Source organism: Theobroma cacao, chromosome 2 (genome assembly GCF_053813885.1).
Source record: "Theobroma cacao isolate CCN51 chromosome 2, ASM5381388v1, whole genome shotgun sequence".
NCBI classification, from domain to species: domain Eukaryota; kingdom Viridiplantae; phylum Streptophyta; class Magnoliopsida; order Malvales; family Malvaceae; genus Theobroma; species Theobroma cacao.
The window spans coordinates 41,378,149-41,450,237 of NC_142640.1; the positions used below are offsets into that span (position 1 = coordinate 41,378,149).

The following is a 72,089-nucleotide window of genomic DNA, read 5'->3' on the forward strand; positions in this document are numbered from 1 at the left end:
AGTGGGCAAAAGCATGAAATTTGGACTTTCTATGAGGGATTTATGGAGGATTCAAGGTTTTTCTCCCATGGAGAATGAAGAAAATGTGAAATGAAGATAAGGGCTAGGATGAAGAAGGAGAAGTTGTTAGAGCATAGATATTTATGCTTCAAGTAAATCCAAATTTCTACTAAAATTACGAAAATGCCCTTAACATGGTGGCTTTGTCTTCCTCCCATCCTTTGTGAAACCTTTTTGCTCTTTTGACACCGAAACAAAGTCCATAATAGTCTAAAGGTACTCGAGTTCACGAAACAAAAAAATTTATACTCGAGATGAAAAATGACCATTTTACCCCTACCGTGGAAATTATCATTATTTTTATTTTACTCATTTATTTACCATCATAAACATCATTTATTCATTCCTTAGGCCTATTTAGACCTTAATAGCATAAAAACAACTCACTCGTAGGAGCCTACCAAGAGAAATTACGAAATTACCCTTAGTTCGCATAATCGCGTCTACTTTTAGTTATGTGCCTATAGAGATCGAGATTTCATAGGTTCACTTCTAAATTACCCTTTTAACTCAGTAATCAACCTCAATTGGCATCCGTAAACTTTATTAGCCAGCAGATTAAAATACGGGGTACTACAAAAATACCTTTTAAAAGTTCAAACACAACCTTCACACTAATCTTTTCAAGGATAAGATTGAACGTTTCTACCTTTTCACTTGGTTAAGGTATAACCACTGAACAATAAATGAAGCTAGAATGCCTCTTAAAGGTTGATGAGTTATGGAGGTTTAAGCTTAAACAAGATGGGCACAAGATGTAGTAGAAAAATCAACTTAATAAATGATAGGAGGAAAACTTAAATGCTCAAAGAGAGGTAAGTGAGTGTGTTTAAAGATTTTGAGGGTGTTCTTTTGCTTGGAGAGAGGTAAGTGAGTGTGCTTAACGAAATGCTTAAGTCTTGTCAAATGAGTTGAATATTTGATATAATTGTTTTATGTGTCAAGGATGTAATGCATCATAGTTTTGGTTTTTCAAAATAAGAAATGTGCATGGTTTCAAAGGAAGTAGCATAGCTATGTAACATACTCCTTTTGGTATAAGCTTGTTCCCTTACTAAGTTTTATGCTCACCGTTCAAAATTCATGTTCTTAAGTTTTCGAAACAAAAGTTAGTTGGATCATAGTAGGGTAGTTCTAACTTTATCCATTTTCCTGGTAGGTGTTACCATGGCATTCACTAGGCTCCACCAATTCAAATCACTTCGCTATCTTGTCATGTTTTATTTTGTACTCGATAGAAGTCTAGTAGTGTTGATATAACCATTAAATGGGAACATGTCAAATACTTTTGATGAAGAATATATAAAGATAATGTCAACACTTAATATTTTAATATTAAGGCATACTTAAGATATATTACGTGTTTGGATAAGAATGATAAATGAATATGATAGGATATTACTATATGAGATATGTGTAAACCTATATGATATAAGTATGACTATGAAGCTTGTTTGGGCATAATGGGCTTTACCTATTGGGTCCTTGCACCGGTTATGGCCAATGATTGGGTCATTTGATCTCCATTATTTCCTCAAAGGTATATATATAAATCTCCAACTCAAGACAAAATAGAGGCATCATTCAAGTTCATATTTCAATTCAAATGCAAGCTCATTCTCGAATAAATTTCTGTGTGTGTGTGTGAAATCTTTTACAAAGAACATTATATTTATCCGAATGAGTTTATGCCAATACAAAATTTCAAATTAGTACTAGAAGTCCATAGGTTTACTTTAAATCTTTCTCTCCACTAATGTAGACAAATACTAAGTCAAAGATTAATAAGTATTTATTAAGCTTATAATGTATGTCTAGGGTCAAGGTATGATAAAAGACAATAATTTGGCTTAATTCAAATCCCTTACTCTATTCATCTTTTTCTTTTTTTGAAAATTTTCAAAGTTCTTATTTTTTTTGTAAAATTTTCTTGAAAAATCAACAATTAGTTTACATTCACAAAACCTAAAAGTTGATGGGTTGAAGTTACAAGTGAAATGAAATCTGTTAATTAGAGCACTACCTAGAGTTGTTACATGCCATGTTTGCATGTAACAACTCTAATGCAGTTAGCGTATAACAAATCTATTGAATATGTTTTTGTACATGTCTGCATTTAAGAACATTTTTTTCAAAATAACGTGTAATAAAATGTTTTTGAACATAGTGTGTAACAACAACTTTTTTTAAAATGGTGTGTAACTTGCTCCTTTGTATTTCACTAGAACATAAACTTTTGGAATTAAACAGCGTATAATAATTTTTTTTCAACATGGCTTGTAACAACATTTTTTTTAACTTGGCGTATAATAATAACATTTTTCAAACATGATATGTAACTTGGTCTCTATCTTTGTATATTACTAAAACATAAACTCTTAGAGTTAAATATCTTCACAATAAAGATAAAGTTTAAAATCAAAAAGGAATTTGACATGGAAAGGAAGATGTAATGAAAAGTTATTCATCGTCAACGTTATTGTTGGGATGAAATGGATTTAGGCAAAAAGATATTATCCAAAATCCTCAAATTTGGATAATTAGCTTTTGGGGTTATTTTATTTGTTACATTTTTTATAATAATATAAAAAATGATGTGTAACAACTTTTCTTTTTCAACATATAATATAACAATATTGTTTTCAACACGTGCACTTGAATATAAGGAGGTTTCATTAAGGGTAATTTTATCCAAAAATCTTTTCTCTTGGTTAAAAATAGTTGAAATTAAAAAAGGGTTATTTTTGAAAACACCTTACCTTTGAATGTTAAAAAAAATCGTCCCTAACAAGAATGGTAATTTAAACTATAAAAATCAACCAAACAAAGTCTAGAACCACAATATCTACTCAACACTTCACTTGAATCTCTTTTACTTTCTCTTTACTTACTAAACAACTAAGCTGTTGACTTAAAGCTCTAGTCTATTTATAAGTCTCTTCTAATGTTCTCATAAAAATATCTCTCTTAACCAATCTACTATATTCCTATATAAATTGTAATTAAAGACTCATTAAGCTTAGACTTTAAATTCACTATATATGACATGTAAGTGTATTCCTACCATACAAACGAATCAAATCAATCATCTCATGCAATTGACATTAAACATATGTTATTTCATCCAAGGCTTACACTAAATTTCCTCTTCTAGTTCTGTTTAGGTTACCTGATCTATATAATTGGTGATCAGGCAATTAGATCCATTAATTATAGGATTAAAATAGACAACTCAAACACTATCATAAGCAAAAAAAGAGTATTAAAAATTTAAACAGCATTGTGGGTTCAATTACAATTCTAAATAAAAAATTTAATTCCTTATAACTACTAAAAACGTAATCCAAAAAATTTTAACCATCAACACAAAACAAAGAAAGTATAAGAAGAACTAAAGAAGAAAGAAAACCCAGATTTGTCAGGTTTTCGATCTTGAATTTTCAAAAGTTTTTCTTTGCTTTCTGGTTTGCTTAACAACTCTTTTTCTTCAGAGAAAATCTATCTTAATTGTTGCCTTCAAGTGATTTGAAAGGGTCTTTAAATAAGCCTCAGAATCCTACTCAAAATAGAAGTCCCAAATTGTTGCTTGGAGAAGCTATCGTGTCGACGCCGCAGTGCCATTCCTTCGGCACTGCAATGTCAAGCTTTTTGCTTAGTTTTTTCTACTCTCTACCTTCAGCATTGTGGCCTCCATCCTTGGGCTTCGTGGTTTGATTGCCAAAGTTTTTCTTTTCACGGTGCTACATTCCCTATTCAGCCATGGCTGGGATGCCTAATGTTCTATTTTTGAGTTTAAATTTTGCTTTTCTTCTTTGATCCGAACTCATTCAAATGAGCACTTACAAAGCTCAAAACCATATAACTATTCTCATTTAAAGAGACCTAAATCAACCTAAAATCAACTAAAACAAAACTACTAAGTAACTTAAAGCGAAACTTAAAATAAACTCCTAAAACGAGACTAATTCATATCAAAACTCAAAGACTTAATTGATTTTAAAGTTCAAAAGTGACAAGATAACTCTATATTATAGAGTTATCACATCCTTAAACTTAAGATTTTACTAGTCTTTGAGCAAAAACATAAAAGAAAACTTAAACAAAAATGAAAGCAATCGTAAATGATGAAAGCACTTAAATTATGAAAACAAATAACTAGAGATGACAACTTGCTAAAGATAACTCACACCAAACCAATGATCTCTCATAATTTCCTCAAAAGTTATCTCAAAATCTCAACTCAAGGTTCACAGAAATATCATTCAAGTCCATGCTTCAATTCAAGTGCAAACTCATTCTTGAATGAATTTTTGTGTGTGTGCAACTTTTTACAAAGAATATCATGTAATCTAGATAAGTTTATACTTATGCGAAATTCGAATTAGTATTAGAATCCTATAAGTTTGTTTTTCATCTCCCTATCCACTAATGTAGACTGATGCTAATTCAAGGATCTTTAGGACTTTAAATGGCTTATAATGAATGGAAAGGGTCAAGGTAGGATGAAGGATATTATAAGGCTCAAATCACCCTAAGCACATCAATCATTCTAAGACCTTCTTAGAGCTCAAATTATACTCTACGTAATTCCCTCTACTTGATTTCAACTTTTACTTTTGTCCAACACTTTATTCTTTTTTTTCCTTAATTTTTTTTCATCATAATTTTACACCCCAAACTTATTTTTTTTTAATCTAGATAGTGGGGTGAATACTAATCATATTTGAACTTTTCAACAACTCCACCTTATACTTTATTCAACATCCAACTCAATACACTTCCTAAAATGATTAACATACTTAGGTGTGAAGGATGCAAAATTGAAAATTTATTATATGCTAGACTATATAAAATAGGTGTTTGACAAAGAAAAGGTAATATTTGGCTCAATGAAGTATACTAGGGATAAAAATATATAAAGATAGGCTCGAAAGGCTCAAATGGTCCAAAGATGGCCTAATTCATTTTCTTAACTAAGTATTGCATAGGATTTCACCTCAAGAAAGAATCAAACACATTCTAAAATTCCTGACATAACTAAAATTCACATCAATGTAAACCGTCTCTAAATATACACAACAATTCTAAGCAAAAGAAAATGTGCTCAATATATGGAAATCTCATCCTGACAATGATGCTTAACATAAAAATTTAACCTAAACTCAAACCACTACTAAAAATTTTGTTAATTTCGACAAAAAATTCTATAGGAAAAAGTTTAATTTCCATCGAAATTGACTGCTTCCAATTGATTTTCAACAAAAAAAATCCATTTAAAATTCTGTTGCTAAAGGGGTCGTTGGAAAAGCTTGTTGTAAAAAATCCATCAAAAAATTTTAACAAAAAATTCTGTTCAAAAAAGCAATAATATTTTTTATTATTTTAATATCAATCTATCCAAAAAGACAAAAATTACCGATTGAAATTTTTGTTCGAAATATGATTCCAATGAAAATCCATTGGAAATTACCAACAAAATTTTCTGTTAGTAATATGTTACCAACGAAATTTCTTTCGAAATTACCAATGGAGTTTTTGTTGATAATTTAGTCATTTCCAATGAAATTCTATTGAAAATTACCAGCGAAATTTTTGTTGATAATTTAGTCATTTTAGATGAAATTTCATTGGAAATTACCAATGGAATTTTTGTTGGTAATTTAATCATTGCCTATGAATTTGAGTTTGAAATCATCAACGGAATTCTATTAGTCATCATAATTAATCTGCGCAAATCATAATTAATATTCAATATTCATAACAAAAGTACACATTAAAATATGAAAATCAAAATCAAATTGATGCTATTATAAATCATCATAACCATGAAATATCTAAACATAAAGTTAAATATGGATGAAATATCTAAACATTAAAAGTTCTCATGTTTGTTCCTATGTTTCCATTTCTTTCACTATACTGTTAGTCACTACCAGAAAAGTATCTCTGAGTGTCAAACGGCTGGTTTTTGGAGTTTGTATCATAGCTGTTCAAGGCTGTTCCTCCATTCATTGGTGCAAATGCTGCAAAATATATGTACATTAGGATTATAAAAATATCATGATGGTTTCACATAGTTTATACTATTAAAAAAAGAAAAAAGTAGGTAGAAAACAATCCATCTCAGATAATATTTGCATGTCATGCATAAATAAAATTCTCAAGAGTTTTACATGAAATGCTATTAAAATTTATTATACTCTTGAACCATTATTGAATGTTAAGCTTTTACGTGAGTCAATTTATTGATGAGTTCAGTGCATATGTGAATTTCATGGATATTTTAGGCTCTAGTTTATGCAGTAATGACATCAATTTTCTATGACAACCTTGTAACACATGGTTAAACATTCTAACATTGTAGAAAATACAATGAAAGGATTCTAACATTCTTAAGCATTTGGCTCATTGGTTGGTGCATAATCTCTCTGCTAAATAACAGGGTTCGAATCCCTACTCCTTTAATTATATAAAAAAAATTACAGCATATTAAAGATATAATTTCACACAGTAAGTCGAAGTATTTATAAATCACATTGTGCAATTTATCACTTAGAAAAAAGTGCTTATTGATGAAAGGCCTCCCTATCAACATGATCAGTAATGTGCAATCATAGGAAAAAATTAGCTTAAGCATAACACTCTATATCAAACAATTGGCAAATAGTTTAATGCAGTTTCTTCATGTAAGAGTCATAATATTCCAAACCTTGACCTTGACAGGCCCAAAAACTTCTGCAAAAGAGCTTACTCCAAAAGCTCAGAAAGTAGGAGAGGGGTAAAAATTTGCAAAGTGTGGCAATTTAATGAAAGTAATGATTTCAAATATCAAGTTGACATTTAAAATTGAATTAAGAAAACCACAAAACCATATACTGCAAAAACCTATAACTATATCAGTTTAAAACAAATTGACCATTTGACCATTTAATGTTGGCATCATTATAGGAAGAGTTCACACTCAGCTCAGTTGAGTACAATGCTTCAACCAGTCTCTTTCAAACACTTGCCAAAGAGACTTAGAACTAACAAGTAGTTTTAGGGAAAAAAAGAAATTTATTTTTGATCAATTAAAATTTCAAAATCTAAAAACCTAAAGCTTATCAGCTGTATATCAACATATTGGGAACACAAATTCACATTTAACACATGAAAGATTCCAAAACACCTCTTTAGTATGATAATATCTTTAACATTCCAAGGAAGTCAAGGACCTAAATTAAACTTGTTTTCAAGTGGCATAAAAACACTCATATTTACAAGCCTACCAGAGATAAGTTATGAGAAACCTCAAGCTTAATTCATTTAGCGAGTTAAGAACTTAGGCTAAGCTTTAGTCACCTCATTAACAAGCAAAGATACAAAATAGCTCAAACAACTATTGAATATATTTTTAGATGCTTTTTTCAACCGACATGGACACCTTTTAAACAAATTGAGAACTAGGGATCTATTTAGAGGTGGCAATTGGGCAAGTTGTTTCTGGTCAGGGTCAGGTTTTGATCGCTAGCTTTTAAAGTCAATTCAAGTTAGCTTGTAGATGGTAAGATATGTCTTTTGAGTTACGACCAATTTTCACTGCATTTTACTCTATAAGCATACAGTCATCCTATTTGGGTCCAAACCTATCACAGCCCAAATCTTGAGCCATGACCGGCGCATGGGCCCAATGGGCATAACCCACCAAGCCCAAGCAAGCTTTTTTATGTGATCCTGTTCATCGATCTATCAATCATACATCATCATTTCTAAAATCACAATTCGTAATTCTCAACTATAAGCACTTCAATAATATACCACGGCAACCAAATACGCATTTGTATCATCTCAAAATAGTGTCATCAATTGCCAGCTCATAATGGCATCTTCAATCAAAATAGACATATAATGTTTACAAAATAAATCTTAGTAATTCACATCAAGTATACATGCACAAATGCAATAGACCCTTGACTACTAGCGGAATGACTCTAGGTAAGGGTACTGCTACTAAATGCCATGGTAAACCTACCAAAAGGTGAATATAAGTGGACACTTCAATCTGGGTCCCAACCACCTCCGAATCTAAAAATGAAAACATGAAGTTGAAAAGAATGAGTATAAACCCAGTGAGTGAACATAGGAAGGGAACAAGCAATGATACAGAAGGTTTTAGGAAACACGATGCACTTATGTTAAAAACAATGCAATTTATTCTTCAAACACCAAATTCAATGCTATGATGTCTTTTAACTCATTTGGAAACATTTATGGATATCAACTTTCAACATTCAATTCAATCACATTACATTTTCCAAACATCTCTACTCTACAAAATAAGTACACATGCGTGTAAGAATTCATGTATTCATTATGTGTATATAAATATATAGAATATTCAAACATACACCAAGGTCATCCCCACACTAGTCAACAAGTCTCCGCGTATACAACCGCCAACCTCAACTTAGCTCATGTGCACTGCCACACCGCACATAGCTAATATCCTCATGTGCACTTCCACATCGCACATGGCAAGTATCATGTGCACTCCCACACTGCACATGGCATATATCATCATGTGCACTCCCACACTGCTCACCACCATCACCGTCATGTGCACTACCACACCGCACACGCACGATTATAATTATCATTCAATATTACCTTTCAAAGCATAACACACATAACAACATACAATAATTTTTTTTTGCATAATAATGCATTCCACAAAGTTCATTGTTTTATTGGTCATACACATGGTTGCACAGTCCAACAGTCAAAGAAAATAATATTAACTACTATGCCACTAGTTTAGGACATCACAAAATTTCTAATGCATCACGCGCCATAATTCAATTGACAATTCAACATAATATTTCAAACATGTGATTCGTCACATTTCACGTTTAACAACATAGAAATATCACTCGAAAAGGCTTGTTCCCGTGCAAGATTTTCTTTAAAAGAGTTAACCAAGAATATTTAAATACTTTACTCAAACACATGCTCATTTGTTTCAAACGTTTTAAATGCAAGTTCACTCACTTGTCTTTATTGATTCTTTTGATCGACTCCAACTTCAACTAATGCTCCAAGTGGAGATGTGGGGTCTCATTGGAACCTATCTCACACAATAGCATCACAACCAACCCAATTTGCATGAATATAAATCCAAAGGTTGTTTCCTAAATCAAACTTTCCTAGTTTTCCCTAACTAGTTTTTAAATTACCATTTGACTAGTCAACCTAATACTAACACCAACGAATTTCATAACACTTCTTTTATTACTTCCATTTTCCAGCACCTATATCATCCTTAAAATTCACAATTCCAAACTTAGGTAATTCCCTTAGTGACATCTCACATGAACACAATGCCTTTTATTAAATTAGTCATCCATACCACTAGTTAAACCATGAATTACCATAATTATTAATCATTTCTCCCTCCAACAATCTCCACCCATCAAAATAGCCCCTAATTCCCATTTCAAGTATTAATTTACTTGTAAATTTACAAGGCTAACATTCAAGTCATTAGCTAGTCATTTATTTGTACTATTATAATCACACTAGTAATAAATAATCTCATTTTCACCACAATATAACTATCAACAATTAAACAGCCCACAAATCTAATTATTAGCCATCATTAACAACTTAAAAATCAACCCTAACTCATTACTCACCTTGGTAGACTTGTAGTTGAATTTCCTTAGTGAGCATTAAAAAGGGAAAAAATTCCTTTAAGAGTTTCCAAGCTATTTTGAAGAGTTCAGCCACAGCCTAAATCTTGGGCCATGACCGATGCATGGGCCTAATAGGCATAACCCACTAGACCCAAACAAGCCTTATTAGAGATTCCTGATAATGCACTATACTCGTTCACCAATCCATATTAGTGCTTAAACCATATTTTTTTGTATCATAACTTGAACCCTAATTATAATAATCAATTCAATCTTAAAACATATAATCATAAGTATATACAATGAGGTCTAAAGTCTCCAGTTTAATACTTATATCAAGGCCACTATCCATTTACAATTAAATAAACAAAGTGCTACGACTCGACCTCTAACAGCAGAGTGACTTGGAATGAAATGCTATGAGATGCCTTGACCTATCTGCAATGGACCATAAGTGCTGATGATTACACACTAGGCCGATCACTATCTGCAAAAGGGAAATAAGGGGGTGAGTCTCATAGACTCAGTGATAATCAGCTTTGTGAGCAGGAAGTAGATGGGAAACAAGCAATAAGCAGATCATTTGAATGATAAAACCAGAATATAAAATGCAAATCTTATAAACCAAACCACAATGAGGATATATGTGCCTTGTAAAAATGATATTGTAGAATCATAATATAGTGCTTTCTTTGCCAAAACAGTGTCGAAAATAAGTGTAATAGAAAGAGTTTCAATCACCAGAAACATCATTGCCATCAAATTATGAAACACAGTAAAAAGGTAATCACACGCCCAAAATGTGTGGCATGTAGAGAAATCAAAGTGTACAGCCACCTAAATCAACTCATGTTTGTCAAGTAAGCATTGAAAGCTTTTATTTAAACAATGGGAGCTACAGAGAAAATCTTAACTCTCCACCTATAAGAGAGTACACGTTGAAAACTCACAAGGCTCTCGAGTAAGAAAGTATAATATCAACACGTGGAGCCACTTCCACGTAAAAATAATCCGAGAGTCATACTCCACCGAATTCCCATAGCCATGGTAGTCTCCACGATGTTGGTCGACATCGGAGAATCAAGCGGTAGCAACTGTGCACATTCGGGAGTCTCACTACACCAGACCACTTGTGGCCTAGCCACGTATACATATCACAAGTCGTGGCCCCTGCCATGCCTAATCGTCTGTCGATGACCCAAAGGTTCTCTAGTTAGAGCTCACTTATGCATGAGGGTTACAATTAACCGAAGTGACAGCCAACCTACCCTCGACGCACTTCGTTTGTCAAAACCATTTTCAAAAATCACATTGAGGTTTCCAAGTCTTTTGCTTAAAACATTTGAAAACAAGGTTCAATAACCTTTCAAATTACTTTTCACGTAAAAAGGCATGGTGTATTCTCTTATACAAAGATCGAACTAAAATCGGTGCTCAAAACATCCATTTTAAATCATTTAACAACTGCATTTAACTATGCATATCACACAAAAGATACAAGGCACAGATTTTGAATGCAAAACAATATAAAAGGCTTGTTCTCTATTCTTAAAACACTTTACGTATATAGCTCATTTATAGATATATCCAAACAATTTTCAAAACAACTTGCATCCACAATTTCCTACGAGTTCTACCAGCTCTTGCTTTCCACAATAACAGTGTATAAATCATTGTAAATCTGTTTAGAAATATCCTAACGAGGCTAACAACTCATGCTTTCCACAATTGCATTTAATGAAATCCGGCAACGTTTATAATACGTATAACATTATATAGCTATGGAAATTTTGAAATAGGCACCCCCCACTCACCTTAGAATAGCGAGACGCTTGGTCATTATTGATTCGGGTGCGTATCTTGTAATTTATACTTGCTGGTCACTCGTTACTTCACCCAACACGCTACCACTGAAAACTTTTCTACTTATATACTTCCTAGCAACAATCCAAATTCAATAATCTTAGTGTTTATCATTCCCATTTTCCTTCTTATTCAAACATTCCCATCATGTTAATAACTCATACTATGCTAGAATCACCACTTTTCCTCACTTAACCTTGCATATTCATATACATCTTAACACATTTTTACTAAAGTTGCCTTTATCCTTTACTTGCATAATTCTTTAAATTATAATTACAGGCAACTTATTTATGACTCTAATACATATATTAATCCTTTCTAAGGATATTTATCAAGTTCAACCATCATTTCCACAACAATAACCTAGCATATGGCAGCAACTATAAATTCACTTCCATCAAGCATTTTCTAAGTGTACATGTACTACCATTCTCATTTACATGTTACCACCAAGCATAACATCAATATTCATTCATACGCACCAACATCCATAACCTTTTGAGCCTTTTCTAACAACACATATCCACACAATCCATTTTTTTCCAAGCTTCCAATTAATATAATTGCTTTCCAACCATACCCGTGACAACACCATAACACTACATATTGTACACAATCATTCTCACAATATTAAACTAATCATAGACTTTAAATTGTAGCATTAAGTTTACCACTTGGTTTTAGCTTAGATTTCACCCAACAAAATTCACAATTTCCTCACACCCATGGCCACCATAGCTACCACAAAAATACTTACACAATTACCAACTCATTTCCAAAAATTACTCAAGCTAAAATCAAAATCCTTACCTTATGACTCTTGAATCTTGAGACCCACTTGATTTTTCTTCAATTAATCTTGAATCACTCACTACCCAAGCCCTCCACTTTTCTCTCTTTTCTTTCCTTGGCCGATTCTCTCTATTTTTCTTTTCAATTGCATGGTGGCAAGGTAAAAATGGCATGGGAGCATGAAAATGGCGTGAAAGCATGGAGGTGAAGAAGAAATTATCTTGTGGGTTGAGATAAGAACCGACCATGGGATAAGAATGAAGAGTCAAAGCTTCCTTGTGAGACCTTGTCAAGCTCGATTAAAAGACGGTATTGTACCGAGTGGTACAACTAAGTTAAATCGAGCCTTGAACTAGTTCAAATAGAAATTCTAAGAGGAATTTGAAAATTCTAAAACCCACAGAATGACTTAGAATAGTGATTCGGAGTTCAAGGTCCAGTTTAGAGTTCATCAGGAAAATTGATAGATTAGGGACAAAACGGTCACCTTACCATTTGATGATAAAATGGAGATTTTTAGCCAAGATTTGATCACATTTGACCAAGAATAATTATATGAAATATAATTATGATTATTGGAGTATAAAATGATGTTTAGCAGTGAAAAATTATGATTCTCGATATTTTTAGAGCACAAGGGTAAAATGGTAATTTTGCCACTAGAGGACTAAACGGGAATTTTTATAAAATGATTTTTGCCCCATTTGGTTAATATTGATCAATATTAGTGTTATTTGAGGTTGAAAAGTAGAAATAATGTGATTCTTGTACATTTCGGAGTATAGGGGCAAAATCATAATTTTTTCACTCCGAGGGCAAATCGGTAAATTTTTTGCCCTAGTACTTGTCAAGACCATGGGATTTTAATTGTGGTAGGATTTGATAAATACCAGAATATTTGTGGTGGAAAATTAAGAAGAAAAAGTCAAAAAGTTAAAAAAATTGGGCCAATAAGCATGTGACATGTGGCATGCTTGATTATTTTATTATTTTCTATAGAAATCAGCCCATTAAATCCCCAATTCTCTCACCATATTTGGCCTAGGCAACTAGCAACAAGAACAAAGGAAGAACAAAGGGAAAAACAAGAAAACCTAGGTGGAAATTCAAAGAAAAAGTGAAGAAATCAAGGAAACAAGCTAGGTAAGTTAGAATTTCTTTAATTCTCCTTGATACCTAGCTTACCCATGCTTTTGTTCTTGATTTCCAGGGTTGAATATTGAGTTATCATGATGAATTCAATTCTGAAAAATAGGTATGGAAGAGGAATTATTGTTGGAATAATTTGATTTTAGACTATGTTAGTGTTTAGGGATAGTTAAGCACGGTTATGAACAAAAACACAAAAAGAAATATTCAATTTCTCTAGGGTTCCTTGTTGGTCGAACCATGAGGGCTGAATATCAATGGGAGATTATTTTTATTTCAAGGAAAATGGCTTGGAAAAAGATGAATTAAGGTGAAACGGTTATGTAGAAAAAATTTCGGTGTTAGTGCACCAAATGACCAAATTTTTCTATAAGGAACTGTGAGGGTTCTAATGCTGAATTTGGCTTTATTTAAATGGTATGTGGTAAATTAAGGTATTAGAGGAGAAATGGATTAATTTGGAGGTGATTTGGACACAATCGCCAATTAATCCGGTGATCGGTTGAATTTAATCGATACCGCGATTAAGCGATAATCGGACGTATTTTTGCATTTACATATCAAGCATTAGTAATTTAAATTAGTTTATATCAATTTAAGGACAATATAGTAAATTTCTCGACTTTGTTATTTGTCAAGGTAGTGAGACGTCCGGAAAAGGTAAAGGAATTGCGCCTGAGGACTATTAGTCCAAGTGCACCCGAAATTCAAATTTTCGATACTGGTGAGTGGACTTGCATTTCAAACTTGTTTTGGGTAATATGAAAGATTCTATTCAACTTGTCTTAGAACATGTACCTTGGGAACAAGCTTTTGTTAAATGGTTTGATGTTGTGATATGTGATTGCTATGGATTCATGCATTATTGCAATATGATGATATATGTATATGTGTGCTGTGCATGATGAATGATATTGTGTATAATGACTGTAATCGTGTGTGTGCACGATGTGGGAAGAATTAAGTTGGTATAAGAGCAAAGGGTTTTACCCGATCCCTGGGAACTCTAACGCATGAACAGGGACGAAGCGTGGCTCTCCGCCCAAGGGCTTATAGAGGAAAGGGCTACCCAAAGAGGTGGAGCCGCCCTATGAGTGCTCTGATAGGTACCGTATGTCACCTCCGTAGTGAAGGGGTTGAGTGGTATGTCCCTCCTTAGTGACAAACTTGGTATCAGAGCCCCATTTTATGGTGGCTTGAGAGGTGGATGATGATAGTGCCCGTGTGCACGATGTGGGGGGATGTACATGATGGCACTGATTGTGCACGATGTAGGGGGATGCACACTATAGTGCCGGCTATGTGCACGATGTGGGGGGATGTACATGAGCCGGGTGTGATTATGATGATATTGATGTTTGTCTATCTAATTATGCATATCTAGACTTATGAAATGAAAGCTCATGAATGTGATATATGGTTGACATATATGTGAAATTTGATACATTTCACTTTGAAAATTTTCATGAGTTTTATGTTGATTTTGTTGGTTTAGTAGGATGGCCTTTTTGTTGAGTGAAGGGAAACTTTTCTCTTGTTGCTCTGTTTCGCTGAAGCAAAATTCATTCTCGCTGTAGCGAGAAACTCTCGGGTTTGAGGGCCTTTACCAAAACTAGTTCTCGCTACAGCGAGAAACTTTCTGTCCATTTTGCAAACTTGTGGGTTTTTGCCATATTTCCCATTTCTTTGGTACCATAGTTGAGCATGGATTTTTGTAAAGTGATTTACTCATGTGGGGTTTACATGAGGGGTTTAAAGGAGTTAAAACAATTGCATGGTTTTGAGAAAATGAATGCATCATGATTTCGATAAACATTTCTTATGGTATGCTTGTTCCCTTCTTGTTCACTCACTGAGTATTGTACTCACGTTTTATAAAAATTCATGTTTTCAGATCAGGTGACTGTTGGACCCTAGATCAAGGAGTCCTCGTAGTGCATCTCCTGGGTATGTGTCTGGCATTCGATAGTAATCCCTCTTATTGTAAATGTCTCCGCTGGAAGTCATGGGTTATTTTGTATTGTGAATACAATCTAACAATGTGAATATGTGTATGCAATGTAAATTGCTAAATACATGACTGGTATAGTGCATGTATATTATTATCAATAATGCCATTGTGTTTTGGCTATGTTCACACCCGGGAAAAGGTGTGTGTGTGTATGCATGATATGATAAATTTGTTAAGCAAAGGTAAACGGATAGGCTTGCTTGGGCTTAGTGAGCAATGCTCATTGAGCTCATGCGTCAGTCATGGCTCGGGAAATTGGGTCGTGACATTCCTTTGGAAGCTTTGACCAACTAATGGCAAAATTATCATTTTACCCTTCAAGCTTTTCACCATTTTTAATTGTATCCTCCCACAATCTTTTAATTCCAATTTCTTTCCATTTTTCCTCCTTAACACTTGTATCAATAAAATATCAAGTTTATGCTTTAACGCGGTATCACCATAATATTTAAATATTTACTTACCCGTGCTAGCTTTATTTAATAAAGACACGTGGCCCCATTAATGTCATTTTTCTCTGAAATTTCCTTGTTCTTCTTTTCCCCCACTTAGATTGACCATATACTCTTCCTTCACGAAAAATTTCGACACTAAATAAAATATTATTTTATTCTAAAATTTTCTACGTGTCTCTTTGACACCCAAAATGTCTTATTATGCCCCGATTCACTTCTGAATCACTTTTTATATTGCTAATTCATCCTCAATAAAAATATTATTATTTAATTTCTATTGCTTCACTTGCGAAATATTTTACTCTAGAATATTCCCTCCACCCTTCATCACTCTTAAACACTCTAATTAACCTCAATTGGTATTCGATAAGTTCTATTAGTCAACATAGCAAACTACCAGGTGTTACAGTCTCCCCCACTTAAAATGAATTTGTCCTCGAATTCAAATTAACATAAGGTGAATAGTCAAAGTTCTAAAATTCTACCACTTCACTTCCGTCGGGCATTCTTAACATAGCATCTTAATTTACACATTATATCGTCTTCCAATCTTTATAGAAAACTCGACAATGCCATTGTATATACAATTATGTGTTCTACACTTCTTGAACCACATCAATATTATTCTTTATCTTATAAAGAGGATTCAAACATGTCACTATCTTATGCTATAACCACTTATAAAATATCATCTTTAAACAAATTATAACCAACTCCGTATGAGTTTTGTACCAATATGCAACATATATGTCCATATATATTTCCAAAAATTTCAACTTCAAGTAGTCTTAGGCATATCAAGCTCAATAAGCCACTTGTAATACTAAAATAGCCAATAAATCAAGTTTAGGATCATCTCCTTTTTGCGTTTAATCAGATTATGCTCACCATCATGTGGAGAATACTCAAAACTGGTTTATGTGTTCTATTCTCATACAAGTGTCACTCACTAATTGGCATCATCCCCAAGCACCACGTGTCTTAAAAGCCAATTTTTCTTAGCCAAAATTCATATTGAAGTATTCCATCTCTAAGTCATGTCTCATTACCAAATCTTTACTTGTATATGAGTACTTGAATTCTCAAATCATCATCTCTTTTCTTAGTAGATCTATGTAATTTTTGTAGTTTATTTTTATTCCCTCACCATGGGTAGTATCATTTAATCAAACCATATCACCCTCGTTCTCTAAATATTTGAAGAGTCATTCAACCTTTGCCTACCCTTATCAGGCAATTTACCTTGATAATTACTCAAAATAATTTTGAAACTCGTGGGGGAAGCACGTTTCACAATTTATGCCTTACGTCTACAAGTATATCGAGACCGTAACCTCATCAGGTCTACTTAATGGCAAGATAATCATTGCCTTAAACTAATAATTCCAGCCATCCTTATGTTTGCAACTTATCTTTATACTTATGTGACATATCAGTCACGAGCCCCAATGTGACTATATAGCTATTTGCTCCTTGGGCTTTAATGTTTTCACATTGTGAGAAATCTCTCAAATTTATCTCATCAGGGTGTTCACAAGGTGGATACAAGTCCATACCTTACAGTCCAATGCCTAACGTAGTGAACACGATTTCATTGCTAAAGTTCTACCCTTATCTACCAATCATAGTGTGAGACCCTGTCAAGCTCTATTAAAAGACGGTATTGTATCGAGTGGTACAACTAAGTTAAATCGAGCCTTGAACTAGTTCAAATAGAAATTCTAAGAGGAATTTAAAAATTTTAAAACCAACAGAATGGCTTAAAATAGTGATTTGGAGTTCAAGGTCCAGTTTGGAGTCCATCAGAAAATTGACCAATTAGGGACAAAACGATCATTTACCATTTGATGATAAAATGGAGATTTTTAGCCAAGATTTGATCACATTTGACCAAGAATAATTATATGAAATATAATTATGATTATTGGAGTATAAAATGATGTTTAGTAGTGAAAAATTGTGATTCCCGGTATTTATGGAGTAGAAGGGCAAAATGGTAATTTTGCCACTAGAGGACTAAACAAAAATTTTTTAAAACAAGTTTTTTGCCCCATTTGATTAATATTGATCAATATTAGTGTTATTTTAGGTTGAAAAGTAGAAATAATGAGATTCCGGTACATTTCGGAGTATAAGGGTAAAATCGTAATTTTTTTGTCTCGGGGGCAAATCAGTAAAATTTTTGGCCCAGCACTTATCAAGACCAAGGGATTTTAATTGTGGTAGGATTGGATAAATACCAGAATATTTGTGGTGGAAAATTAAGAAGAAAAAGTCAAAAAGTTAAAATTTGGGCCAATAAGCATGTGACACATGGCATGCTTGATTATTTTATTATTTTCTATAGAAATCAGCCCATTAAATCCCCAATTCCCTCACCATATTCGGCCTAGACATCCAGCAACAAGAAAAAAGGAAGAACAAAAGGAAAAACAAGAAAACCTAGGTGGAAATTCAAAGAAAAAGTGAAGAAATCAAGGAAACAAGCTAGGTAAGTTAAAATTTCTTTAATTCTCCTTGATACCTAGCTTACCCATGCTTTTGTTCTTGATTTCCATGGTTGAATATTGAGTTATCATGATGAATTCAATTCTGAAAAATGGGTATGGAAGAGGAATTGTTGTTGGAATAATTTGATTTTAGACTATGTTAGTGTTTAGGGATAGTTAAGCATGGTTATGAACAAAAACACAAAAGAAATATTCAATTTCTCTAGGGTTCCTTGTTGGCCGAACCATGAGGGCTGAATATCAATGGGGGATTGTTTTTATTTCAAGGAAAATGGCATGGAAAATGATGAATTAAGGTGAAACGGTTATGTAGAAAAAAATTCGATGCTAGTGCACCAAATGACCAAATTTCTCTATAAGGAATTGTGAGGGTTCTAATGCTGAATTTGGCTTTATTTAAATGTATGTGGTAAATTAAGGTATTAGAGGATAAATGAATTAATTTGGAGGTTATTTGGACACAATCGCCGATTAATCGGGTGATCTGTCGAATTTAATCGATACAGTGATTAAGCGGTAATCGGGTATATTTGTGCATTTACATATCAAGCATTAGTAGTTTAAATTAATTTATATCAATTTAGGGACAATATAGTAAATTCCTCAACTTTGTTATTTGTCAAGGTGGTGAGACATCCGAAAAAGGCAAAGGAATTGCGCCTGAGGACTATTAGTCAGAGTTCACCCGAAATCCGGATTTTTCGACACCTGTGAGTGGACTGCCTATCAAAATTGTTTTGGGAATATGACTGTTTTGAACAAAGTGTTTGAATGATTTTATGAAATTTTTCATGAAAATGAATGCCTTGGGAACAAGCTTTTGAGAAAAGGTTTATGTTATGAAATGTGGTTATTATGGATTTCTATGTGGTTGCATTATGTTGATATACATATATGCTTGAATATAATGTTGTGTAATTATGTTGACTCGGCTATGTGCGAGTAGAGAGTGTGCATAAGCCGAGGATGACCCGGTTATGTGCGAGTAGGGAGTGCGCATAATCCGGTGATGACCCAGCCATGTGCGAGTAGGGAGTGCGCATGAGCTGGTGATGATGATGATGATGAGCTGGTGATGATGATGATGGGTTGGTGAGATGATGATGATGGGTATATACGTATATATATATATATATATATATACATATGTAAATGTGTGTGATATAGCAAATTGATGGACAATGATTTATGGTTGTAATGTACGTAAAATTTGACACATTATACTTTGAGAATTTTCATGAATGTTAGGTTGATTTTAATTAGTTTAGCAGGATGGCTTTTGTTGAGTGAGGAAAAATGTTTCTCTTGTTGCTTTGTTTTCACTGCATCGAAATTCATGCTCGCTGTAGCGAAAAACTCTGGGGTTTGGAGGGGTTTTAAATAAGAATGAACTAAATTGCATTGTTTGAAACAAGTGCATCATGATTTTAAATTTTTCCTAATTGTTGCTTGTTCCCTTCCTTGTTCACTCACTGGGTTTATACTCACCATTTTCAAATTCATGTTTTCAGATCACGAGGTAGCCGATAATTAGGACGAGGTGTCCTTGTAGATCTGTGTACATCTTCTGGTAGGTGTCTCGGCATTCGGTAGCTGTATATCCATCCGAGTCACTCCGCTGGAGGTCGAGTATTATTTTGTTATGTATAGATGAACTTAAATGTAAATTTTAAAAGAGTAATGCCAATACGAGTTGGCAATGTATACCACTATTTTGACTCAAAGTCATGAAATAGGACTTAGTGATAATAAATAGAATCATAAGTAAAATAAATAATAGGCTTGCTTGGGTTTAGTGGATTACGTCCATTGGATCCGTGCGCCGGTCATGACCCGGAATTTGGGTCGTGACACATAGCTCCCTTGCACATTTACCTGTGCATTGCTTGGTTGCTCACGAGCCATTCATGGCCATCCAAATATAACCTCTTATAATAAGTCAAACTAGTACATTCTCACACTTTTCCACACATTTCCAAAACACTTAAACACTTCCCTTAATAAGATTCTATTGAGAACTTAAACAATCAAAGGCTTATCTTCAAAGCCACTTATAACCTTAACAATTTAATGTATGCTTAATAGCATTTTAGCTCATTGGTCTCAATGGACATCATTTTCAAATCTCTCAAAGTGTCCTTGTTCTTAATTGAGACCGTACCAACTAACTTAGCATATTTGCATAGATTATCCTTAAGCTTCTTATGCTTGTTGTAACAACATCAACACTTCTCCCATCATTTATCTTACCTTTCATTCACTCTTTCCTTAGCCTTTATCAAAGCTTAATCTCTTCTCCCCCTTATTTTTTAGGATTTGACTTTAGTTTGCGTAATGTTTATCCTAACACTTCACATGGTAATCTATCTCAAGAACTTTCTAACTCCCCTTTTTGTTTCATACCCTTATATAAGGTAATAAAGAAACTTTTCAATTCATTTATATAAATAGTTTCCAAAACCCTACAACTCCATTCAACAAAGCTGAACATCAAGTCTACTGACCATAACTTCGCTTGCAAATCCGTCTCCATGCCACTCACATCTTGTTCTTGCTTCCTAACATAAGATGTTCCTAAGGCTACGGTGCTGCAGCCGTTGGAAATTTACTTTATCAAAACAATTCTCCGAACTCATAAATTACAACTCCAAATGTATGCCAACATATTGATAACCTTTACATATTTCATGACCACGAAAACTACAATTTGCAAAACTAACTTTCCATCATACATACGCTATCAAAACATTAATTTCAACATATCTATTTCACCTCTTTTTTTTTTGTGGTATGCCAAAATCATTGTTTAGGCATATTTCACTACTAACAATCACATTCCTTTACCATAGCATTTAGTGCAAATTTGCTTAAGCAATTGTCTCCAAATAACTCTTAATACATAAATATCAAATTATACACCGCTTAATGTTAAAATCTTGACTTTACTCATCAATTTTTAACCAATTACATTTATAAAGTGAATAATTTACTTAGTTATTGCATCTCGCCTTTACGGTCACAAGATCAAAGTTTCTTAAACTTAAGATACAGAAGCTCCCTCTTAGAGCATATCCAAAAATCAACATCTTCTAAATCCCTTACCTTTGGAGAAATTAACTTCAAGTCTAATCATTTTCATCATAGTTTGCATACAAATCCAAATAGACTCCTAAATTGATCTTTAAAACAATTTGTATATCAATCTCAAATATAGAACTCCATATGACATTTAAACTAGAATCAACATTTCTAAGTCATTTAACTTCAAGCTACCAAATCCACAACTAGTCCTTTAATCCTTTGGCTTCATGCTAAGCATAGTAAAATTCAAGCTCATCCTTAGAGCAGATTCGTTTACTAGCCTTTTACTTGATGACTACACATTTATTATAACAATCACTGATTTTCAGCCTTGCTTTAATTCATGCAGTTATAACTATAACCATAATAATCCAAATCAAACCTTGGGATCTCATAATCACTTAATTGAAATCAAAACCAACTCCATCTAAGTTGCTATACACATATTCAACACATATACGCATATAAAATACTTCAGAAGCCCAACACCATTTATATATGGGCATGACAAGCTCCTTTAACATACTGCACTTACATCCATGCACATGAGTATGGGTTTACATCTCCCTTAATACTCAAAGTTATAAACTTTAAGTGAATCACAACAATCACTATTCATTCCAATGAAGGCGTCCTTTATTACCATTATCTTACGTGCTCCTTATATTGACCTCAATAATGATCCAATGTCATCCAATTTTCTTCTCATTGACAATCATGGACTCAAATTATAACTCCATCAAATAAATAAGTTACAAAGGACTTATTAGTCTAGCTCCACTTTCTTCGATGTTTAATCGGAGGGATATATCATTACATTAACCTTTCATTAGGAGCATTTGCTTAAATTTTTCCAACAATAGTTGGTGTCTAGGGTGGCGTCTCAAACTCGGACAACGGCACCACTTGTTACCTTTATATGACGTTAGCAAAAGGGTAGGTTAATAGGAATATGAGTTTATATAGCCTCTTATCTATGACTTGTGCTGTAGTCAGAAACCATAAACAAGACTCTACATTAACTCCGACAACTCCACTAACTGACATGAGAATTCCTAGAACTCGACTAAACTTAGGCTCTGATACCAACTTTGCCACAGCCTAAATCTTAGGCCATGACCAGCGCATGGGCCTAATAGGCATAGCCCACCAGACCCGAGCAAGCCTTATTAAAGATTCTCGATAATGCACTATACTCGTTCACCAATCCATATTAGTGCTTAAACCATATTCTTTCGTATCATAACTTGAACCATAATTATAATAATCAATTCAATCTTTAAAACATATAATCATAAGTATATAGAATGAGGTCTAAAGTCTCCAGTTTAATACTTATATCAAGGCCATTATCCATTTACAATTAAATAAACAAAGTGCTACGACTTGACCTCTAGTAGCAGAGTGACTTGCAATGAAATGCTATGAGATGCCTTGACCTATCTGCAATGGACCATAAGTGCCGATAATTGCATGCTAGGCCGATCACTATCTGCAAAAGGGAAATAAGGGGGTGAGTCTTACAGACTCAATGATCATCGGCTCCGTGAGTAGGGAGTAGATGGAAAACAAGCACTAAACAGATCATTTGAATGATAAAACTATAATATAAAATGCAAATCCTATAAACCAAACCATAAGAAGGATATTTGTGCCTTGTAAAAATAATATCGTAGAATCATAATACAATGCTTTCTTTGGCAAAAACAGTGTCGAAAATAAGTGTAACAGAAAAAGTTTCAATCATCGAAAATATCATTGCCATCAAATTATGAAATACAGTAAAAAGGTAACCACGCTCCCAAAATGTGTGGCATGTAAAGAAATCAAAGTGTACAACCACCTAAATCAACTTATGTTTGTTAAGTAAGCACTGAAAGCTTTTATTTAAACAATGGGAGCTGTAGAGAAAATCTTAACTCTCCACCATGCAAGAGAGTACACATTGAAAACTCACAAGGCTCTCGAGTAGGAAAGTATAATATCAACACGTGGAGCCACTTCCACGTAAAAACAATTTGGAAGTCTTACTCCATCGGATTCCCATAGCCATAGTAATCTCCACATTGTTGGCCGACATCTGAGAATCAAGCAGTCGACAAACACGCACATTCGAGAATCTCATTCCACCGGACCACTTGTGGCCTAGCCACGCAAACATATCACAAGTCATGGCCCCTACCACGCCTAACCACCCGTCGGTGACCCAAAGGTTCTATAGCTAGAGCTCACTTGTGCACGAGGGTCACAATTAATCGAAGTGACAGCCAGCCTACTCTCGACGCACTTGGTTTGTCAAAACCATTTTCAAAAATCACATTAAGATTTCCAAGTCTTTTGCTTAAAACCATTTGAAAACAAGGTTCAATAACCTTTCAAATTACTTTTCATGTAAAAAGGCATGGTGTATTCTCTTATACAAAGATTGGACTAAAACCAGTGCTCAAAACTTGCATTTTAAATCATTTAATAACTACATTTAACTATGCATATCACACAAAAGATACAAGGCACAGATTTTGAATGCAAAACAGTATAAAGGGCTTGTTTCCTGATTTTTAAAACACTTTACGTATATAGCTCATCTATAGATATATCTAAAACAATTTTCAAAATAGCTTGCATCCACAATTTCCTACGAGTTCTACCAGCTCATGCTTTCCACAATAACAGTGTATAAATCATTGTAAATCTATTTAGAAATCTCCTATCGAGGCTAACAGCTCATACTTTCTACAATTGCATTTAATGAAATCTGGCAACGTTTATAATATGTATAACATTATATAGTTATGGAAATTTTGAAATAGGCACCCCCCATTCACCTTACAATAGCGGGATGCTTCGTCGCTTTTGATTCAGGTGTGTATCTCGCTATTTCTACTTACCGGTCACTCATTACTTCACTCGACACACCACCACGGTAAACTTTTCTAATTATATACTTCCTAGCAACAATCCAAATTCAATAATCTTAATGTTTATCATTCTCATTTTCCTCCTTATTCAAACATTACCATCATGTTAATAACTCACACTATGCTAGAATCACCACTTTTCCTCACTTAACCTTGCATATTCATATACATCTTAACACATTTTTACTACAGTTGCCTTTATCCTTGCTAATTCTTTAAATTATAATTATCGGTAACTTATTTATGACTCTAATACATATATTAATCATTTCTAAGGATATTTATCAAGTTCAACCATCATTTCCATAACAATAACCTAGCATATGGCAGCAATTATAAATTCACTTCCATCAAGCATTTTTTAAGTCTACATGTACTACCATTCTCATTTACATGTTGCCACCAAGCATAACATCAATATTCATTCATACGCACCAACATCCATAACCTTTTAAGCCTTTCCTAACAACACATATCCACATAATCCATTTTTTCCCAAGCTTCAATTAATATAATTGCTTTCCAACCATACCCATGACATCACCATAACACTACATATTACACACAATCATTCTCACAATATTAAACTAATCATAGACTTCAAATTGTAGTATTAAGCTTACCACTTGGTTTTAGCTTGGATTTCACCCAACAAAATTCACAATTACCTCACACCCATGGCCACCATAGCTACCACAAAAATACTTACACAATTACCAACTCATTTCCAAAAATTACTCAAGTTAAAATCAAAATCCTTACCCTAAGTCTCTTGAATCTTGAGACCTACTTGATTTTTCTTCAATTACTCTTGAATCACTTACTACCCAAGCCTTCCACTTTTCTCTTTTTTCTTTCCTTGGCCAATTCTCTCTATTTTTCTTTTCAATTGCATGGTGGCAAGGTGAAAATGGCATAGGAGCATGAAAATGGTGTGGAAGCATGGAGATCAAGAAGAAAGTATCTTGTGGGAGGAGATAAGAATCGACCATGGGATAAGAATGAATTGTTAAAGCTTCCTTTGGAAGCTTTGACCAACTAATGACAAAATTAATATTTTTACCTCCCAAGGTTTTCATCCTTTTTAATTGTATCCTCCCACAATCTTTTAATTTCAATTTCTTTTCATTTTTCCTCCTTAACACTTGTATCAATAAAATATCAAGTTTATGCTTCAACATGGTATCACCACAATATTTAAGTATTTACTTACCTGCGCTAACTTTATTTAATAAAGACACGAGGCCCTATTAACGTCATTTCTCTTCGAAATTTCCTTGTTTTTGTTCTCCCCCACTTAGATTGACCATATACTCCTTCTTCATGAAAAATGTTGATATTGAATAAAATATTAATATTTTAATATTATTTTTTAATTAAAATATTATTTTATTTTAAAATTTTTCACTTGTCTTCTCGACACCTAAAATGTCTTATTATGCCCCGATTCACTTTCAAATTACTTTTTATATTGTTAATTCATCCTCAATAAAAATATTATTATTTAATTACTATTGCTTTGCGTGTGAAATATTTTACTTTAGAATATTCCCTCCACCCTTCATCACTCTTAAACACTAAAATTAACCTCAATTGGTATCCGATAAGTTCTATTAGTCAACAGAGCAAAGTATGGGGTGTTATAGTTTCTCTTTCTAAAAACGTTCAGCTAGTGAGAGAAAGTGCAAAGGAAAAACTTTTTGAGGGTTTTTGAGGTGAAAAAGTAAAAGAGGACGAAAAATCCTATGAAAAAGTGTATAAAAACATGAAATTTGGAGTTAATATGAGAAGGTTATGGAGGTTTCAAGGACGACCTCCATGGAAGATGAAAAATCTGCAATGGAGAGAATAAATGAGAGGAAGAATGGAGAAGGTGCAGAAAAGTAAGGATATTTATACCTAAGGTTGACAAAAGTTTCACATATTTACGAAAATGCCATTAACAAGTTGACTTTATCTTCCTCCTTTTTTTTGGCGAAATTTTTTACTCTTTGGATATTGAGACAAGGTTCACAATAGAATAGAGGTACTCGAGTTCACGAAAACTTAGAAATTTAGACTCGAGATCTAAAATTACCATTTTACCCCTAATGTGAAAATTATTTTTACTTTATTTATTTTCTTGTTATATATTTTTTATTTACTTATTCTACGAACTTAGACCTTAATAATATTAGAAAACCTCTTCTAGGAGCTCACCAAGAAAAATGACAAGACTACCCCTAATCCATGCCTTCGTATCTACCTCAAGTTACGTGTCTATGGAGGTTGAGGTTTTACAAAACCATTTTAAGTTTCAAGTCAAGGTCAGATTTTTAGGTAATTGCTTTCTCTATTAAATTCAAGTTCATTCATATAGATTGAGCATGTTCATTGGATTAATTCTCTTGCCACCTCTAGATCTAATCCAATAGAAGCAAGAGCAGAAAATAGAATTTTTTGTATAAAAAAGAAATTAGCTAGAAATAATCGAACGTACCTTTTTCTCTAATTCTTTTGTCTCTGTCACATTCAAACTTAACCAGAATTTGATTAACCTTCTCCAAGGTATCACTTTGCCTATTCCTCCTAAAGCTTTGGTCCTGCAGTCAGATTATATAATGCATTATATTTTCAAGAAGGAAGATATTACAAAACTAAAGAAATAAAAAACGAAAGTTCTAATACGCAACATGGGATGGCCAAAATTCTTGAGATTGAGTTTTATTTCCTAAGTTAGGCCGCCAGCAAGTCATTTGATCAAGATATGAAAAAAGTTATACCTTTATTAGATCAGCACGGGGTTGCCTACTCCTATAACACAAAGCAAAAGGGTGAACGATTAAGCATTTCTAATTGGCATCTTTAGTTAGACAAATCAATGCTAGATAGCAATGCAAAAAAATAAGAATGACCAAACATACAACCTTCAAGATTTGGTAACAGAATAGATCTAAACTAAAACAAAGAAAAGAAGCAGAAGATCAAGTAAGAATAACTAAAAATGTGTTGTGTTCATTCACTGACCTTTGCCTAGCTTTTTCTAAAAGAAGCAGAGGATTAACGGGGTTTACCGACTGTTAACAAGGCACACCAAGGGTCACCAAGGGGTGGCAAGGGGCGGCAAGAGGCAAAGGGCAAGGGGCAGGGGCACTACTGCTCACATTGTTTCCTAAACGTTTTTGTCACATTGCTTGCAAGAGTCTATTCATGTTTGGAAGGGAATAGCATTGGTTTTTCTTACTCATGGGCAGTAAGTTTTGCACACTCAAGGTACTTTCCCCAAGCATAAAAAGACCTAGTGAAAGCCCTATGAAAAATTAGATGCAATTACACAAACAACAAACAACAAGGCAAAACGGCAATTCATTATCCATTGACAAACAACAAGGTAGCAATGAAACAAGAAACAAGGTAAACATTCCGATAGAAATAAGAGGCAGCTTGGGTCAGTGAGGCACTTACACTTCAGATAAAATTGGAAGGCAACAAGAGGAAGCAGGGGTTAGCGAACCGCATCAAAGTTCAGTAAGGTCCACAAGAGGTTAGCAAGGCTTGGCTCAACAAGGGGTGGCAAGGGCCAGCAAAGGTTTTGTGGGCAGAGGGATTCTAAAAGATTGAAAATTTGGGGAAAAAATCAAGCGGCAAGGCTGCCAGGTTAATTAGGTGTTATTACTGCTTTAAAATTAAAAAGGTAAAAGTATTAATTTTTAACAAAGAAAATCATAATATATCATATATTAATGTATAATGTATAATTTTATATTAACTATATATGAACCATTAGCAATAAACTATACTATATAAATTATAAACATAATTATACATAATATTTTATATATGTATTAAATTAATATTTATAAATAATCATAATATATTATATATTAATGTTTAATATAAAATATATATGTAATATATTATTTTGTTGATTATATAATATATTGTTTGTGACTTATTATTAATTAAATATATTATTTTGTAAAATATAACTTGGTTAATTATATAACAATATCTAAATTAAGTTACTATAAGTAAGTTATATGTATGTATCTATATATATATATATATATATATATATATATTTCATAACCACATATATAGTTTTCTTTTATGCAATATATATAAATAATGATAATATTAATAAATTATTCTTATATATATAGTCTATAACTTATTTATATAATTAATATAATTCAACGATTTAATGATATATATATATATATATATATATATGTATGTAGGTATGTATACATACATACATGCATTTGTTACATATGTATGTATGTATGTATATATATATTTCATAAAAACACACATATATAGTCTTCTTTTATGAAATATATATAAATAATAATAATATTAATATATTGTTCTTATATATATAGTTTATTCTTTTAGGAAAGTTTATAATTACTCTATATATATAGTTTATTACTTATTACTAACTAAGTATAATTTTTTGTAAAATATAACTTACTTATAGTTAATATAATTAATCGATCTAATGATATATATGTATGTATATATATATATATATTTCATAAACACACATATATAGTCTTCTTTTATGAAATATATATCAATAATAATAGTATTCATATGAATCTTCTATAGATAATCTATTATTTTATGAAAGTTTATAATTACTATATATATATATATCTTAATTATGTACAATAATTTAGTCCCTTCTTATTTATTTATGATATATAGTATATATGTATGTGATATATATATAATTTAATAAATTATTATTCTTTTATGAAAATATATAAATATATATAATCTTCTTCTATGAATTTATTTGTATATATAACAATAATATTATATATTATTCTTTTATATATGTTGTTTATATATACATAAATATATATACATATATATATTACTTATTAATTTATAATATATCATAATGATAATTTTGAAGTTATAAGTAACAAAGAATCTATTTATGTAGATGGAAAGTTTAACCAAATGTCAATAATTAAATAAAATTATTTAATATTTATAATTTATTAACAATTAATTTATTTCTAAATGAAATTTACTATGGATGAATCATTGTCAATAAATATGTAAAAAATTTATATATGTATGCATACATATATAAATGTAGTCAAAGATTAATATTTATATACAATCATAATTAATGGAGACAAACAATAAATACAAATAAATAAATAAATTTATTAATATATTTTTAATAAAAAATAAAACATATAAAAAAGTCAATTCCGACAGAATATTCCTCCAAAAAATTCTGTTGGAAAATTTGGTGGGATTAAATGTTTTGGCACCTAAAATATTTCCAACCGATTTCCAACGAGATAAGTTCCGTCAGAAATTTTTGTCGAAAATCTGTAGGAAATTCAATTGGAAATTTTGGAAGTAGATTTTTTTTGGCGCAAAATATTTTTCTAATGGATTTCTAAAATCTATCTAAAATTCATTAGAAATCCGTTGGAAAATATCAAAATTTATTCCGTTGGTAATTCGTTGGAATTGCTAATAAAATTTTTCTAATGGAATTTTTTTCATTGGAATAAGCAAAAGTTTTTGTAGAAAACAATATTCATATTTAACAAAAGTTAAAGGCAACAAGATAACTAAGTTCTCATCATTGGATATGGAAAATCATCAAAAACTTGGCATTACAAAACTCTAGCTATAACTCCAAAAACCAAAACACTACATAAGCTTAAAAACATAAATGAACAAAAACATAAATCAAAAGATAAAACCATAACTAAAAAATCAAACCTCCCCTCGAAAACTTAAATCAAGCATTGTCCTTAATGTTTAAAATAGAAAAAGAAAAAGATAAGTAAAACTCCACTAACAATGGTAGTAATGCAGAAAGAGCTCTATTCTCCTTTTTTTGTCCTCACCATTGTCACTTATGCTTGTGGGAGGATCTAATAAGGTAACAAAATCTAAATGAGAAAAAAATAAAAAAATCAATGTGAAAAATCTAAAAAAATAAAAAAGTAACTTCAAAGAAAAAAAAGTAAGAGTTTCAAAAGCTTAGGTTGCCAACAAAGAAGCATTTCTTTATAGTTAATAGCTTGACTATGGCACCCCTTTTCTCACAACTTCATCCATGAAATAATTTTTGAGGCATAGTCCATTAACCATAAATGCATCAGTAACCTTACTATCAATCTCTATTATACCACAATGATAGACCTTAACCACTTTGAAGTGACCCAACCATCTTAATTTGCATTTCCATGGAAAAAGCTTGAAGCAAGAATTAGAAAATAACACTTGTTGTCCAATTTCAAAACTTATTATTGCAAGATATTCCTTGTCAAAATGCTCTTTAGCCAACTCATTAACTGAATCTAATGTATAGCAACTATCTGCATAGGGATACTTAATTGCATTGAATAAATTAAACACTAATTCCTTGTTTCCAACTTTTAAAGTCATCTTGCCATTCTTCACATCTATGATTGCTCCTGTTGTAGCTAAGAATGGTCATCCTAAAATAAGAGGAATTTCAACATCATTTTCATCTCGAGCACAATAAAGTTTACCAGAACGTAGAGTTTCCCAATTTTCACCAAAACATCCTCTATAATCCCTATGGAAGCGATTGATCTATCTGCTAACTACAAAGAAATTGTAGTATGTTGTATCTCCTTAAGTCTAAGTTTCTTGGCCACAGACAAAGGCATAAGTGAAACACTAGCACCCAAATCACACAAAGCTTTAGAAAATTCAACTTTACCAATAATACAAGAAATAGAAAAACTCCTCAGATCCTTAAGCTTGGGTGGGAGCTTGTTTTGGATTATAGTACTACACTTTTTAGGAAGTGCAACTATTTCAAAATCTTTTAATTTCCTTTTCTCAGATATGATCTCTTTAAGGAACTTCACATAAGAAAGTATTTGTGCCAAAGCATTTCTTTTGCTTGAAGACATTTAAGAACTTCTTAAATTGCTTGTCCAATTTCTTTTGCTTCAATGCTAGAGGAAAAGGAATGAAAAGCACATATGTCTTGACTTGTGGTGATGTGGATACTTTCTCCCCTTGCTAACTTTATCAACTTAAACTTGCTTGCTAGAAGTATCCTCTAGATAAACTTTATCTCCACCATCTATAACTTCCTTACCTTTTACCTAATCAAGCTGTTTACTACTCCTTAAAGTAATCGCATTGCATTTTTGTTTTCCTTCTCTTCTAGGATTTGGTTCGATGTCACTTGGTAAAGGTCCCTGAAGTTTATTATTGAAGGCATTGGCAAGTTGACCCATTTCTTTCTCAAAAGTTTTGAGTGATGCTGCTTGACTTTGAATGTAAAAATCAATCTTATCCATGTATTGCATGAATAACTCTTTCACAGATGGCTTTTTCTCAAGCAGAAGAGCTTTAGCTTGTGGTGGAAAGCCAAGAGGAAAGTTTAGCTTAAGTGCTAATAAAGATTTTTTGTTGTTGCTTCAAGAGAAATTAAGATAATTTCTCCAACCAAGATTATAGTTGTTGGAATAAGGATTATTTTGTTGTCTATTAATCTTCCCAACAAACTGTACAAATTCAGCATTGACTGGACAATGATCACTGGAATGCCTATCTCTAGATAACTCACATGTCACGAAAGGACTCTAAATAGCATGGACACCTAATGTATCAATTTTCTTGGTAAGAGTAAGCATTTGTGTAGTCAAGGCATTAATTGCATCAAGCTCATGAATACCAACAACTTTTCTTAGACCCAATCTCTCAAATGACCATTGGTAATTGTTAAAAGCTATCTCTTCTTACAAGTCATAAGCCTCATCAATAAATTTACCTATTAGTGCCCCTCTTGTTGTAGCATCAATGGTGGTTTTAGTTGGTCCCAACAAACCATTGTAGAAAGTTTTTACTTATAGTCATTTAGCTAACCATGGTGAAGACATCTTCTACGTAAATCCTTATGCCTCTCCCAAGCCTCATATAGTGATTCCAAATCACATTTCATAAAGCAGGTGATATCATTCTGCATCTTTGTTGTCTTAGTTGATGGAAAGAACTTAGTTAAGAATTTTTTAGCCAAATTATCCCAAGTACTAATCGAACTAGTTGGAAGTGATTCAACCAACTCTTTGCCTTATCTCTCATTAAAAATGGGAAGAGCCTCAATCGAATGGCATCATCATAAATGCCATTGGCCATGAATGCATCACAAATCTCTAGAAAATTAACAATATGTGCATTAAGATCATCATTTGGTAATCCCCCAAACTAAATTGAAGTCTAAATCATTTGAATGATTGTTGGCTTAATCTCAAAGTTTTTAGGTTGGATAGTAGGTCTATGGATGTTAGAATGAAGGCCTTGTATGAGAGGTACAGCATATTCTCGAAAGGACTTGTTTTGTTCTTGATCAACCATTACTTCGCGTTGAGTCAAAACTTGTTGATTCTCCCTCTGAAGTCTTCGAAAAGTAATTTCAATTTTCAGATCAAAAGGAACAAATTCCAAATCTCTGACTCTTCGCATATAATGACCAGAAGTACTTGAAAACAAAAAAAAAAGAAAGTTTGAATTAAGACTAAGATTACTTGGTGTTAAAATTAACAAAAATTATGAAAATAATTCCTCGACAATAGTGCCAAAAACATGTGTCATTAACAAGTAATATAATAAAGAGTAGAGTATCGCTCCCATGAGGAATTGCACCAAAATTTTGCTAAGTGCTAAAATTACCACAGCTTAATCTTATTCAAACAATCAAATTTAAACTTACTTAAAACTAAAACTAATAACAAGAATAGTAATTTAAAGTATAAAAACCAATCAAACAAAGTATAAAACCACAATATCCACTTTACATTTCCCTTGAATCTTTTTTACTCTCTTTACTTATAAACAACTGAGTTGTTAACCTAGAGCTCTAATGTATTTATAAGTCTCTTTCAATGTTCTTATAAAAATATCTTTCTCAACCAATCTACTATATACCTATGCAAATTGCAATTAAGAAAAACTCATTAAGCTTAGACTCTAAATTGGCTACATATGACTTGTAAGTGTATTCCTATTCTACATTTGAATCAAATCAATCATCTCATGCAATTAAAATTGAACATATGCTATTTCATCCGGGGCTTACACTAAACTCCATTTTCCAATTTTATTTAGGTTACCCTACCAATCTAATTGGTGATCAGACAATCAGACGCATTAATCACAAGATTGAAAATAAACAACTCAAACACTATTAATCATAAGCAAGAAAGAGTATTAAAAATTTAAACTACATGTTAGGTTTAATTGCAATTCTAGATAAGAAATTTAGTTCCTCATAACTACTAAAAACATCATTCAAAAAAGTTTAACCATCAACACAAAACAAGGGAAGTATAAGAAGAACTAAAGAAGAAAAAAGAACTAAGATTTTTCAGGTCTTCGGTCTTCAATCTTCAAGAGTTTTTCCTCGCTTTCTTGCTTGCTTGATAGCTCTTTTTCTTCAAAGAAAATCTATCTTAATTGTTTTCTTCAAGTGCTCTCAACGATTCTTTAAATAAGCCTCGAAATCCTACTTGAAATAGAAGTTCAAAATTGTTGCATGGAGAAGTTATTGTGTTAATGCTGCAATGCCATTCCCTTGGTGTCGTGGCAACGAGTTCTTTTTTTATTTTTTCTCCTCTTTGCCTTCGACACCACAGCCTCCATCCTTGGGCATTGTGGCACCTAACATTCTATTTAGTTGTTAGTGTTCCTCTCTTCACAATGCCACGATGCCCATTCAGCCATGGCCGTAGCACCCGATGTTCTATTTTTTAGTCTAAATTTTGCTTTCTTTCTCCGATTTGAACTCCTTCAAACAAGCACCTACAAAAAGCACAAAACCACATCATTATTCTCATTAAAAGAGACCTAAATCAACCTAAATTCAACAAAAATAAAACTAATTAACCAACTTAAAAAAACTCCTAAAACGAGACTAATTCATATCAAAACTCAAAGACTTAACTGATTTTAATGCTTAAAAAGTGACAAGATAACTCTATATCATAGAGTTATCAACTCCTAGCAAAAATATTTCTTTTTTGTTGAAGAAAAGAAAGAAAAGAGAACTTGGCTCAAGCCCGCGGGAAGGAAAATGAAGGCAAAGCTCAATGAGATCTAGTTACGCTAGACCCACTCTATTGCCATTGGATCCAATGTTAGGCTTGGGTTTGCTTGGTGTGAATTTCACTTGGGTTATTCTTGCTTGTTATGTCCATTTGGGCTTGAATTTACTGTTTGCACATTTTCATGTTAGTTATTTAGTTTTGTTAGTTGTGTTGATTAGCATAAAATGTAGGAATGAAAATAAAATATATACTTGAAAAAATATGCATAATGTTATTAGATTAATGTATTAGAAAAAGACAAATTTTACAAAAGATATAAATATAAAAGAAATATGACAAAATAAAAAATTTTAAAAATTGTGTTATTTGAGATAATTTGATGATGGAACTTTGCCCGGGAATGTGAAGAGTCGCATTTCTAGGTTAACTTCCCTAGGTGAGGAATTTAATTAGGATTTCCCCAAAGTGTTGGGATCATCCTAATTTTATATTCCAAAACTTCATTAATTCAAATAATCATTTTAAAATCTAGTAAACATAAAAGGTATACAATTAAAGCAAAATATCAATTTTACAATCACAAGGTTATAAATCAAACATTCGATTTATTGATGTATCCATTTTGCATCATCCATGATTTTGCGTCGCATACGAGTCAATTACTTTGAAATTGGGTATAAAACTCTCGATGATGGGACTTTCTCAAGAAACTTGTGGAGACGAGTTTTTTCAAGAATTTCCCTAGGTGAAGAAAAACTTCTAGACTTTACCAAAGCATTGGGCAGGGCTTTGAATAATTCTTTCGAGACAAGGTTTTTTCCCATTATTTAAAATTGAAAAATCATGTTATCAGTTCATGGTTGCATCATGTACATTAATAATGTATATTCGATTCGTGAACGACAACATTTAACGATGGGATCCTTTTTGGGAGGCTTGTAGAGATGAGCTTTTTGAAGAAATTCCCTAAGTGATGACAAATTCTTGAACTCCACTAAAGAGTTGGGATGGTCTTGGAAAACTTATCCGAGATGAAGATTTCATTCACGTATCGATAAAAATATCATAAAAATAATTTAATAAAAAAAGAAAAAAATAAAATATATAAAATCCAAATTGAAAATCAACATAGTCAAGAGTTACTAAAACTTGATGACGGAGCCTCCTTGAGGGGATAAATGAGTCTTCTCAAACGTTCTTGAGGTGAGGAGGATTTCGAAAACCCCTCCTAGAGCATTGGAAGGGTCCAAGAAAGGTCTCCAACATCTAATAATAAATAAGAAAATAAAATAAATGGTAACTAAGGAATTAAGAATTTAATTAAGTTTAAAATCGATAATTAAGGCTAAAATAGGATAACAAGTGATAAATTGGTACCGTTCTTTGAACAAGTGTCATAAGTGTTAATCCTTCCTCATGCATAACCGTATTCTCGAACCCAATCCCAAATCACGTAGACCAAACTTCATTCTTTTTAACGAGCCTAATACAAAAAGGAATAGACTTTATTATATGGCCAACTACACCTAAATAAAAAAGATTGGTGGTGGCCCCATTTTACGTTGAGCAATCAAATTCTCAAACCCACACATTATAACAATAGTTTGGCATTGTAATGTATTACTAATGTAAAATTTTGTGTTAATAAAGATGCCAACCTGATAAGGTTCTTTTTAATTATTTATCATATCTAGAATCAGGGTCAAGTTCTGATTTAATTAAAGACAAGGATTTATGAGAATGGAGAGTAGTAGTCCTTTTGTTCAGCTCATTCATGCCAAACACACGTACAAAAAAGGAGAATTTCTCTTGTAATTTTTTTACTAAAATTTTACGATTATTCTATCATAAAAAAGAATTATTTAAGGATTTACCACTTATAATATATGGACTTCCATATAATATTTTGGTGAGCTTTACACAATTCATGACTGTAATTGAGTAATAAAAATGTAATAATTGAAGAAAACATACGTACCTTATAAAAAATAAAAATGAAAAAAAGAAATTCATTTGTTTGTTGGTTCAATGGTAAGTGCATTTTATCCTAATTGAAAAGTTGGGTTCAAATCCAATGAACGTATATAAAGAAGAAGAAAATTTAAGAGTTTTCCATATATATAAAAAGAAGAAGAAGAAGAAGATATATATATATATATATATATATAAATTAAAAAGGTAAAATATCACCACCATCTTAAGTTTTAGTCGAACTTTCAAGTAAGTCTTTTAGTTTTTGAAATATACTGTCTACCTCAAAAATGTAAATATCATTAACAGAGTTTAAAAAAAGAATAAAATGTCCTCTTTTTATTAATTTTAAAAACTATTATTATATTTTTTAAAAAAATTAAAAAAAAGGAGCATCGATTGGTGCTTCCCAACTCCCCAATCGAGGAGCACCAAATCGGTGCTCCCTTTGGGAGCCCGATGGAGGCTTCCAAGGAAGCTCCGGTGCTTTTCAGATAGGGAGTTTTTTGTTTAATTAATAAAAAATAATAAAATTATGTAATAGTACTTATAAAAATTAATTAAGTGTAAAACTGTCTTTTTACTCTTACCATGTCAGCAAGTTGACGGAAATAGTAATGGTTGACTAATGGCTGAATCTACGTGTCTAGCAAAAAATATTTTTTTGAGACGTAGTGTCTATTTAAAAAACGAATAGACTTCCGTATAATTTTGATCAAATTTAAAAAGATAAGGATATCTTACCTAAATTAAAAATTTATTATGCACCAAATCAAATTGCAGACAGCTTGGCTAAAACGGACATGAGAAAAGCAAAAGAATACAATCAAAATTTACAGCACATCAACATCTTTCATCAAAATTTACCCCCTTATGTGCATTCTTTTGCTCTTCTTATCATTAATACAAAGTCATTGCCTTTAAAAAAACAAATTTGTCATGCACAAGCCCAGTGCATTGAAGGATATGATTGCAAGGATTAAAAGTTGGATTGGATTAAAACTAACTTGTAAACATATTAGATTGAGAAAAAGGCTGAACTTCAATCAGGGCCAACTGTTTTGAGTTACAAGTTGCAAGTCAGCTCTTTTTACCAATTTATTGCTTTAGATGGACATAGTCGGTCCAAAGCCCAACGAGACTTTGGTAATGGCGTCAATCAAGCAGAAAGCCAGTCTGCCTAGGGCCAAGAGTCGAACTTAAAATATCTATCTAAACACAACTTTTATCTTCATCATTTACTCAAAGATCATATAACTAAGCCTTGCAGTGCAAAGATGACCTTAAGCGATGTGACGTAGCAAGCTGAGGGGACCAAGTTATTCAAATGGAATCAAACTTCGTCGATGTTCTAGTATGACCCACCGATGTCAACACCCGAGTAAGACGTTGAGACTAAAGACATGTTGGCATAGCGAAGCCTTATTAAGGAAATTGAGAAGGCGTCTGACATCAGATGGCTCTTCATTGACAGTTTGAGCAACCTTCTCCACACGCAAGTACAGGCCGACTACAAAAATCATATATTTGACGAAATGTTACCAACTTCCACGGCTGATGATGAATTAGGTTTTTCTTCATATCTGGTGGGATCCCAAAATAAATGTATTGATATAGACCTTGATAAGTTTGGCACCACAATATTTTGATTTAAACGACTTAAAGAAATGGAATCACAATCATGAACACTTATTGACCTCTGTTTTGTTTTAGCCCAGGTTTTTTTTTTTTTATCTTGTTTTTCTATGAAAGTTACATTCATAAATTAAAACTACAACGAAATTAAATAATCTCAATAAATATGATATAATTATTAATATATTCAAGACTTCCTCTTTGCCATTGAGAGTTGAGACGAGACCTCACTGATAACATTTTCTGTGCTCTTGAATAAATAGCAAATTCGTTTTTCAAAACAATTGTTATCCTTTTAATGAATCATTTGCGAGCAGAGGCCGAAGGGAGAGGGGGCTAAGGGCCCCGCCCCCTTTAAAAATTTTTAAAATTTTAGAACATATTTTTATTTTTTTAATTTTATAACTTTACCTCTACAAAAATTTTAAGATTTTTTTAACATACTCTTTTTTTAAAAAAAATTTATAATTTTGTCTCTATAAAAATTTTATAATTTTATCTCTACAAATTTTAAAATTTTTCTAACATATTTTTTTAAAAATTTTTTATAATTTTATCCCTACAATAATTTTATAACATATCATAATTGAGCACCATTATTGAATTGACTTGTTTTTGGCTGTTATTGACTCACTTTTGTAAAAATTGAATTTCAGATTTAATGAGAATGTGGTGGAATTATTCACTTTTGACATATCTTTATACCCTTAGAATGATTTTGAATCAGTTAATGTTGAAAGTATTTGCAACCTTGCAAATAAATATTACCTTGATAACTTTACCGAGTATGATAAAATGCATATAAGCTATAAATTGAATTCATTCAAGCTTGACATTCTTCATAATTTTTTGAAAAATGTATTTACACTTTCTAAGTTATGTCAAGTATTGAAGAAGATGAAAATATCAAAAGTTTTCTTCATTGTTGACAAATTAATTTGACTTGTCTTAACTCTTCAAAATTCCATTGCAACATCAGATCGTGCATTTTTTGTTATGAAACTCGTTAAGAACGAGACTTGGAATAGAACACCAAATGATTTTTTAAGAAATTTATTGATTATTTTCATTAAAAAGGAAATCATTTGAGACGTTAACATCTATTCAATAATAGATTCCTTCAACTCTATGAAAGACCGTCGAGCTCAATTAAAGATACTCAATCTTAGCATGCAATAGTTGTTAATGTCTATTTTATACTTAGCACGTAATTGGAGTTATTTGTGTAATTTCATATGAATTTTTTTCAAGTTACTTTATGTTTTTGTCAAACATTAAACTTCTAGTATCGCTCCCCAAATGCGAAATCCTAATTCCTCCATTGGATGAAAGAGATTATAAACCAAATTTCATATAATAAATTGTAAACGAAACCTTATTTCAATGGTACAGAAGAGGTCTAAAATCTTTGAATTTTAAGTTCAAGTTCTATTATATCTAAATTTCTTGCAACTTTGTGTTGTTTTTCTATTTCTTTTTGTTTATTGATAATTTTTCCATTGGATATTGTAGACACCCATTCAAAATCAACCAAAATAAAAAAAATAATTAAAAAAAAGGAAAGAAAAGAAAACAGAGAGAAGACCGAGCGTGTACTCAGCCCCCCCCCCCTCTCCAATCTATCATTACGGGGCACTTAAGTTCCCTGAAAAACAACAAAATTTTAAGGAATAGTTACCTCTGGCAATTAGCCCCCATTTATGCCAGAACCTTGTGAAATCATGCTTAGAAGAGCATGATTTCATCGCTGGATTGTCGAAATTTTTGGACAATCCAGCTCTTAAAAAGGGGGCCTTAGACAAATTTGAAGAGAGGAGAAAAAAAATCACAACAAAAAAAAAGAAACCAAAACACTCAAAGAAAACCAAAAATGAAAAATGGGTTTTTTGGGTTTTGAAAGAGAGTAGGAGAAGGTGCAGTGGTCGGAGTAAAGGAGGAAGAGAGAGGAAGGAAAGAGAGAAGCGGCGCCGATAGAGAGAGAAAGGAGGAGATAGGCGTCGGTAATGGGGAGTTCTGCGATTGGGAGAAAGAGGAAGAAGGAGAAGGAGAAAGAAAGAAAGAGTGAAGAAGGAAGGGGAGCGGCTGGGAGAGAGAAAAAGAATGAAAAAGAAAAAATAAGAAGAAGAAATAAAGAAAAGAAAAAAGGAAAAAAAAAGAAAAGGAAAAGGATTTGGGTCAAGGATTCGATGGGCTTGCAAAACAGGCTTGATGTGGCAAGCTTGGGTCTTCTGCGGGCTTGTGGAAACTGGGCCAACCTAGCCCAGTGAGGTAAAACTCTTTCCTTTTGTTTGTGGGCCTTTTAGGTTGGTTTTGATTCTAGCTCATTTTGTGTTGATAAAATGTATTGTTGATTTAATGTTAATTATTTTAGGAAAAGTTATAAAAAAATTTTAAAAATTTTATTTATGTTGATTTTAGTGTTAGAAAATAAAAAAATGGAAAGTAAAAATAATAATAATAATAAATAAATAAATGATAAAAATCATAATACAAATATAAAAATTATAAAAAGTAAAAATAAATTATGAAGAAGAATAAAGAAATAAAAAATAAGAAAAAAATATAATAATAAAAAGAAGTAGAAATAATAAACAAATAATAAATATACATTTTTTGAGTAATTTCACTTAAAAGGGGCAAAGAGTTGCCACTTTTAGGTGGGTCACTTAAATTTGGAGATCGAAATGGATTTTCATCGAAGCGTCGGGATAAATCAGAACTCTATACTCTAACACCCATTAAATCAAATAATTATTTAGAAAAAATATAAAATGAAATAATAAATAAAAAAATAACAAAAGAACAAAAAAATAAAAAAAGCAAATACCATGCATTAAAGAAAAAATAATAATAAACACGTAAACAAGGTAATAAATTACCTTAAACTATTAAACACATAATTGGATGTATTACGAACCACCTAAATCTACAAACGTGTGCATGTAGATATCATCATTTTCTTCTGTCATAGCATGCCACATTTATCGTGTAAATGGGGCAGGAATTCCAATGACGGGATTCCCTTAAAGAGCTTGTAGAGATGAGTTCTTCCGGGGATATATCTAGGTGAGAAAAATTTTGAGACTTCACCAAAGCGTTGGGATGGTCTTCGAATGATTTTCCAATAGAAGATTGCCGACCCCATTATTTAAAATAAACAAGTCATGACATCATTTTACGCTTGCATCATGTGCATACGTAAAACCGAATAAAAGACTCAGTTAGCCAATTTAATAAAAAATTAGTTAATAAGCATGGATTAAATCAAAAGTAGGCTATAATAGGATACTTAAGATTAAATGGTACCGTTTGTGGAAAGGGCGCCACGAAGGTGCTAACCCTTCTAAAAAAAAACATGGATCAGTTCTTGTTCTCTCGATGGACCTAAAATTAATTTAGGACTTCGTCGATTAGAATCGGGTTAATAAGTGACCAATCACACCTAAATAAAAAAGATTAGTGGCGACTCCCAAATATTTTATTTTCACCTGCGTCTAGCAATTGGGTTCCCGGACTCGGTACGTTATGACAGATATATGTTAAAAGTTATCAAATAATTTAAATTTAAATTAGTACAGCTAACTTCATAAAAAGAAAAGAAAAATAATGTATCGAATTTTATATGGTTACAAGATGATCAATCATCAATTAACTACTCATTTTGTACCAAAACAAAGTTAACCACTCATTCGAGTTAACACCTGTGAAGCTATATGTGTGATTACTTAAGGAAGAATGGTATTAGTTATAGTTCTGAATAGTTTAGATTGTGTGAAAAGGAGAAATTTTCAATTTGGAAATTCAAATCATCTGTTACTAAACATATTCTCTCTCAATAGCTAATCAATACAAATTACAGAAGCGACATTGCAAAAGACACTGCTATTCGCTTGACAAAGACACAACGTTGAACGTGAAGGGCTTTACTGGGGGCGCTGACAGACGATGACTTGCAATTCTTCAAGCAAACTGTCACGACCCAAATTTCGGGCCATGACTGGCACATGGGCCCAATGGACGTAATCCACTAAGCCCAAGCAAGCCTATTAATCTGACATGTTTATTATTCTATCATAAACTGCTAAGTCACATTTCATAACTTAGAATAAAAATAATACTACACATTGCCATCTCATACTGGCATACCAAACAAGTGTATATACATTATCTACAACATGTATCTTAACAATTTACATTAGGTTCGTCTATACACAACAAAATAATACTCGACTTTCAGCGGAGGGACTCGGACGAATGTACAGCTACTGAATGCTTAGACACCTACCAAAAGATGGATACAAGTCTACAAGGACACCTCGTCCTAGTTACCGACTGCCTCGTGATCTGAAAATATGAAGTTGAAAACGGTGAGTATAAACCCAGTGAGTGAACAAGGAAGGGAACAAGCAACAACAAGGGAAAATTTAAAATCATGATGCACTTGTTTCAAAACAATGCAATTTAGTTCCATTAATATTAAAAACCCCTAATTAAGCCCTTTTATGATTAATCATTTGAAAATCATGAACCCGTACATAACGAACCATTTGAAGAATGAAAGCTTCAATGATACGCGAGGAAGTCAAATACGTCAATGAATCTTCGCTGCAGCGACGTTGGGATTAAGTTATTAGTCGAACGAGGGTTTCTCAACTGACAGAGGGTTTCTCAGTAAACCTCTTCATTTTAAAGTTAACTCATTTAGTCTTTAATGTTGGAAGTCCATGCTCAGATATGGTAGCAAAGAAATGAAAAATAGGGCAACAATTGGATAAGATAAGAGACAAAAATAGAAAGTTTTTCGCTGCAGCGAAATTGTAACCCAGAAACAGAAAGTTTCTAGTTGCAACGAGATTCAATCTCGCTACAGTGAAATTGCAACCCAGAAACAGAAAGTTTCTCACTGCAGCAAGAATGAATTTCGCTGCAGCGAGAAGCTACAGTATCATTCTTGCTCCAGCGAAAATGCATTCTCACTGCAGCGAGTTTTTGGCCAGTCTACCCCTCAAAACTTGAGAGTTTCTTGCTGCAGCGAAAATGATTCTCGCTACAGCGAGAAACAGGGCACCAATGAAAAATTTACCCTTCTTCTCAAAGAAAAACCACCCTGCTGAAATGTCCAAACCAACATGAAACGCATAACAATTTTCCACAATTTAACATGTCAAGTTTCACATGCATTATAACCATATACCATTACTCATTAATTTCCTATATCATACATATTTACATATGTATATATGTATACGTATACCCATCATCATCATGCACACCATCCCATCATCATCATCACCAGCTCATGCACACTCCCTACTCGCACATGGCTGGGTCATCACCGGGTTATGCGCACTCCTTACTCGCACATAACCGGGTCATTGTCGGCTTATGCGCACTCCCTACTCGCACATAGCCAAGTCAATGTCATTACACAACAATATATTCATATATATATATATCAACACAATTTGGTAGTGCATGAATTAATAATAGTCACATGTCACAACATAAACCATTTCTCAAGAGCTTGTTCCTAAAGCACTCATTTTTAAGAAAAGTTGTATAAAATCATTCAAACACTTTGTACAAAACAGTTACATTCTTAAAATAGTTTTGATAGGCAGTCCACTCACCGATTTATTGTTGAGCCTTTAGCTTACTCTAATTCCCTTAATGATCCAATTGGAAGGATAGGACTTCATTAGAACCTAGGATCACATTAGCATAAGTAATAGGTTAATTCACACACTATGAACCTTAAAAGCTATCTCTTAGCTAGCTTTCAATTGCCACATTAAATGGCTATCTATGTTCACTATCTTAATCACTAAAAAGTAATAAACATACTCAACAATAAAACAGCTCACACTCCCAATTACTAGCCATTATTCATAGCTAAAAACCAAACTTAATTCATCACTTACCCTAGGGTTCCTTTGTAGTTGAATTCTTTTCCAATAGCTTCCACACAAATGGGGTAATTCTCTCTTTCTCTCTCTAGAATGCCCAACTAGTGAGAGAAAGTATGGAAATAAGATTTATCAAGGGTTTTGAAGTGAGAGAGTGAAAGAATACAAGAGTTCTAGTTAAAAGGGCTCAAAAGTATGAAAACTAGAGCTAGAGAGAGAAAATCATGCAAGCTCCATATCAAGCTTCCATGGAGGTTGGAAGCAACGTGAAAGAGAAGAAGAAGAAGAAGACAAGCTGCTGGAAAATGGGTGAAGAAGCTGCTGGAAGAAAGATATTTATAGCCAATCTTATCCATTCTTTTAAAATTACCAAATTGCCCCTCCACAAATTAGCTTATTCTCCTCCAATCTTTTATGCAATCTTTTTGCTCTTTTGACACTAGGACAAGGTCCATAATGGTCTAGACATACTCGGGTTCATGAAAACTTAAAATTTTAACCCGAGGTGAAAAATGACCATTTTGCCCTTATCGTGAAAATCATCAAAATTTTTGTTTTCTTTTCATTTTACCCCTAATTTCATCATCCATTTATGCTTTAGGTCTACTTAGGCCATAATATTATTTAAAAATCTTACTTTTATAGGCTTATTAAGGAAATGATGAAATTACCCCTAATTAGGGATATCGCGTATACTTCCCTTTACGAGTCTATAAAGGTCAAGGTCTCACACAAACCTATCCCTTTCCCAAAACAATACAAAATGTCAACTGTCAAACTCCATAACATATCATCAAGAATTCAATGTTACCTATATTAAAGAATGCACATTTGTCTAACTTAATACATAGTGTTGCCTTAAATTTTAGGTGGAATAATCATAAGAACCGGTGAAAACAAAGTCCTAATCATTTTGATACTGTTTGAATTGATTGCATAACGAAATATAGGTGCTTCACGACCGTGCTATACAATCATAAGAACCGGTCAAAACAAGCTCCCAGTCCAACTTAACTTGAACATGATTTTTTAGATTCAAGATATTACTACATTAATAATAATTATTTTTTATTTAATTTAATTGAAATAGATTTTAAAATATTAATATGAGGATTTTTTAAAATATTCTTATAATAAATATATTTTAAAAGGAATTCATTAAGTCGAGCTGAGCTCGATTTTAAATTTTATAAATGTTAACCAAACTTGATTCATATATATATATATATATATATATATATATATATATATATATATATATATATATATAACGAAAGCTCGATTGCAATTTGAGGAATTCTTTTTTTTCCTTTGATTATATTTCATTAATGTTTAAGTAGGTGAAGCACCTTAAATTATTATTAAAAGATTAAAATATCTTAAATAATGCATCATTTATGTAAGTTATCAGGGATTAAACTAGAATATAAAACATATAGACGTGTAGTATTTATATTTTGGGTATAAAAGTGAGAGCACTTTGACAAAATGTGATTTTTATTTCAATCTCACTCCATCCTTTCAACATAAACCAAAACAAGAGCTAATTTATTTAGCATTTGCTTGATTATAATCTTTCTTTGTTTAGTTACATTATTAAAAAGGACAAATGTATAGGAGTAAAATCAATATATATATGTTTAAAACAAACAAATAATAAAAATACAACATTATTTTAAAGACAATTATGTCATATCAAATTGAAATCTCTCATTTTGTTATAAAAAGAAGTTAAGTGTATATTTTTTAATAATTCAAAATATTATTTATCTTATATTTGGATGCACTATTTATATTTGATTTGTGAAAGTAAATAAATAAATAGTTTAAATAAGTCTTTATTTATGATTTTTACCTACCTAAGCTCTCATATTGATGGAAAAATATCATTTGACATGTGACATTAATGTTTGTTAGGCTCAAGGTCAACTAACATCCTTTGTACTTATTGCAAATGACTTGATTTTTTTATGTGAATAAATTAACTAACTAGAATGGTCATGTCTTAGGTAAGAAATGTTAGATTTTCTTAAATAATTAAAGTATGGATTTACATTATTTAATTTATTTATACTTTTTATCAAAATTAGGTTAAGTTAATTTCATCATGGTAAAGAGATAATATTATATCCTACAATATGATATAATAAAGTTGACTAAGCTTCAATATTATATGTGGACATATTAGTGTAGGCTTGTGAAAGATATATACCTTAAATCCTGTGATTAGTGAAACTAGAGATTCATTATATATAGGTAAGATTACATTTCCTCTCGTGTCTATGTATGTAAACATTAAGAATCTCACCCATTGGAGAGTTGTATGTCAAGGAAGAGGAAGATCCTAGTGCACTAAATCTCAACAATTAATTTGTGGAGGATACGATCATCTTTTGTGATGACCACAATTCAGGGATGGTGATATTAAGAGAACTTTAGTGGTGTTTAAAATGATTTTTTGACCTAAAAATTAATGAAAACTTCATTGATTATGATAAAATTGTCAAAAACGGATGGGGCAAATCTTGCTTGAGTATTTAAATACAACATGGAAACTCTCTCTTTCATTTAGAGATAGGATCACTCTCATCAAATTTTGCCCATTCCTCTCCATCACTGTATTATATATATAAATTTTTAAGGCTTTAAAGGGTGTGAAAAAGAAAATGGACTCCTTAAGCAAAAAGTTTCTTTGGGGTGGAGATGAGAAGCACAAAAAATTAGCAAAAGTTCGATGGGAAGTTATTTGCTAACCAAAAAAGTTAAAAGGACTTGATATTGCAAGCCATAGGAATAAAAATTTAGCATGTAGAAGCAAATGGTGATGATGCTTTAGGTGAGAACATGACTCTTTATGGAGAAAATTGATTGAAGCTAATTATGCTATAAAAAGAAAAGGTGGATACCATATTCAATTATTGTAAGAAGGATGTCAAAAATATGGAGGGATTTTATTAGATTGCAAAATGAATAGAAGATGCTGAATTTCATTGGAAATGAGGAATGTTGTTGGGTGTTTGGAAAAGGAGATTGTATACTATTTTGGCATAATGCGCTGGTTGATGACAAGCCTCTAAAGATACTATTTTCAAGGCTATTTCAAATTGTGACTAATAGAAAGGCTAAAGTTTCAAAATACTGTAGAAAATACCTAAAATCTAAGTCAAGAACTAAATTTTTTGATGAAAATAAAAAACTACCTAGGGGATTATTTATAATAGTCAACCAAACCTAAACCTACTTGATGTGCAAGTAAAGTAAATAGCAAATAAGGAAGTATTCTAACCTTAGACTTCCTTGGAGTACAAGTAATGTAAAAAGAAAATAGGAATGGATTACATAAGGAAATATTCCCCCCACAATATTCTCTCTTTGATTTGAAGATACTCGTATATTTCATAATAGCCTCCCTCAAGCTACTATGGCTGACAAGTTTGGACTCCAACAAGCTTGCCATCAATATTGTTCGTATCCACCTTGTGTGTCCCTTAAGTTGGTGGAGAGTGAACCCTTATACCATTTAGCAATACGTTGAATGTTTCAACATAGAATATTTGGCAATATTCTCATAAGTATCTGGCTCAAGATTTACTTCTTCCAATCTTGCATTGTTAGTAAAAGATACTACGCGATGTTTAAAGAATGAATTTTGAGAATCCTTAGCATACAATTGGTTGATAGGAGTGGTAGACTTGGTTGAGGAGTTTATAGTCTTCTCGCAAGTCATTACATAATCTTTAAATCTTTGTGGCATTCTTCTTTCCCTTTGTGGCCTTGAGTTCTTAACTATAATTTTTCTTTCAATTACTTCATTTTTTGTTTCAAGATCAGATTTTCTCATGTTTTCTTCTACCATCCCAATTAAGTCTCCTACATTTTCATGTTGATTTTATGTATGTATTGGTTCTTCAAGTTCAATCATGGTAGTTGATGATTGCATTTTGGTTATTTCTGAATGTTGTACAATTTTAAAAGAAAAAAAACCTTAAAAAATATGATATCTCGAGATTCGAAGAACTTTTTAGTAATTAGCTCCAATACCTTATAACCCTTATTTTCTGAAACATAACCTAAGAACACACATTTTCTAGATCTTATAGGAAACTTATCATTTGGCTTAGGTTTAACATAGACATAACACAAACATCCAAACACTCTAAGATGATCATATGAGGATTTTTCTTTAAATAAAACCTTATATAGAGATTTTCCATCAAGTATTGGTGTGGGTAAGATATTTATCAAATGTCCTATTGTCATTACACATTCTCCCCAATATCTTAAAGGTAGATTGGCTTGAAAACGAAGTGTTCTTGCAACTTTTAATATATACTTGTGCTTTCTTTCCACCATCCCATTTTGTTAAGGTGTATGTGTGCAACTGGTTTGATGTAGAAGTCATTTTTCTAGAAGATGTCTCTTGAAATTTCCATATTTGATCTTTGGGGTATTATCTGATTGAATTGATTTCACTTGCATACCAAACTGAGTTTACACCATTTACAAAAATTGATCAAACAAAAATAGAGCTTAACTTTTAGTTTTCATTTGGTATACCCAAGTACTTCTTGAACAATCAACAATAGTAAGAAAATAGTTAGCTCCAATATGTGTGCTAGTCTTATATGGTTCCCAAGTATCAACATGAACTAATTCAAATAAGTTTCTTGATTTATTTCTATTAATAGGAAATGATAATTGAGTTTGTCTAGTCATGTGACATGCATTACATGAAAAAAGACTTTTATTCTCAAATGAAACATCAAATAAACCTTTCAATATAGCAAATGGGTTATGTCTCAAATTTCTATGTAGCAATTCTGGTTGATTCTTCAATCTCACAACATTTGCCCAAATCTTTTTTTTCTTCAAAATAGCAGAGCCCCTTTTCCATTCTACTGGCTCTAATTAGCCTCTTAGTGACAAGGTCTTGTAAAATACGTCCATTCGAAAAAAAATGCTACTGAACAATTTAAATCTTGAACAATTCTACTAATTGAAGATAAGTTGTGGGTGAAATTTGGTAAGAAAAGAACATTCTTTAAAACAATATTGGGATTTAGTTGAATATTTCCAACACAATGACCTTGTGACTTTCTTCCATTTGGTAGTGTAACTTCCATAGAAGATTTTTTTAGATTTTTGCATTTGAATAGCTTTGAATCTGATACAACATGATCAAATGCCCCATTGTCCAAAATCCAAATTTGAGAACAAGAAATTTTACTAACAAAGTTGACAATGTAATTCCTTATTTGTCTTTATCAAGTATTACCATCAGTTGATCAAATTGAATTTGAGATAACCTTATTGGCTTTAAAACAATCTGCTGTTGATTTGCTTATTGTTGAGAATGTACATCTTTTCCTTTGGTTTCAGTGACTGTTGTATTAATGGCTATCTTTACTTGAAAGCTTTTTTTTCCCCCTACCAATTTAGTGGATATCCTACAATCGCAGAACAATGTTCTTTTATGTGACTTGTTTTCTTACAATGTTCACATTTTGGCTTGTTGTTTGGATCTCGATTCCTTTTTCTAGCATATAATTTGAATGTTGTTGCCTCTATAATTGGTCTTGCCATTATCACCTCTTTTGAACTTAATAGAGAATAAACATTTGTTAAAAATGGTTATGAATCCTTATAGAGAATATTCAATCTTAAAATAACATAGGAATCATTCATTCCAAAATTAGAAACTAATGCAATTTTTCTTCTTCTTTTTCCTTAGTCAAGGCCCTACACATACAACTCCAACATCCTCATCTATGATACTTGGAAAAACTTTCAAGTTGATCCCAAAGTTCTTTCATTTTTATATAGTAAGTTGAGATTGTCAATTCACCTCATCTAGTGTTAACTATTTATCTTTTTAGTTATTGAATTTGAGATCCATTTTCTTGTGAAAGCATATCTTCTAAACTTTTTAGATGTCATAAGTAGTGTCATGATATGCAACACAAATATGTAACTCCTCATTGAGTTGAATTTAACAACTATGTTACTACCATAACATTACAAGTCAGCCAATTATACTATTCTGAATCTCATTCTTCTAGTTTCAGTAATTTTCCATCTATGAATACCAACTTGTGTTTCGATCACAATGCAGTGACAATAGCTCTCTTCCATGTTGTATAGTTAGGCCCCTTTCGTGTATGGGATACGAATAAACTACCTGGTCTATTAAGATTACATAGATGATAGTGGTGTGGTTTGTTATTCATGATTTTGGTAGAAGATTTTGCTTGGGTTTCCATTGGTTTTCCTACCATGGAAAAAAAAAATTTCACAAGAAAGAACAACTAGGCTCTAATACCATGTAGAAAATACCTAAGATCTAAACAAAAAACCTAAATTGCTTGATGAAAATAAAAAACTTCATAAGGAGCTATTTATAATAGCTAACTAGTCCTAAACCTACTTGGGATGCAAGTAAAATAAATAACAAATAAGGAAGTATTTTGTAAACCCTGACCCTATAAATACATGTCATGACATACATGCACTGAGTAGCATGTTATTATGTTAGGAAAGCACCTAAGAATAGACGAAACTCGGTATCGTACCTAATGGTGCACTTGAGTTGATTTAACCTCGAACTAGTTCAAATAGGAATTATAGGATGAAATTTAATATTTTATAGTCTAGGAATGACTAAAAATGATTGTTCGCAGTTCGAGGGTTCATTTGGGCTAAAATTGGAAATTTTGATGTTCAGGGGTAAAATCGTAATTTTACCACCCGCAAACAAAATTTGAGATTTTGAGAGAATTTAGATCAAATTTGACAAATTGGGTAATGGTATGAGTATAAGGGATGAAAAATATGTCTATAGGAAATTTTTCAGTTTTTTGGGCAAAAATGTAATTTTTCACTTTTACGGGGGTAAAAGTGTAAATTTCAAAAATTACTCCACCAAGACTTTGGATAAGTCTGAGAATTTTATCTAAGCTATGGATATGTGGGACAAGTGTATGGTGAAAATTTGGAAACAAATGGATGAAATTTTAAAAATGGGCCAATGGGAAAGTGACACATGGCACTTTTTAATGATTTAATATTATTTTAATGAAAAGTCAGCCCATTTAAACCCCATTTTAAGTGATGGCCGGCCATAAGGGAGAACAAGAGAGAAAATAGAGAGGAAAGGAAGAAAAAAAGAAAAACCAAAGAGAAACAAGAAAATTCAAAGGGGAATTCGCGTTTTTCGCCCGTTTACGCTTTTAACGGTAAGATTTTTCGACTTTAACTTGATTTCTACCTTTCCTATGCCTTTGTTTCCATTTAGCATGCTTGAGGAGAGAGATCTAAAAGTGACATCAAGGGCTGGACGAATTTCAAGGGGGGAGAAATTGAAATTTTTAGGTTTTGATTTTTAGTTAAATTGATAATTTTAGTTAGTTAAATGTGTTTAGAAATTAAATTGGGCAAGAAAGCATTAAATTTTCACAATACCCACCATTGGCCGAATCTGCAGTGAGGTACAAGGATGATGATCTGATTTTTATTCTAAGAGAAATGAAGAGAAAATGATGAAAAATGGTTAAATGTGATAGAAAAACAAAGTAGAAAATTTACCGAGTTAATGTCCCATTTTTGGCCGAATTTTCCAAGGAGGAAAGTGAACTGATTTTGGTGATTTTAGAAGGTTATTGGCTGATATTTAATGGTTATAAATTTTGGAGAGAGAATGGGACGATTTAGAGCTAAAATGGAGCACGTTAGCAATTTATCAAGTAAAGTGCCAAAAATAGGTTAATTCCGCATTTAAGCCGTTTTAGGCTATTGCATTTCATACCATGCATTAGTGTAGGATTTAAGTCAATTATATAGTGATTTAGCATCAATGTGGTGAATTGGGTAAATTTTGCAATGTGTCTAGGAGGAGAGCCTTCTGGTAAAGGCAAGGAAGTTGTACCCGACCAACAGTGATCGGGGCACCTAGGAAGCATTTCATCTGTACAAACGGTGAGTAAACCTATGATTATTGTAAATTATCTAGAGTTTATTTTTAAATTCTCTTTATGTATTTTATGAAACAAAAATGAGATTCAAACGGGATTTTTGATGTTTTAGAAATAAATGTGACAAATAAAAATATATTGTGTTGATTATGAAATTGAGTGATTGGAGGCTACCAATGGTCTTGAAAAATATATTTTCTTATGAATGGCTTATGATATATGAGTATATGTGGCTATAGTTTATAATTGCATTGGGAATAGAATGTAAGCTGTCTTTTACTATGCAGGCTGGATAAATAAATAAAAGCCACGTTATACTATCAAAATTTTATTAAAATTGGTGGGTTTAGTCACTACAGTGACGGGCTTCCATGGACTGCCTATTAGAGGGGCACGGTAAACCCAGTTTCATAGTTACTCCGGTTGTAGAGGCGAGGAGGGTAACTCCCAGGGTAGTGTTAGAGTTCACTTCACGTCGAACTCCCACGTGAATGTGTAACTCGGCCAACGCCAAGGAACGACTTGTTTTCAAAACTAGAATGTGTTTAACATGTAAATATCTTAACAACCTTGGCGGACTCGGTTAGATGCCTCAGCCAAGGTATCCTCGAGGACTAGATTTTGGCTTGAGCCATGTTTTTAATAAAGGTTATAAGCCTTGACAACTGTTTTGGTAAATTACAAATGTTTTATGGTTTAAGAAAGAAATTGAAAACCTTATGAAATGGTTTGTGATTTGTTGTTTAAACTTGCCTCCATTTTACTCGCCTTTAGATATTTATGATAATGTCTGTTTACTCATTGGGATTGCAAAATCTCACCCACCTCATTTCCAAACATTTCAGGCCTGTGGTAGCTTGTAGATATCCGATTTTGTCGAGGATTCCAGTTGACCCCTCTATCCCACAGACAATAAGTTACTATCACCAATACTGGGTGTATTTATGGGCCACTTGTCATTGTAATTATTATTGTACAGTTTAACTTTGTAAATTATTCTATGTATGAATTTATTTTATTCTCACGCTACAAAATTTATTTGTGTATAGTTCTATAAAAATTGTTTTATAAGAAAATGAAATATATTATCAAATATTTTTATATAGTTTAATTAGCCAACTTTTCACTCTAAATGAATGATTTATATTACAAAAATTTATTTTTAATCGACAGTGGATATTTTTCTACCATATGTTGTATCTTTATCAGGTTTCGAAATTTTTTGATAAAAATGACCAGAATACCCCTATGTGGCGAAAATTTTATTTTTATTGTTTTCGATCTAAAATAGTTTATATTTTCTTAAAACTCGATATTTAACAACGATTGCTCACAAGAAAGGCAAGAAATTGATTCGTTAGCCTTGCGGGGTTCCGATTGGTATTCTGGATAATGAGTGTCAATCGGGACATCGCGGCAGTTGTCATGGGCCCGAGGGAGGTTCCGGGTCGTGACATATTTTAAGCTTAGACTTTTTTGGAATACAAGTAAAGTAAAAAGAAAATAAGAAAAGATTACAAAAGAAAATATTCTCCCCAAGATATTCACTTTTGGTTTTAGGATACCTATATATTTTGTAATGAATACTTTGTTTAAAATTTGTACGAAACACCAAAATGGCATATAAGATTTCGATGAGAGTTGTTCAATAAGGAAAAAGAAGCATTTCACTCTAATTAATATTAATGTGGTGTAAATAATTAGAAGTACGTAGGATAAATTGGTATAGATATTTATGCTAAAAGAGAGTTCTTGATTTAAAAAACCATTGTAGCCTTTATGTTTGAAAGGTGTATGTCCAATGTTTCATTTGGATGGCTTTCTTTTGTTTTGTGTTTTTTTTTTTAAAGTATAGAGCTTTTATTAATGAATAAAAGCTCAAAGAAAGCTAAGAAGATCTTTAGCTTAGGCTTATTATGTACAAGTACGGAAAAAAAAACTCATTATTTCTTAAAAGTACTAGAATTTGGGATGTTTAGCCCCACTGATGATTGAATTGTACTAAAAGAATTACGACTCTATCTTGTTTGAATCTTTTACCTAAATTTAAGTCATGCATTCCTCTTTTACTACATCCAAATCCATGTTGATACATTATATGGTAGTCTGTGGTTTATGGATAAGAACGATAATTTAAAACTCTATGTTCCATGTTGCATTAGGTTGCATGATTCAATCTAGCACCAAGCCTATTATCTGTTGCTGCACCATTTGGAAGTGCCTATCTTTGCACGTTGTATATGGGTAATCCTCATTCCATGTGGCAAATAATTTAAAGACTGGAAATTCTGTGCTACATTATTTCCACCTAATCTTCATAATTGCACCAAATTACCACATTTAATCTAGCACCAATCTTATTAATGATTGCTGCCCTGTTTGAAAGTTCCTGTATTTTCATATTGCATTTAACTAATCCTTATTTCACCTTCCAAATTATTTTAAAGTCTCCAAAATTCATGCTACAACTTTTCATCCAATTTAAAACTCACCCAATATCTAGCCTTTACCACTTACATCCTTTACATATGAGCCTCTTCAATTTATTTGGTAATTTTTAGCACTTCAAGAATTACCTACACCCTTCATTATTGCACACCAATTAAGGCCTTACTGTTCACTAGAATTCTTCACTCTTGTCACCATTTTTGAAATTATTCACTAGTCGTCTGAGTAATGTAGAGGTATATTACTCTAGCTCTGAAATTGTCACTTGTGGGTTAAAGGTTTGTAATAAGTCCATTTCTTTATAAAACTAGCCTCTCCAAGTTAGTCCTGTGAAATTCTACCTTAAGTAAGAGGATAAATTGAGAAATCCTTAGGTGAGCATGTAGGTTTATTGTTTTGGAACATTTAAAATTTTAGTTTTTAACTTTAGAAAAGTTCATTTTTGATATATAAAGATGATTTACAAAGTGAATTGGAGTCCAAATGAACTAGTTTTCAAACTTGTTTTTGGCTACAAAAGCAAAACTATCGATACATGGCCTAAACGTATTGATAGATTTGTCCAAAAAGCTTTTTAAAAGGATTTCAATGAACATTTATCGATACATGTCCAATTGTATCAATAGAAATTTTTAAGGATCAAATGTATTGATACATGACCCAAATGTATTGATACATCTAGTCGTTTTTCAAAATAATAAGAGGTAAGATCATATTTTCACGCCCTCAACTATAAATAGGTAATTTTTTAGGTTTTTTCATTCTCAACTGTTTGCATTAGCTTTTCTTTCAACTCTAAGCTCCCTTAACCCTTTTTCATCTCAAATCATCAATTTGCAAATATTGAAGCTTGGTTTGAAGGTTTATAAACGAAGGTGATATTTTCTAACCTTAAACTTTTAGATTATAATTTTTCCAGAACTGAAAAAAATATTGTTTAGGTGCCTAGATTTATTGTTGAATATTAAAGCGCAACAGTTTTTATTTTCCTTAGCATCTAAGCTCACCTAAGATAAGGATGGAGGATTTATAGGTTTCTAAGCATTTATTATGTTGAGTAGCACTGGGTTTAAGCGAGAAAATTAGATTTAGATGAATCCAATTAGTTTCGAAAATGCTTAAAATGACTATTAGAATACTATTAGTCTAAAAATTTGATTGTGATAATTATTGAATGTTAAGAACGGTTGAAAACTCCAAGAAATTCACCAGAGAGGAGTCTTTGTCACGACCCTAATTCTGGGCGATGACCGAGACATGGGCCCAATGGACATAGTCCACTAAGCCTCAGCAAGCCTATTAATCTAACATGTTCATCATTCCATCATAAACTGCTAAGTCATATTTCATAACTTAGAATCAAAATAATACTACACATTGCCATCTCATACTAGCATACCAAACAAGTGTATATACATTGTCTACAACATGTGTCTTAACAATTTACATTAGATTCGTCTATACACAACAAAATAATACTCGACTTCCAAAGGAGGGACTCGGACAAATGTACAGCTACTAAATGTCGAGACACCTACCAAAAGATGGATACAAGTCTATAAGGACACCTCGTCCTAGTTACCGGCTGCCTTGTGATATGAAAACATGAAATTGAAAACGGTGAGTATAAACCCAGTGAGTGAACAAGGAAGGGAACAAGCAACAACAAGGGAGAATTTAAAATCTTGATGCACTTGTTTCAAAATAATGCAATTTATTTCCATTCATATTAAAAACCCCTCATCAAGCCCTTAAATGATTAATCATTTGAGAATCATGAACCCATACATAACGAACCATTTGAAGCGTGAAAGCTTCAATGATATGCAAGCAAGTCAAATACGACAACGAATCTTCGCTGTAGTGGAAAGGCATTTTTGCTGCAGCTACATGAATTTTCACTGCAGCGACGTTGGGATTTAGTTATTAACCGAACGAGGGTTTCTCAACCAGTCGAGGGTTTCTCACTAAACATCCTCATTTTAAACTTAACTCATTTAGTCCTTAATGTTGGAAGTCCATGCTCATATATGATAGCAAAGAAATGAAAAATAGGGCAGCAATTGGACAAGATAGGAGACAAAACAGAAAGTTTTTCGCTGTAGCGAGAACCAGTTCTGGTGAAGGCTTTTAAACTCGAGAGTTTCTCACTGTAGCGAGAATCATTCTCCCTACAGCGAGATACAGGGCACCAATGTAAAATTTCCCTTTCTCCCAAAGAAAACCACCCTGCTGAAATATTCAAAACCAATAAGAAATACATAACAACTTCCCAAAGTTTAACATACCGAATTTCACATACATTACATCCATATACATAATTCATAAATTTCTTATAACACACATGTTTACATATGTATACATAAATACGTGTACCCATCATCATCATGCACACCATCCCATCATCATCATCATCAGCTCATACGCACTCCCTACTTGCACATGGCTGGGTCATCACCGGGTTATGCGCACTCCCTACTCACACATAGCTGGGTCATCCTTGACTTATGCACACTCCCTACTCGCACATAGCCGAGTCAATGTCATTACACAGCAATATATTCATATATATATATATATATATATATATATATATATATATATATCAACACAATTTGGTAGTGAATGAATCAATAATAGTCACATGTCACAACATAAACCATTTCTCAAGAGCTTGTTCCCAAGGTACTCATTTTTAAGAAAGTTGTATAAAATCATTCAAACACTTTGCACAAAACAACTACATTCCCAAAATAGTTTTGATAGGCAATCCACTCACCGATTTATTGTTGAACCTTTAGTTGACTCTAATTCCCCTAATGATCCAATTGGAAGGATGGGACTTCATTAGAACCTAGGATCATATTAGCATAAGCAATAGGTCAATTCACACACTATGAACCCTAAAAGCTATCTCTTAGCTAGCTTTCAATTGCCACATTAAATGACTATCTATGTTCACTATCTTAATCACTAAAAAGTAATGAACATACTCAATAATAAAACAACTCATAATCTAAATTACTATCCATTATTCACAGCTAAAAATCAAGCTTAGTTCATCACTCACCCTAGGGCTCTTTTGTAGTTGAATTCTCTTCCAATAGCTTCCAAATCAATAGGGTAATTCTCTCTTTCTCTCTCTAAAATGCCCAACTAGTGAGAGAAAGTATGAAAATAAGATTTATCAAGGGTTTTGAAGTGAGAGAGTGAAAGAATACAAGAGTTCTAATCAAAAGGGCTCAAAAGTATGAAAACTAGAGCTAGAGAGAGAAAATCATGCAAGCTCCATATCAAGCTTCCATGGAGGTTGGAAGCAACGTGAAAGAGAAGAAGAAGAAGAAGAAGAAGATAAGCTGCTGGAAAATGGGAGAAGAAGCTGTTGGAAGAAAGTATTTATAGGCCAAACTTATCCATTCCCTTAAAATTACGAAAATGCCCTTCCACCAATTAACTTACTCTCCTCCAACCCTTTATGAAATCTTTTTGCTCTTTTGACACCGGGACAAGGTTCATAATGGTCTAGACATACTCAGGTTCATGAAAACTTAAAATTTTAACCCAAGGTGAAAAATGACCATTTTGCCCCTACCGTGAAAATCATCAAAATTTTGGTTTCCTTTTCATTTTACCCCTAATTTCACCATTCATTTATGCCTTAGGCCTACTTAGGCCATAATATTGTTTAAAATCTTACTTTTATGGGCTTACTAAAGAAATGACGAAATTACCCTTGATTAAGGATATCACGTATACTTTCCTTTACGAGTCTATAAAGGTCAAGGTCTCATAGTCTTGATCACTGTTAAGGATCGAGTCTTCAATTAGGTGAGTGGATACACCTTTTCAAGTATTTTGATATGTAAAGTGAGCATGAATTTGATTGACATGATTTATTATGCATAAGAAATTATTGTTTCAAGAATGGCATTTTTCAAAGATTTGATTATCAATGTTTTCAACTAGATTTCAAAAAGTATGATTGAAGGACTTTATTTGATAACAATTTATTATGTGAGATGACTTAAATGATTTTCAACTAGTTTGCAAATCTGCTATGTATGTAAATATTGTATTATGTATTAGTTTTTAATAAGGGGAGACAAGCCCTTTTACATGTTTTCTATCAAAATGAGATGAATGGAATGATGTATATGCTTGACATGATGTTGCAAGAAATGTTTGGTGGATGTATGAGTTCCCACCTATGAGTTAATGAATGATTTGGACATGTATGTATATGATGTTAAAATGATTTAAAGTGTAGCTGCAACGAGAATGCCTTTCCGCTGCAGCTAGGACCCGTCGTTTACTTGAGTTGATTCGCATGAATGCTATTAAAGTTTTCACTTTCCAAATCCTTTGTTGAGCATGGACTCTTTTCAATAAGTGATTTTTCTCATATGGGATTTACATGAGGGGTTTAATAAGAACTGAAATAAATCGCATTGTTTTGAAAAATGAATGCATCATGATTTCGTTAAACATTCCTTATGGTATGCTTGTTCCCTTCTTGTTCACTCACTAGGTTTATACTCACCGTTTTCAACTTCATGTTTTCAGATCAAGAGGCAGCCTGTAACTAGGATGAGGTGTCCTCGTAAACTTGTATCCATCTTTTGGTAGGCGTCTCGGCATTCAGTAGCTGTACATTCGTTGAGTTTCTCCGCTGGACATTGAGTCTTATTTTGATATGTATAGACAAACTTAATGTTTTTTTTTAGAATACATGTTGTAGACACTATATGTATATTTTAAATGAGTAATGCCAGTACGAGTTGGCAATGTTTAATATTATTTTGATTCTAAGTTATGAAATGTGACTTAGTAGTTTATGATGGAATGATGAACATGTCAGATTAATAAGCTTGCTTGGGCTTCGTGGACTACGTCCATTGGGCCCATGCACTGGTCATGGCCCGAAATTTGGGTCGTGACAATACTAGATTATGATGGTTATAGGCTTAGTTAGACTGAACTTTAGTTTAAGGAATAGTCCCATGGAATAGAAGGACTTAGAGAATGGTAATATGTAGGAAATTACTCAAAAAAGAAGATTTTATGTTTGATATATCAATACATTTTGGACAAAATGTGAGAGGAAGCATTCTTTGTAAAATGTATCGATAGGTTCCTTACAAAATTGGGTTTCCAAGCATTTTCTAAAGGTTTTTCAAAAACAATGGTTTCAAATGGTTTGATTTAAACTCGTGTTCAAGTAAATGCTATTGAAAATGTATTTAAATGCCATGTTTAATGAGTGTTATAAAAATAAAGGAAATTCTATGAATGACTTAAGGCTATAAATGCATGTTTACAAAAAACTCTCCTTTTTGGCTTGTCCCTTTCCCTATATCCATTGACGGACTCCTTTTAACTCACACGTTATTTTCCCTAGTTTTGTTTAATAGATTATTGATTAGTTTACACCTTTGTTGCGAAGATGAGTTCTTGGTCTTTTTTCTTCGGTAGGTGTCTAGTAGCCACTTGGCGCTGAAATGAGCCTTACAGTCAATTGAGATTGGTCAAGGCTTAGTTCCAATCATGCAACAATATCATTTAAATTGAATGATTAAAGGTTATTCTTTATTAATAAGACATTACTTATAATGAGTTATAAGTCTAATTAGATGAAGTCCATGAGATTAATATGCCTTGCAAGGGAACTGTAATGGGTTGCAATTATGATATTCCTATGCATCAAGGCATAATCTCAAAATGTTCTTGGTCAATGTTTCATTGAGACTAGACATCAATGATACTTGGAGACTGGTGCATTATATGTTCCTTATTTTGGAAGTAAGCAATCGATCTTATAAATTGAAGTATAGAGATACTTGGAACAAGAATGTAGGTGCGTGCCTAGGAGAGTAAGTTCATTAAACATGACTCATCATAAGAAGTGCACTTTTTAATACAATCCAGAGTCTATGCAACACTTCTCATGTGTCAGTCGTGTAAATACTCACTAGTTTTGAGATATTAGGTTATCTTATATGTGGAATGCTATACTTGAATTTCATCCCTACGGATGCCTAACCAAGGATGCCTAAACAAGATGCTTTTAGGTATAGTATGAAGCATGTGAAGGCAAATGAGTGGTAAAGATAGGAATTATCACCTCAAGTGTTTTTAGAAGACATATCCTATCAGTTCTTGGTTAACATTAGCTTATTGAAGTTCTTGGCCAAGACGACTTTGAGATTATGAAAAACGTTTCCTAAGTCTTTATAAAGCTAATGTTATAACTGCAAGAATGAATATGGAGGTCAATAAGAGTAGACACTGTACCAAGCTCTTATCATCTCTGAGATATATAATGAGGGAATGAATTACACTGATAGACTATACATTAAAACATTGTTAAAGAACCCTTTAACTTTCCTAACAATTAGGTGGCCATGATGTATTATAAGATGCCAATCTTGGTTTACAAAATTGATTATAAATTAATTGTTTAAATTTTATATTAATTAATTAAGTCATTAATCAATTCCATTGCCAACATGTTAGGAACCTAATGGGTCATACACAATAATTGCATTTGAATTAAATTGGGAGAGTGATGATTTAACTTAGACTTAAATCACAAGCTAGGTAATTAACTTTTATAAACTTAATTAAAAAGAGTTTAATTAAGTTTTAGGCATAATATATAAATAGTTATAATTATAATACCGAAATTACAATAATATAAAGGAAATTATTTCAATTTAATTTCCATTGGGCTTAATTAAAATAGTTTAATTAAGTCATGGACCTATATTGTAATGTGTTATAATTTAGAGGGCCTTATTGAAAAATTAAAGTTAATTTTAACCTAGCTATATAACTCACATTTAACTATTTTTCCAGACATATGAAGAAAAAGAGTTGTTAGAAAATAAAAAAAAGGGTTTTCTTCTTGTGTGCCATCATGTTATGAAGAAGAAAAATTATTTTTGAAGCAATTTTTCAAGTGTGTGATTCGGCCATCCTTGTGTGAAATGGAAAGGGACATACATTGTCCCCTTTTGCTAGCACAAAAATATAGTTAAAATCTCCTTCCTTTACTGAAAAGTTCAAGTGAAATAGTGTGTATTACCAGTGCAAGCCAAGAACTTGATTGGCTAGGGTTTCTTACTTTTTATGGTGTTCGTGGGTTGCATTGAGGGGATTGCTATTCTGATAAGAAGAATGTTGGTAGGGTTATCTTCTGATTTTATGATTCTATATGCCATTCTATGTTTTAAAATATCACCATGGTGATCCGTGGGTGGAGGTATGTTTTGTTTTTAAACATTTTAATGTTCTTTCCAATGCGTTATTTCGAGCATGCCGTCCATAGCCAAACCCAACAATGGTATCAAAGCCATCAATGGCTTGATTTTAACACATTAAGATGTCTAACAATTGTTGATGCCTTGTGTGAAAGGGTTATGAGGTGTATGGGTTTTGTTGGAAAACAAGAAGTAAGTTTTAAACAAGAAGTAAGTTTTAAAACGGTTGGGAGACCACTGATGGTTGATGAAGCCACAGCTAAAGGTTCTCGTCCAAGTGTGGCAAGAGTATGTGTCGAGTTTGACTGTCGTAAGCAACCAGTTGATCAGGTATGGATTGTGGTGCAGAATCGGGATACTGGTGAGGTTAGTAGTGGGTTTTCACAGAGGGTAGAATTTTCATCACTGCCGGACTATTGTCATCACTGCTGTCACGTAGGACACCGTGAAGTTAACTGTATAGTATTGGGAAATAGACCCAAACCACTTGGGACTGGTAAGGTACAAGTAAGGAAAAATGCTGGAACTGTCATTCCGTTGACTACGGAGAAGGATACGAACATTGTGGCAGGAGCTGGGCATGAATCGGGGAAACAACAACAGAAGTGGAAAGCTGTGAACAGAGCAGGTCCCAGTGGGGTGAAGGACGCGCAGGGCAAGGAAAAGGATACACAACATACTTTAAAGGATATCAGGGTTCCAGTAATGAATCGATTTCAGGTAATAACATAAGAGGAAGAAGGCGAACAGCAACCGAAAGCAGAAGTAGGGATAACGGACGCGCATCGGGAGGTGATAGAGGACCAACAAATGAACGACGCTCCGGCAACAGACGGAGAGAAGACGGTGATAGCAGTGCAGCCTCAGTCATCAAAAACTGACACACGTGATAGTCATGTGCATGGTATACGGAAACATGCAAACATAAGGGATACCAAGGTCTCAAAGCCTATCGAGGGAAAGAAAACGTTAGCACCAGATGGGCTTTCTACACGTCTTTCCTTTTACGTGCATGGTGATCAAGCTTGCATGGAAAAAAGCACGATTGAAAAAGAAAAAATATCATCAATAGCAGCAAAGGGTCAAGGAACGTCAATGCAAGGTTTGGTTGATGTGGCAGCAAGACAAAATGCTAGGAATTTTTTTACTGCCCCAATAGGGCAAATAACAGCTTTTCAGCAAGAGATGGGACAACTGTTAGAAGGGATAGTGGGGCCACTCGAGGAGCCTTCAGCCAACCAACAACAATGTGATAGGAATGAAAAGGAAGAGGACGGGGGTACAGCACAGCAAAAACCCAACAATTCAGGCAATAAGGCTCCAAGCGGGAATTCAAAATTTTGCCTCTTGAGAAACCCAATGCGAGAAGCAGATGCAATGCACGACAACGGCCAAAAAATGGCAGAAAACGAAGCAGGAGGTTAATGTGGGGCAGCTGCTATTTTGCACCAAGAAGCAGCTACAACACAGCAGACAAACAATCGAGGGAAGAGTGAAGTGGAGAACCTGCAGCAGCAGTCGGTAGCTGAGAAAGATACTGACAAGCAAACAGGGAAGAAAGTAGCTGTTGCAACGAGCGGACAAAAACCAACCTTGACACAGGAGGACCGACTGACGGATGGAACGGAGAAAACTATAAGGAAAGAAGGAAACAATGAGCAGAACCCGGTTAAAAAAATTTTTAACACGCAAGGAAAAAATAGGGGATTTAACCCCGTTCGTGATGAACAAATTTCGGGCGTGTTGACCGACTCGGCGGAGCGGGGCGCGAATGCCCAGGAAGCAGACTGCAGTCCACAGGGGGAGCATGGGATGGTGTCAGCAGGGCCCCCACACAGTGAGCCTATGGACGTGACAACTTGTGGAGGTTCTGAAGGTTTTTTGGTGTCTCCAGTTGAAAGCTCTGCGGCATATGTTGACCGGCGGGCCCCAAAACGTGCAGACATTGGAGAAAAAGAAGAGATTTCAATGCATGCTGCAAGTGATGGGAAGTTGACGTACAATCTGAGGCAACCAGGTACAAGTGGGAAAATAACAAAGGATTTCTTTAAGAAACAAGCAACAAGTACAACATCCTTTGACCAAGCGGAAGTCCAACAAAACGGGAACACAATGCTACAACTTAAAAAATCAACAGTTTCAAAGGAGGCAGTTGAGGCAGTCAACAAAGCACGTGACATGTATGATAGACCAGCAGTAGACCCCACGGTAGGAGACGATGCACCACATCCATTCCTTCCTATGCAGGGAGATCAAACGGGAGAGAGGGATCAAGGAGTAGGGAACACAGTGCCTTTATGGTAGAAGGATGGACACCAGCTTCCAGAAAGTGGACCAGAGAATCCAAATACGGTAGTTGACACAATAGAATGAAGTGGCGAGCACAATCCAACAGAAGGTAAAGGTGCAAGTTAGACGTGGAGCCAAGATGGCCACAATCAGACCGCTTCTAAGTTAACCAGATCAAGTGCAAGGAAGGGAGAGACTGAGTTTAACCCCTCTACTTCAGAATCAGTTTCAGGTAAGTGTTTATACAACAAAGAAATAAGTGCCATTCCTTCACTTTCAGGAAATCATTCTGTTGAGATGGAAGTCCACCCATTAATGCGACGTAGAAGGAATTCAGACACTGCAATTTCAATTGGAAAAATAACCAATTTGGCATCGAAGGAAGCCATGGAAATGGGAGAAAATGATGGAATCTCTGATGATGATTCCATCTCGGTAAGTTATGCAGCTAGAACCCGATCATGATTAGTGCACTGGTGTGGAATGTAAGGGGTATTTCTAGTGCGGTAATCCACAGAAGGATCAAGAAATTTCAGTTATTGCACAAAATTAAAATTTTAGTAATACTGGAGCCAATGGTGGACGCTTCAAAAGCAGAATTTATTCGCAGAAAATTGGGTTTTGAAAAAGTCTTCAAGAACTGCTCCCAGAAAATATGGTTGTTTCACTCTTTCGATATGAATTGTGAAGTGCTGTTGGACCACGTTCAATGTCTGCATGTTAAGATCAGCATGCCATGGCTTGAAGTCCCTCTGTTGGCATCCTTCATCTATGCAAAATGTACCAGGTCAGAGATATTAGTTCTTTGGGATTGCCTGAGGAGCTTGGCAATTAATATTCATTCACCGTGGATCGTTGGGGGTGATTTCAATGCCATTTTACATAGTGGAGAACGGTTGAACGGAGCTGTGCCACATATAGGTTCTATGGAAGATTTTGCTACCGCTCTGCTTGATTGTGGATTAATGGATGGTGGATATGAAGGAAACTTATTCACTTGGACTAATAACCGCATGTTTCAACAACTGGACAGAATGACCTATAATCATCATTGGGCAGAATTTTTTTCTTCTACACGTATACAGCACCTGAATAGGGATGGGTCAGATCATTGTCCATTGCTGATTTCCTGCTCTAAGAACCAAGAGAGAATGCCTTCATCTTTTAGATTCCTGCATGCTTGGGTCCTCCACCATGATTTTAAAAAGTTCGTGGAACAAATTTGGACTTCCCCCATTGTTGGCTCTGGACTACAAGCTTTCTGGGCGAAGCAACGACGTCTAAAACAAGCTCTGAAACGGTGGAATAAGGAGGTTTTCGGAGACATATTCCATAATTTGAAAGTGGCAGAACAAAGAGCTGCAGATTGCGAAATAATTTTTCAACAAGAGCAATCACTGGAGAACCGAGCCACCATGAATAAAGCCTATGCCCAGCTTAATCGTCAGCTCAGTGTTGAAGAATTATTTTGGCAGCAAAAATCCGAAATTAAATGGTTAGTGGAAGGTGAGCGCAACACAAAATTTTTTCACATGCGGGTTAAGAAGAAGAGAATCAAAAGCCATATCTTCAAAATACAAAACCCGGATGGGAGTTGGATAGAAGAATCGGAAGCTGTTAAATCTTCTGCAGTGGAATTTTTTTCCTCCCTCATGAAAAAGGAAACATGTGATATGTCCAGGTTCGATACTTCGTTGATTCCTGCTATTATTTCTGAGAATGACAATCTTAGTTTATGTGCAGTGCCTTCGATGGAGGAGCTAAAAAAGGCAGTTTTCAATATTGATAAGGACAGTGTTGCTGGCCCTGATGGGTTCACCTCTTTTTTCTATCAACAATGTTGGGATATCATTGCCAATGACCTCTTGGATGCAGTAGTTGATTTCTTTCATGGAGCTGACCTCCCAAGGGGAGTAACGTCTACATCTCTTGTGTTACTGCCTAAAAATAACAATGCCTCGAAATGGAGTGACTTCAGACCGATAAGTCTTTGTAATGTTTTAAATAAAATCATTACTAAGATTCTTGCTAACCGTCTTGCAAAGGTGCTCCCTTCCATGATTACAGATAATCAGAGTGGCTTCGTAGAGGGGAGACTGATCAACGACAATATCCTCCTTGCCCAAGAACTAATTGGGAAGATTGACAGAAAGTCAAGGGGTGGCAATGTAGCTCTCAAGTTGGATATGATGAAGGCGTATGACCGGCTAGAATGGGATTTCCTTTATAGAATGCTTCAACAATTTGGATTTAATTCTCAGTGGATTGACATGATTCGCCGGTGCATAGCTAATTGTTGGTTTTCTTTATTGATAAATGGAGGCACCGTGGGTTTTTTCAAGTCTGAAAGAGGGCTACGACAAGGCGATTCCATCTCTCCGTTATTATTTGTACTAGCTGCGGAATATTTGTCTCGGGGGTTGAATGCTTTGTTTGCCATGTATCCTTCTCTGCATTATCTTTCTGACTGCTCTATGCCAGTCAGCCACTTGGCTTTCGCAGATGATATCATTATTTTCACTAATGGTGCGAAATCCTCTTTGCAGAAAATTCTATTATTTTTGCAGGAGTATGAGGTGATTTCAGGACAGCGAATTAACCAAGCAAAGAGTTGCTTCATCACTCACCAAAATATGGCAAACAGTCGCACTCAGATCATTTCTCAAGTCACTAACTTCACTCATAAATGCCTGCCTATCACTTATTTGGGAGTGCCTCTTTTTAAAGGGCCAAAAAAGGTAATGCTTTTTGATGACTTGGTTGCAAAGATCCAGGACCGTATAGCAGGATGGGACAACAAAGTATTATCTCCAAAAGGGCGAATAACACTATTAAGAAGTGTATTATCTTCTCTGCCTATTTATTTGCTCCAGGTCCTCAAACCTCCTCTAAGTGTGATTGAAAGAATTGACAGATTGTTCAACAACTTTTTGTGGGGAAGTTCGGCAGGTTCTAGAAAAATTCATTGGGCTTCGTGGCATTAGATCACTTTTCCATCTAATGAGGGTGGACTCGGCATCAGAGGCCTAGGTGATGTGTTGCAAGCCTTTAGCATGAAACTTTGGTTGAGGCTTCTAACTTGTAATAGCATTTGGACGCAATTCATGCGGAGCAAATATTGTGTTGGTCAAATTCCAAGAAATGTACAACCGAAGCTTCATGACTCACAGACATGGAAACGGATGTTAGCAAGCTGCCAGGTTACAAAACAATACACTAGATGGCGGATTGGTAAGGGTGAGCTATTTTTCTGGCATGACTGTTGGATGGGTGACGCACCACTGGTTAGTCAATTTACATCCTTTGCATCATCTACGACAAGAGTACACTATTTCTACGTTGATGACAAATGGGATGTGGGCAAATTGAACGAGGTGTTGCCGGTGGATGTTGTGGCAGAGATCTTAAAAATTCCGATCGATCTTCCCAGTGAAGATAAAGCATATTGGGTTCCTACCTCGGATGGTCAATTCACTACCAAGTCTGGTTAGGAGATAGTTCGACAGCGACAGTCGGTAAATCCCGTTTTCAATTTAATTTGGCATAAATGCATTCCTCTTTCAACTTCTTTCTTTCTTTGGAGGTTATTACAGGATTGGATCCCAGTTGATTTACGGTTGAAAAACAAGGGTTTCCAGTTAGCTTCTAAATGCCAACACTGTAACTCCGAGGAGTCTCTCTTGCATGTCATGTGGGAATGCCCTATAGCTACACAGGTTTGGAATTATTTTGCAAAATTTTTCCAAATCAACATCGTTCGTCCTCAGACTGTTTTTCAGATCATAAGGGCATGGTGGTACTCTGGTGATTATACCAAAAGAGGACACATACGCACGTTAATGCCTCTATTCATTCTTTGGTTCCTATGGGTTGAAAGAAATGATGCGAAGCATAGAAACCTTGGTATGTATCCTAATAGAGTGGTATGGAAAGTACTCAAACTCATCCACCTACTATTTCATGGGAGGCAATTCCACCGAGGGCAATGGAGGGGAGATGTACAAATTGCTCAGGCATGGGGTATAATATTTCAGCAGACCGTTTCACATCCTCCAAAAATATTCTCTTGGCATAAACCATCAGTAGGTGAGTTTAAGTTGAATGTTGATGGTAGTTCCAAGCATAATCATTAGAATGCCGCGGGAGGAGGACTTCTTCGAGACCATACAGGCACCATGATTTTTGGATTTTCTGAAAATTTTGGACCTTATGATTCATTACAGGCAGAGTTAATGGCACTTCAGAGGGGTTTACTTTTGTGCATTGAGCATAATGTTTCCAGTCTTTGGATAGAAATGGATGCAAAAGTAGTGGTACACATGATAAATGAGAGCTGTCAGGGATCCTCTAGAACTCGATATTTACTTGCTTCAATCCGCAAAGCTCTTCGAGGTATTTCGTTTCGGATTTCACACATTCTTAGAGAGGGGAACCAGGCAGCAGATCATCTGGCAAATCAAGGGCACAAACACCAGCTCCTACAGGTATTTTCACAAGCAGAAGGTCAGCTTAAAGGTATCCTTAGGTTAGATAAGGTTAGTTTACCATATGTTCGATTCAAAAGATTGTAAAGGAGTAGTACTCCTAATTTATTTTCCTTACTTGATCATTAACATAGACTTTTGTAATATGGATGTGTTTCAATTTTATGACGATAGTAAAAAATATAGTCATAAAATGAAACACTCCATCCTAGGTGCTTATCTCATTTACATTATCTGCTTTGAATTTTCTCTTCGTCTGTAGTCTCATTGTAATAGTAGGGATATCTATTTTATTGTAGCATCAAAAGTTATGCACATAAAATGGATTTCCTTATTATAAGAGTTCTTCAAATACTTTCTTATGATCTTGTAACTTGGAGGTACGGTTTATGTCCCCCTCCTCTGTAGTTCTTATTTAGTATTTAATAAAATTTAACAGGGTAGCTGGGCCCTGCGTGAATTTCCAGCTTTAAAAAAAAAAAAGTTTTAAACTTTACAATGTGTTCTAGTTATTTTGATTTCTGGGCATATTTTATTCTAAAATTTTAAATCTTACTTCTCGCCGTACTTATCTCATTTTAATGTCAAATTTTTAAAGATTAGTTAGTGCATAAGATGCACAAATTAATTTTGCAATTAAATTTTAAATTCGATGACATTGTGGTATGTTATTTATGGGAGAATTTGATTTTACCCAGCTTTTGTAAAGGTCTGGTTTTCAGCTTTTAAATAAGGTTTAAGTGCCTTATAAAATGTTGAAAAATTAAAGGATCAATACACATTGGAAAGTTTCCAAAATGGGTGATTATGTGTGGCTGACGGTGGAGGTAAAACTACCAAAATGTGGCTAAAACAGCTGCTGTTTGCAGTAGTGATAGTCACAATTTTATTCAGCTTGGCAACCAGGAAAAGCTTAAATTTGTGCAATTAGTGCACCAATTGGCTGAGTATTTTTTAATCGAAAGGTTTCATAAATTATCCAAATTGTTGCCAATAATTTTAAGGATTTAAATCCCTAGAATTAAGCTTTAATAAAACCGAGTTGGTGGAGTCAAAACCGTTGCTTCCTCTACAGCAGCAATCCATGGTTTTTGATTTTTTTTTATGCTAAAAAATGTTTTCTAAAATTATGGAAAATTACTATGTCATTTTTCCATAAGTTGTATATCAAGAAAATTTTAAATGGGAATTAAATTCTAGATTTTATGCCACCAAATAACTTCAAAAGAAAGACAAAATCAAAACTACCTCTACAGATAAAGGTCATGATTTTGAATTTTTTTGACAACCAAAAACGCCTTCTAAAATTTTGAAAATTTATTCTAAAATAGTTGCATGAGTTATCTATCAGGATAAATTTTATTAGGAATTAAATTCCTAAGTTTAAGTTACAAAGAATTTCAAAAGTTCCCAAAACCGGATTCTACCACTTGCAGATAATGGTCACAGCTTTTGAATTTTTTGAATAGCCAAATCACCTCCTAAAATCCTAAAAAAAATATTTTGGAATAGTTCTATGAGTTATCTATCAGGAAAACTTTTATTGGAATTATATTCTTAAAGGTATACCACCATAATGCCACGTAATTAGGACATGTCTGCTGTTGTCTGTAGCAGGACACTGTCTTGGTTAAGCATAGGATTTGTCCAATTTTTACACCAATAAATGATTAATTAAATTAGTTAATTGGCTGAGGATAAGTTATGGAATTAGTTCATAATTATGCTAATTTTTGAAACATTTAATTTAAGGAATATTATTTCTAAAATTAAGGATGTCAAAGATGATGCATTAACAATCATAAATAAAGAAATGTGATTTCTAAAATAATGAAAGTTAAAATGTCTTCATTAGCTAATTATATATTTATGGAATATGTTTCACAAAGATCAATAATTGATTTAATAGATTATGGAATGTGATTCCTTAATTTAAGGGTGTCAAAATTTAAATAATTAAAGATAACATTAATCTGGGAATTAGAATCCAACTAATAGTGGGAGTTTAAATATTTATGGACAAATTTGATTTTGAATTGAGTTTTTACAAGGAGATAATTCTAATTTGACATTGAATTTAATGCTTAAATTGTCTAAGATATTTCCTAATAAAATTAGGCAATAATAGACATTCAATTTCTTACTTAAATGAGATTTATAATTGGTTGCCTAAAATGTTTAGGAACACAAATTAAAATTGTTTTAATTTGTAATTTGTAATAAAATTTTAATTCTAATCCTAATGAAAATTGGAGTTAAAGAATTACTCAATTTGATTAGTAAAATTCTCTAATGTTAGAATTAAAAAAAATTAAATACCTCATCTGGTTAATAATTTGAATAAGACATGTTTTAAATTTTTGTATATTCATGTTGATGAATGTATGTAGATATTTATTAACTTAGGCCCAATATGATTCTGCTATAGTTGAAGTCTATATTAATCTCAAGTAGTTTTCATGTGATAGATTTATTTTATGTGATTTAATAAATGCTATGGATGCAAAATGAAACCTTAATAAATTTGTAAAACAAAATCCCTCATGAAATTATTGAGTCACATGCTATGCATGACTAAGTTGCCTTACACCATATAACAAGATAACTTGGTTGCTCTTTTAATCGGAGGTTTGTTGATCGCACTCGATGCCATATTTTTATATAAGTATGTTTGAGCTATTAATGGGTCTTACTCAAGTAGTTTCATAAAATCTAAATGCTTGGAAACTGTCACGACCCGAAATTCTCATTGAGCCCTTGATAACTGTCGCGACGTCTCGATCGACATTCATTACCCAGAATGTTAACCGGAACCCCGAAAGGCTTTAATATCAGCTTCTCATTTTCCCTGTGGGTAACTGTTGCCAAATACCACATTCTAAAAAATTTTAAACTGTTTCCAACTTAAACAAATAAAATAATAATTTTCGTCTCACAGGGGTATTTTTTTGTCATTTATCCCAAAAATCTCAAAATCAGTTAAAAATATAGTATGTAAGTGGAAAACACATATTTCATAATAAAAAATAATTTTGGATGTCTAAAACATTCGTTTAAAATGGAATTATGACTGTTAGAATAAAATAAAAGTATTAAATAAAATATTCAATTTTCACATAAAACAATATTTTAAGAACACTGCATAAATAATTTTTATAGTGTAAAAGCAAAATAAATTCCTACATACTGTAATGCAGATAACCAAAGTATAGCATTAATTTACAGTGACACGTGGGCCCACGAATGACCAAAAGTATCAAAAGAAATGAACCTATAGTTTTTGGATGTGGCAAGTTCAACTGTAATTCTCGCCGATATCAGTTATTTACAATCTATTCTGAGCCTGAAATGGGTGGAAAGAAGGGTGGTGAGATTATAAAATCCCAGTGAGTAAACAAACATCACTCAAAATATCTAAAGTCAAGTAAAAGGAGACTATTAAAACATTTCATCAAACTGTAATTTATCATCTTTCAACTTATTTCAACCAAATGAAATCAATTTATTTAAAGCAAGTAATCAGTATGGCTTATGAATTTCTTAAAAAGCTTGGCTCATGCCAAAAATT

At 33.1% G+C, this 72,089-nt stretch overlaps 2 long non-coding RNA genes across 2 annotated transcripts; one reads left to right on the plus strand and one right to left on the minus strand.

Annotated features, from left to right (window-relative positions):
- Positions 1-18,411: 18,411 nt before the first annotated feature.
- On the plus strand, positions 18,412-20,192 carry LOC108660885 (uncharacterized). Its single transcript, XR_001926585.2, has 3 exons — positions 18,412-18,495; positions 19,139-19,224; positions 20,026-20,192. It is a non-coding gene; the product is annotated as an uncharacterized LOC108660885 (long non-coding RNA).
- Positions 20,193-27,034: 6,842 nt separating this feature from the next.
- Positions 27,035-28,087, minus strand: LOC18609449 (uncharacterized). The gene is made up of 3 exons (XR_016024508.1): positions 27,958-28,087; positions 27,276-27,306; positions 27,035-27,095 (listed from the first exon to the last, which is right to left on the minus strand). It is a non-coding gene; the product is annotated as an uncharacterized LOC18609449 (long non-coding RNA).
- Between the last annotated feature and the right edge of the window lie 44,002 nt (positions 28,088-72,089).